The following is a 72089-nucleotide window of genomic DNA, read 5'->3' as shown; positions in this document are numbered from 1 at the left end:
GTAAGATTTGACTTTCCTACAGTGCCTTAGTAGTCATATTTCAGCTGAGGAAGTTGAGCAGCTCTTGCACCCCTTGGCTCATCTCTATGTGCTTCTGAAGATGGTCCATGAGACCAGCAAGCTTACCATTTGATGAAGTTGTCTGTTTGGACCAGAATTGCCAAATCTTGGAAGCTCAGGCATTGCCTTCTAAGGACGACTAGATCCCACTGCAATAGGTCTTTGATTTTCTTTTCCTAATTCAAGCTTTAACTCTACTCTTTGAACCAACAATTTTGGGTCCTAGCATTCTGCAGGTAAAATTCCCTATTGATTCGCTAGAGATGTTAATGTTTTGTTGAAGTTATTCGCGGGGTGGCATTTTGGTTAAGTGTTTTCCATCCCCCTTTCTCTTTTTGGCCCACTCTTCTATTTGTTCGCGTGTGCCACATGGTGTCACGGTGTTTCTCTAAGTGGCTCGCCTTTCTCGCCTTGCATTGAGAAAGTGTGGAGCTGTCACGGGGCGCAGGTCTTCCCTTTGGTGTATGTGCTCTTGGCCCCACCATTCTTTGTGTGCTAGTAGTGGCACTTGCCACCTCCGCGCTTCATTTCCTGGTCCTCCTTTTGCACTCGACTCTAAGTCTCCTCCAATTTTCCGCGTGTTCCTTCATCGGTTCGTGAGTTGGAATGTTGTTGGCACCGCAGGTTTCTTGTTTTGGTAGGTACAGAAGTCGCCATGATGCAGTTAGCATAATGATATCAAAGGGTCATTTTTTCCTTTTGATTGCATGTGTCTCTATGGATGTCACGCAAGGAGATTCCTAACAGGGAGCGCTTGTGGGGGTTTTTCTCGTGCTTTCCAGCTGGTAGTTGTTAGGCGCCTGAGGGCTATTTATTGGCCTTCCTTTAGTTATTTTGGAGGTTCAGACTTTGAGGAAAGATCACTAGAATTTGGCTCTATGAATCAGACCTTTATGTTAATTATGTTTTGTAGATGATAAATATATCAAACTATGTCTATGGGATTTATGGTTATTTTGTTTGAAGCTTAATAGGTTAACTTTGTGCTATTTTCTAATTCAGTATCTTCTATGATATGTGTTGTGAGGCTCTATGGATTAAACTATGTTATTAAACTTGTTATCTATTAGATGAATGGTGCATGTCATATTATGTTGAATGAGCCTTGTTTGATTTTCTTCTCTAACTATATTGGGCATGTAGATTGTTGAATGAGCTTTGAAACTACAAATACTTGGGTTTTCTGTGCTTCAAATGTTCCAAAAATATTATGGTGCATCGCCTATTTAGTGTAGCTTTTAAGTATTCTTTCTCCCTTTTCTTTCCCCCATTGTATGAAGAGATAGCTTCTCAAACTCGGAGGTTATTCAGCAAACTTCGCGCAAAGGTCCCCCATCACTGAATTTCCCATAAGGTTGTTAGTTTATAATGCAAAATTAGTAGTCAATAGTCACCAACCTAATCTGAATCTAGATAACCAACCAAGTTAACTTATAAACCAACTCTATAATGAATCCCAAACCAAATATTACCCTGAAGATAGTGAAGGATCCTCTTTGCTTATTTCTAGTGCATCTCATGATGTTCCTACATGAATCTCAAAACCATACCAACTATGTATCAGAACTCAAGCCTAGTGTGGGTCAAATAGGTGGGACTTTCAACCAGATGTCGATACAAACTATCATCAACCAATGATGTAGAACAAGTCTCAAGATTGACTCTAGAGAGAAAAGGATAAGTTGAAGAATTTTTATAAGTCATGGGAAACCAGACCAATAAATTAATAGTGTACTCGGGTTGTGCAACTGTGATCCTTGTGTCAGATTGTGAAATCTCAAAGTAGAGGAAGTAATATAAGAAACCCAAGTGATTCATTTCAAATATGTCCTAAGGAGTTCATTGAACACTACAACAATAGCACATGAAGAACTCCTTGTTATTAAAATATCATCAACATATAGTACTAGAGTATCAGTAAGGAAGCACCTTATTATTAGAGATAAAAAATTAGGATCTAAGAGGAATCTAGTAAAATCTAAAGCTAGATGGTAGGAATCCATATATTGTGACTATAGCAAGTGATTCAAATAAAAATTATTTTGGAGACTGGTTTAAAGGTCTCTATGTAGTCAATGCCAATAACTCGTGAAAATCCTTTGGGAACTAATAACTTTTTTTACTTATCTATTGGCCCATTTGCTGCAAAATCAGTCTAGTATATCCATCTACATCAAACTATGTTGCTTCCCTTAGGAAGAGAAGTCAAATCACAAGTGTGATTTTTTATTAAGGAACCATATTTCTCATCAATAGCAATATCCCACTTAGGTGTTCCTAATGCCTCTTGATTTTTTTATGGATCAAAAGTTAGGGCAAAGAAAGCATATGGTCCTCCTAATAAGTGTATATTATCAATATGAGCTTTTTGAAATCTTTCTATTAAGGTATTCCTAAATATAGACCTTGCTACCAAAATGTATTTAGTTGTTATTGAAGATCACCTATGTCACCAAAATATTTTCAATGATGTCGATGTGCTATTGAAGTCCAATTATTGCTATTCAAGTGTATGATTGCAGGATAACATATTTTTATGTTTACTGACTAGTTGAATTGTAAATTATCATGTTTATTTATCTTTTTTTATTGTTTGTCTTGCTGATTTGAGTTCTAAGTCACAAATCCCTAAATGATTGGTAATCTTTTCAATGCATTAAATTTTTGGAGAAAGAGATCCGACATTATCAAATGACATAAATTCACTAAACTTCAAAAACTATAACAAAAAGAAATGAATAATATAAAGAAAATGAAAGTAAAGAGTATGTGTTTTACATAAGGTACACTAAAATGTAGTATAAGAAATTTGATTAATATAAATATAGCTACTTTGACCTACTAATTTTTAGATTATTTCAAAATGGAATAGATTTACTATTATTTATACAAAATAAATAAATAAAATTTCAAATGAATATACTAAAAATGATTAGTATTGAAATTGAGAACCTTTTATAACTACTAGCACAATGAAAATAGGTAAATATTAGATTATAAAATTTAATTTAATTTAATTTTTAAATGAAAATATAAAAAACAAACTTCCCAATCCCCTGTTCAATTTTGGATCACTCTTATTTTTAAGCTATTAGAAACTTTATAGATTACTATATGCACTTTTCCCACACCACTTCCAAGTTGAGATGGACATTTAAAAATATTTTTTTATAAATCTAAGGCTTAAAGTAGAGGAGCACATTTGAATAGTATCTAGTGGTGAAAAGTAAATTGATATGTTAATCCACATGATGGAATGAATTTATTAGACGATAAGTTAAATACTTTTGAGAATGTCTTTAGTCCCAAAATCATCTTCTCCCTTGAAGTAATTACCAATTATGGAGCATGAAATCAATTTTCTCCTATGAAAATTCGGGTAGCTCCTATTTCCCTTGCATATATCATATGAATCATCCTCCTATTGATTTTTTATATTCAAGGGTTTTGGATGAAACTCGATACATTTTGTCACTTATGCAATCAAATAAAGATATATTGGATTGCTCAAATTAGATTGTAGTTCCCAAGCACAAATTTGGATCTATGGAAAAGTTCAATCTCAAATGTAGTCAAATAGTGAAGAAGTGGCTAGGTTTTTGCTTGGGCCTTTTTAATAGTTTTTCTAAGGGAATAGGCCCAATAGAATTTAGAACTAATTTATAAAAAAAATTAGCTTAAGGTTTTAAGAGTTGCGAATAAAATGAAATGTAATTTAAGTTAATTTATATAAATGAAGTATAGGGGTACTTAGTTCTAAATTTTATAAATATGTCATTGTAAAATGTTAGAAATTTACACATCATAATGTTATGATTTTAGAAAATAGAAAATTGATCTAGAAATTTGACTATTTACTATCTTATCTCACTTCACAAGCTCCAAGGTACTTTTTGTGAGTGTGTGCTTAAACTTGATGCAAAATTTTGAACCTTTAATTTACATATCTAATTTCACTAAACTTTGAAATCTAAATTGATTAAACTTTGTAGTCTAAAATTTGTTTTCCTTTATGTCTATATTCTAAATAGGGTTGAGGAATAGGTAATATTTAAAAACACCTTGGGAATCTATTGAATTGTGAAGGTCATGTTATTCTTATTCAAAACTTTAGATGGATCAATTTAAGAGCTATGAACTAAATTCAAGAATAAGAAGAACGATCATAGAATGTTCCTATGGTGATGATGCAATGCTAATGTAATTCATTTAAATATTTGCAATTGAATTATAAATTTAGTCAATAGAATCTTCTCTAACTACTAGATAATCTAAATTAATTAGGGATAGCCATTAAGATACCGCCAAAACATGCAATTTAAAATAATTTTAACTAAGCACTTAATGATTAATAAGAGGAAATCATGGGCCCAAATTAATACATAAATCAAGTTTAAAGATTCAAAGTCAAAACTAAAATTGCAAAATGATTTCAATCTATTTATGTGAACGACTTGTATATTACCTAACTAGTTCACCTAGTAGCTACTATTCACACATGTTCACATGTTAAATTTACTTAGGGGTCTAGTGATCTTTCTAAAAGTATCAATTGCCATGTGATTGTTGGCAAGAACAATGAGGGAAATTTGAGAGGGGAAGGGGGGGGAGGGGATGAATCAGTTTTCACTGGATTAGCAAACTTAACCTCAAATGCAAATCTCATTAACTGCAGCAACAACAAAGATAAGAAAAATGATAGCACAACACACGACACCAAGATTTGACATGGAAAACCTAGTTAAGGTAAAAACCACAGTGGGAACCTACCCACAATAAGATGATACTCTGCAGTAGTATATGAAAATGATTACAATGGGGAATGCGCATGCATTCAAGCTCACTACCTAGAGCTCACTGCTCAAAATACAATAACCTGGAAGGCTACAACTCTCAAGGAAGGTTCACTACCTTACAAGGAAGTCTCCCTGACTTACAAAATATTCTAATAACAATTCAGAATCAAATGAACTAAAAGAATAGCATCTGCAAATGCTTGATGACAGTTCCAGTTAAGCACATTTGTCTACTCTACAACACTTCAATCTCTTCTCAATCACAATGTCAAAGGATGTATTCGCTTGTTCGCACCTTTACCATTCTCTGATAATGCAGACACTTCATCGATACCTAATTTACATGACTATACCATCTATATATACCGATCATCAACCTTGGAAACAAGGTCGGCCAAACCCTCAACTCTCAATTACAAAATTACATCACACGATACAAAGATTGACCACTAGAAAAATATAATGATATACATGACATAACATGGACCTAAATCAAATTATCAAACATGCAATCACCACCGGAATCAACTCCAAGATCAACCACAACACGCTACACCACCAAATAGGTCTCATATCATGAAGAACACCACTAGACAAACAAAACACCAAAACCATGCACATCAATAAATGTAGATCATCAAAACAAATAGGACATAACTAGGAAACACTAGCAAGTACATTAGAATCATCTGTAACAGTTTCACCAACGCCACTTATCAAATCTTCATCGATCAACATCTGAAACTCAAGAACACTCAAACGGCAGCAATTGTCACGAGGAAGGATAACTTGTAAAGCACCAAATCACGATCCATCTTAAATGAAGATACACATGAACATCCCAAATAATCTCCCAAAATATCAACTCAAGATCTGATCACACCGGAATATACCGGAGGAAATACCGAACTCTGCAAAGCACTAATCAGAAGAATCAAATTGTAAGTTGGATCATATGATATGACCAATTAAGCTCCTGGATCACTCAAACCAATACAGAAAGATATAATGATACTAAAAATACTCCATACATCGAATCATGATCCCAATAAACCAATCAGCAACCACCGAAGCAATAAATCACAGGAATATGTTGACATTAATGACAACAACATATCCTAGTAGCAACAATGTCCAACAATCTAACCCTTTGGCATTGATGGCAACATATGGATGTGAAAAACAATCAATGCAAAGAAAGAAAAAATCTCCAACAAACCCCCCCTAAGATCAAACTCACCAACAACAGATAAGACAGTTTTTCACATGCTTTCTCTCCCCCTTTGACATCAGTGACAAAGGTTTTCAAAACATAAAACCAAACTCTCCCCCTTTAGATAAACAAATCATGATTACAACCAGCTCAATTGAACCACAAACAGACTACTCCATCAGAGGATTAGCATAAACTCATCAATCCAGACAAAAAGATAAGACTGTGAAGTCCACTGGATTGATGCAACTCAATGCATCTAGTTCCCATCAGGAGGGGTAGATACCCCTAACTTGTATCTCATATAGACAAATGTATGTATAGGCAAAGGCTTGGTGAAAATATCAGCAATTTGTTCCTTTGTAGACACATGCTCTAGCTTCACTTCCTCTTCACTATCTTTTTCTCTCAATAAATGATACTTGATTGATACATGTTTAGTCTTTGAATGCTGCACCAGGTTCTTTGGCATATTAATAGCATTGGAATTATCACAATATATGGTATAGATAACTCTAATATCCTTCAACATTTGTTTCATCCAAACTACCTGAGTGCAATTACTAGCAACAACAATGTATTCAGCTTCAGTCGTAGATAGGGAAACTAAATCTTGTTTCTTACTTGCCCATGAAACCAATTTCTTACCCAAAAAGAATGCACCACCAGATGTACTATTTCTGTCATCAACATCACCAGCCCAATCAGCATTGGTGTAAGAACATAACATGAAATCATCATTCCTCAGATAACATAAACCATAATCCACAATCCCTTTCAAGTATATGAATATCCTCTTAACAGCAGTGACATGACTATCTTTCGGAACAACTTGATATCTATCAGGCATGCACATGGCATGCATAATGTCAGGTCTAGTCTGAGTCGGGTATAGCAGTCCACCAACAATAGATTTGTACAAGGTCTAATTAGCTTTTGAAGATTCATCATTCTTAGACAATTTACAGCCAGTCACCATAGGATTCCAACCAGTTTAGAATCATCTAACTCAAACTTCTTCAGTAATTCCTTCACATATTTAGCTTGAGATATAAAAATACCTTTTCCAGTCTGTAAAATCTGCAAACCTAAGAAAAAATCTATTTCTCCTGTAATGGACATCTCAAATTCTTTCTGCATATCACCAACAAACTTCATACTCAAGTCATCGTCTCCTCCAAAGATAATATCATCAACAAAAACTTCAACAATCAAAATGTTATCATTCTTAATGTTGAAATATACATTACTATCAACAGTGCCTTTATTAAATCTCAATTTCAACAAATACTTATCCAATCTAGCATATCATGCTCTAGGGGCTTGTTTCAGTCCATAAAGAGCTTTCTTCAGTTTGCATACCATGTCTCCATCATCTGATAATGAAAATCCATCAGGTTGCTCAATGTAGACTTCTTCCTCAAGATCACCATTCAAAAAGGCTGACTTGACATCCATCTGATATACTTTGAAATCTTGATAAGCAGCATATGCAAGCAATAGTCTAACAGCTTCAAGTCTAACTACTAGAGAAAAAGTCTCCTCACAATCAATTCCTTCATTTTGTGAGTATCCTTTGCATACCAGTCTTGCTTTATTTCTGACAACTTCACCGACATCATTCAATTTGTTCCCGAATACCCATTTAGTACCAATCACATTCTTGTTTTTAGGTCTAGGCACAAGTTCCCTTGTGTTATTCTTTTCAATTTGATTCAATTCTTCTTCCATTGCCTTTCTCCAATTTTCATCTTTGCAGTTTTCAACAACATCTCTAGGTTCAATTTTAGAAATCAAACATACCTCTTCAACAGCTAGTTGTCTTCTAGTCATTACGCCTTTATTTTTATCACCAATGATCTGATTTTCAGAATGATTCAATCTTACATACCTCAAATTCTTCTGATTATTCTGATTTTCAGGTTCCTGCACCTCTTCACCGACAGCAGCAATATCTGAATTAACAGTTTCTACCAGATTATTCTGCTTCAATTCTTCTGTATGAATTTGCTTTAAGACAACATTATGATCTTCATCATATCCACATGCTCTGATTTCTTTTCTACAATTCTCATCAACCTTCACATTTGCACTTTCCACTATCTTTATCAGTCTCTTATTGTAGCACTGGTAGGCTTTTCTCTTTGTAGAATATCCCAAGAAAATTCTTTCATCACTTCTTGCATCAAAATTTCTTATGTCCTCATCTCTCTTGATATAACACTTTCTTCCAAAAATTCTAAAATATCTCATAGTAGGAACATGACCAAACCATAACTCATAAGGAGTCTTACCGAAATCACCTTTTATATGCACTCGGATGAATGTGTAAAAAGCAGTGCTAATAGCTTCTCTCCCATATATCTTTGAAAAATTATCTTCAATCAGCATAGTCCTTGCAGCATCCAAGATAGTTTTGTTCTTCCTTTCAACAACTCCATTTTGATGTGGGGTTCTAGGAGAGGATAATTGTCTTCTAATCCTATGCTTTTCACGGAATGAGTCAAATTCACCAAAACAAAATTCTCCTCCTCTATCAGATCTCAGACATTTCAACTTCAGAACTGTCTTAGTCTCAACCTTTGATTTGAATATCTTTAATTTGTCCAATGTTTCTGATTTTTCCCTCAAAAAGCCAACCCACATCATTCTAGAATAATCATCAATCAATAACATGAAATATATGTCACCCTACACACTTCTTATACTTGTAGGTCCACATAGGTCAATAGGCAGAAGATCTAGCAATCCATCAGATGTATATTTCTTACTCTTGAAATAAATTCTTGTTTGCTTTCCCATTTAACATTCCTTACATACTGGATTAGAAGGCTTAACAATTTTAGGCAAATCTCTAACAGCTTAAGTATAATTGATCTTAATCATTGAGTCAAAATTAACATGACACATTCTCCTATGTCATAACCAACTTTCAAAAATCTAAGCAATCAAGTAACTTTTCTCACCAGTACTCAAATAAAATATATTACCTTCATTCTTAGTTACTGATGCCATCTCTATACTAGAAGCATTTAGGATCTTGCATTTTCCATTCTTGAATTGTAAATCATAATCTTTGTCAACCATCTGTCCAACACTTAAATATTATGCTTCAAACTTTCATCATATAAGACATCATTAGTGTTATGCTTACCATCAAAATAAATAGAACCTCTACCACGGATCACACAAGCTTTGTCATCTCCAAATCGTACTATTCCACCATCATACTTCTCCATATTCACAAAAAAAAATTTATCACCGGTCATATTATGTGAACAACCACTGTCAATCACCCATTCATCTTTATCTTCAACTTTAGAATCTAAAGCTTTCTCCTCAATAGTGCAGCTTGTAGAATCGACAGATATCGTTCCATCTTCTTTGATAGCAATAAACACAATTTCATCTCCTTTTGATTCTTCATCTGTAACACCTTCATCAGCAGCATAACAACAATTCTTATGATGTTTGTACTTCTGGTTAGCCTTATAAGGCTTATCATACTTCTCATGATTCTCATAACTATCATTCCTATCATGCTTATCAAATTTATCATGCTATCATATTTAGACATTCTCTTTGGACACCTAGAAGAAAAATGTCTTATTACGCCGAAGCCGTTCCCTATATGAGATGAACCACGCGATCTTTAAAATCTATGGCTGAAAGTTAGCCAAAATGAATGCAAGACCATTGGAAATGTTTCCGCCATTGATTGTTCGTATCCCTATTTCATCATTTGCGTGCGTTGTCACTGCGTGAAAGGACCGTCTTCCTGTCACGCCTTTCACCGCTCTTTAACTTCCTTCTGATGCCAAAAAAACGTACATGAAAGCTCACGCGTTTGAAGCAATCGTGACCATTTATTTTATCGTCATCACTGCACTGTCCATTTTCGTTCGCTGATGGACCGTTAGATTTTTTCATCGACCGCCACTCTTCCTCCCATCTTGTCAACGCGTCTGTTGCCACTTTTCCTACATCTTGTCATCGCTTTTCTGTCGAAACATGTGAGACCATTTGTTTTCATTGGACGAGGAAAGCTAATCGTTTTCCCACTCGCTGCCAGGAATTATTATTTCCGTTCCGTGTATTTGTGAGTGTAGCCTTTTACGAAATGTGTGCCACGTACATATTTAACTTCCCTTTTTATTTTCATACGTGCTTAATTTTATTTGATTTAAATTCAATGGAAGCAATACTTGTTCTTTTTTAATTTTAAATTTAAATGTGTAATTATTTTAAATTTGCACTAATTTATAGACTTAAAGATAACTTCAAAGAAATTTCTTCCCCACGTACCTGTTTTGATATATGGTTTCCAAAGTGGAATTTTTAAAAATTATGAAAAATATTATTCTAAGAATATTCTTTTTTTCTAAGAATTTTATTTGAAAAATATTTTGTGGTGTATTTGTCTCATACTATTTACTATTTTATTATATATTTAGTTTATATGAAAATTATATTATAATTATATTTATTATTTTATAGTATAATTTAATTATATTTATTATTTTATAGTATAATTAATTATATTTATTAAATATACATAAAATATAAGATATAATTAATAGAAATAATATTTACATATTTGGTATAATATATTATTTATATTAATTCTTAACAATATAAGATAATAAAATTGGATTGTATTATTAAATTAATTAATCCATTAAAAAAATTCATAATTATGTTAGGTGTAAGTATTATACATTAATTTCGAAGAATTAATTAATAATTAGAACAAATTTTAATTGAGTGTTAACTAATTATGATCTTAATAATATTTAATATAATATAAAATATACTATATACAATTTTATTTTACTTTTTAAATAATATATTTAATCAAAAATATTACATATAAATATATAGTCAGTATATAATATTTTTTATTTAATACAAATTTCACACATATTATAATAATATTAATTATTGTGTATAATATTTGATATAAATTTTATATTTAATATAATGTGAATCATTATATTTAAAAATATTATATCACAGAATATATTTAATATAGTGTATATTATTAAATTTATTTTCTAAATAATACTACAACTATGTTTAATTTATATATAATTAATATTATAATTATATTTATTTTATATTAAATATTAAATATTATTTAATTTAATCTAATATATATGAAACTATGATGCTATTTTAAATTCATCTAAACAAATTTAGAAGAATTAGGAAGAGAGTATGTCCATTTTGTATATGACAATAAAAGTTATTAGAAGTAGTACAACTTGTAATTTGATTTGTTACACAATAATTACATTTTGAACTTTTATCTCTCCCTCCTCTCTCTCTCTCTCTTCCTCTCTCTATTACTTGTATTTATCACCTCCTCTATTTGTCACTATCCCCCTTTCTCTCTCCCCCAAGTTATATATCTCTCTATATCTCATTCTATCTCTCCCCATCCCTCTTTATATATTTATATATTTATATATCTATCTCCTCCTTTGTCTCTATCAATATATCTTCCTCTCGCTCATGCACACACACACTTGATTTCTCCCTCCCCATCACCATCTCTATCTCTCTCTATCTCCCCCCTCTTTATCTCTCCCTCCCTCTCTCTCTTTATACCTCTCTCGGTCTATTACTTGTATTGCTTCTCTATCTTTATCTCCCTTTCCTGCCATATGTATGTCCTTATATTAATATCCCTCTATCACTCTATTTGACCATCTATATATCTCTCTAGAAACAAATTTGTGCATTCTTGGACAAGAAGAAGAAGAATGTCTTAATTGAAAACATCAATGACAGCTGAATGAAACATTAACATAGACTAGAGTTTGAAACCATAAGTACCCATCTTTTTCATATGAATATATTAGCCTTCTGAGAAATCTATTTCAATGTAGATTTGTGCAAATGTATGCTAGCGTAATCCTTAATATTAATAGAAGAATTTAGAAACTTTCCAATGAAGTTTCCATTTCATTATAGCCTTGACTCACACTATAAATGTAATGGAAGGTACAACAATTGCACCTAAAGAGGACTAGAAGAGAAGGAATCACAAAGACGATTTAACTATGGTTTAAGGCATTGCAATTATAGATTGATTTAATATTATTTTGTAATTAGATAAATAATTTTTATTTTACTTAAAGTGATCAAATTATGTAGAAGCAAAGTGTTTTTTAGAATTCTATTAAGATATGTTGTCGTGGCTTTCTATGATTGAAGAATATCCACACAATGGATTTGTTGAAAAGTCTTTGGAAAATTTCAAGCAAATGTAATCAATATTTATGAAGTTGGTCTCAAAAACCTTTGCTTATCTTCTTCTTAATTGTGCCAAAATACGAGTTCTATAATAGGGCATGTCATCTAAAATAACATCATTGAAGAGGATTTTGTTAAATGTTATAAATGCAATTTTTTAACTATTAATCAAGCTCATCTTCGCTTCTCTCTCTCTCTCTCTCTCTCTCTCTCTCTCTCTCTCTCTCTCTCTCTCTCTCTCTCTCTCTCTCTCTCTCTCTCTCTCAGTTTGTGTATCTCTCAATCTCCCTCTTCCCTCTTTGTATATCCCTCTCTTTCTTAGGTCCTCTCTCTTTGTTTTTTATATTTCACTCTATTTTTTCCTCTCTCTCTCTCTCTCTCTCTCTCTCTCTCTCTCTCTCTCTCTCTCTCTCTCTCTCTCTCTCTCTCTCTCTTTATTGAAAACATAACACAAGATTATTGCTAATGGAGTCTAAATATATTCATCATTAGAGGTTTTATTTCAATCATATTTTGATCCCTAGAAGAGGATGCATAGTTTATTTGAACCTATCATTTCTTTATTGAGACCTTTGTTACACAAATATGATTTTCTAGATGACCTACCAATTGATATCATGTATTCTAGAAATGTATGCAAGGAATAGTCCCATTTTTTTCTAAATGACCTTCCACACCTTTTCGACGTACCCATTGCACACCAAGGTGAAATTGCTAGTTTTATTGCAAGAGAAACATTTCAAAGGCAATTTTTCATCATACTTACCAACTCCTTTAGGCAATCTCCGAGCAATCAATGCTTCAAGCTCATCCAATTCTCTTTCTTTCTCTTCCATCTCTCTTCTCTCTCTTTCATATATGAATATTTTGCATTCTTTTGGATCATATTTCTGCTTTCCGGATACAGATGCTCTAAATGTTGTCTCAGACTTTCCATGTGATTCACCAAATTCGCTTAGTTCAAATGCAGCAATCTTTCCTACCAACATATCTCTTATCACAGTATTCACACTCTGGATCTCATCAATAGCAGCTACCTTATGTTTGTAGGCAGGAGGCAATGATCTCAGCACCTTAGCAACAATTTCATCTTCTTCAAGGGTTCCACCGACAAATTTGATACCTAGGACAAGGTCATTTACTTTAGCCATGAAGGTTGATATGTTCTCATCTTCTCCCATCTTCAGCATCTCATACTTCCCTTTCAAACTCTACAACTTAGCAACTTTAACTTTTTTATCTCCTTCATACAAGGTCTCAATCTTCTCCCAGATCTCATGTGCAGTTCGAAGTCCCATCACATTAGTCATCTCAGAATCAGTCAGGGCACTCAACAATGCTTCCTTATCTCTAATGTTATTTTCAACATCCTTGATCTTAGCGGTAGTAACCGATCCATTCTGAGGAATAAACTATGCATCCTTTATAATCTTCCAGTAATCATCTCCAAGATATTCCAAGTGCACCTCCATTTGAATCTTCCATTTAGCATAGTTACTTCCATCAAATCTCAGACTCTCCTTCTTAAAGAGAACATCTCTAGTTGTCATCCCGGATCTCCTCAAGCAGTCAATCTTCTTCCAGAGGATCTAGCTCTAATACCAATTGTTGGAAAAAACAATGATAGAAAACCTGAGAGGGGGGGTGAATCAGTTTTCACCGGATTAACAAGCTTAACCTCAAATGCAAATTTGATTAACTGCAACAACAACAAAGATAAGCAAATTGATAGCACAACACACAACACCAAGATTTTGACGTGGAAAACCCGGTTAAGGGAAAAACCACGATGGGAACCTACCCACAATAAGATAATATTCTGCACTAGTATGTGAAAATGATTACAATGGGGAATGCACATGCATTCAGGCTCACTACCTAGAGCTCACTGCTCAAAATACAATAACCCAGAAGGCTACAACCCTCAAGGAAGGTTCACTACCTTACAAGGAAGTCTCGCTGACTTATAAAATATTCGAACAGCAATCCAAAATCAAATGAACTGGAAGAATAGCCCTGATGATAGTTCTGGTTAAGCACATTTGTATGCTCTACAACACTTCAATCTCTTCTTAATCACAATGCTGAAGGATGTATTCACTTGTTTGCACCTTTATCATTCTCTGATAATGCAAACACTTCATCGATACCTAATTTACATGACTATACCATCTATATATACCGATCATCAACCTTGACAACAAGGTCGGCCAAACCCTCAACTCTCAATTACAAAATTACATCACACGATACAAAGATCAACCACCAGACCAATATAATGATATACATGACATAACATGGACCTAAATCAAATGCTCAAACATGCAATCACCACCGGAATCAACTCCAAGATCAACCACAACATGCTACACCACCAAATAGGTCTCATATCATGAAGAACACCACCGGATAAACAAAAAACCAAAACCATGCACATCAATCAATATAAATCATCAAAACAAATAGGGCATAACTAGGAAACACCAGCAAGTACATTAAAATCATCTTTAATAGATGCACTAAGACCACTTATCAAATCTTCATTGATCAACATCTGAAACTCAAGAACATTCAAACAACAGCAACTGTCACGAGGAAAGATAACTTGTAAAGCACCTAATCATGATCCATCTGAAATGAAGATACACATGAACATCCCAAATAATATCCCAAAATATCAACTCAAGATCTAATCACATTGGAATATACCGGAGGAAATACCGAACATGCAATCACGACCAGAATCAACTCTAAGATCAACCGCAACACGCTACACCACCAAATAGGCCTCATGTCATGAAGAACACCATCGGATAAACAAAACACCAAAACCATGGACATCTATCAATGTAGACCATGAAAATAAATAGGACATAATTAGGAAACACCAGCAAGTACATAAGAATCATCTGCAATAGCTGCACCAACACCACTTATCAAATCTTCATTGATCAACATCTAAAACTCAAGAACACTCTTGAACAGCAACAACTATCACGAGGAAAGATAACTTGCGGAGCATAAAATCATGATCCATCTGAAATGAAGATACACATGAACATCCCAAAAAACCTCTCAAAATCGCAACTCAATATTTGATCACACCGGAATATACCGAAGGAAATACCGAACTCTGCAAAGCACTAATCAGAAGAACCAAACTGTAAGTCAGATCATATGATATGACCAATTAAGCTCCCAGATCATTGAAACCAATACAGAAAGATATAATGATACTAGGAGTACTCCATATACCTAATCATGATCCCAATAAACTAATCTGCAACCACCGGAGCAATAAATCACAGGAATATGTTGACATCAATGACAACAACATATCCTAGCAGTAGCAATGTCCAACAGTGATCTTATCTTATATCTCATATCTATTTACCTCATTTAATAGGATTAAGACACTTAACACATTTTTCTAGTGACATCTCTCATCTTGTCTATATATGCAAGGCCTCATGTACATTATAGAATGTATCAAATTGATCCATTATTGATCATTGTGCATTATTGTATTAATAATTAAGTAATTTATCCTTTTTCTCTATTCTCTTATGGAAGATTATTTTTGTTTTGCGAGTGATCTTAAGGTATTGGAGCTCACTATCTACTCCTACATAGTATCAAAGGTTTAGATCTAAAAACTCCTTCCCAAAGTTGAGGGTGATTTTGGCATTTAATTTTGTTGGGTGCATGTTGGAACAAAAAAGACCTCACAATTGAGTCCAGAAGACCCAAAAATACCTATGTTCATATATAACACAATTGATTTTTGGCCACCAAAAAATTTGTAACAATTTTTTTATGTTTTAGATGTTTGACAAAAAGAATTAAAAAATCCATATGGTTGTATGGATCCATACTATATGACATCTATATTGTATGGTAGGTTATTGTAATCATCACAACTGGTAGAGTGCTTGGAATATTCTCCTACATAATCGATGTATGAATTCAATGTCACATATGTCATCAATCATGGCATTAGGTATCAACGAATGTATCTTAATTAAATTTGATGTTTGCATCTGATCAATGTGTATTGGTTTTACATCTAAGCATTGATTGTTGAAGCCCTAATCCACCTCAGCTTGTAAGGGCTTAAATTGCCTACATGTGGGACACCATCAAGAGCAACACATTCTTGCTACCTCTGACCAATATCTTTGCTCCACTCCACTCTCACCCATGTCCAATAATTCCTAGCTATTTCTCCTCAATCCTATGGGTGACCAATGCCCAAGCTAAAGGGACTAAATTTTTAGGGTTTTTTGTCAACTAAGAAGAATCAAGATAAAAGTTATAACTTTTGATTCAAGAGTTGGATTTTTTTAAACAAGATATCATTGGGAATTTTATTCTATGTACCTCTTATTGGGGTGGGTATCGTTATCAAATTTGATTGTTTATGTATTTTATTGTTGATTGAAGTCAAAACTCTCATTTTGACCTTCGATCTCATTAATTTTTGTTTGTTATCTATAAAGGTATTGAAGACCTCTTATGATCTATTCATGCACTTTTTAAGATTTATCCTTTGGTACATTTTATTTAGTTTTTACAAATATTGCACTTTGATTGTTACTTAGACATCCTAACTCCTAGAGAGGTTCTATGTTTTTTTGTAAGGCTTCATTTTTAGTATTGATCATATTTAAAAGTTTTTCATTGTTGTTGAAACTTGTTGTCTTGGTAAATTTGGAGATCTTGGTCATTATGGGTTTGACATTTCATCCTTCTCTAATAATCTTGAAAAGAGGAAATACAAACAATAGATGGCATCTTGAGAAATCTCCATTGGCTTCATCTTTTTTTACATTTGTATGGTCATGTTTCTCAACCAAGTACATTGTTGTCACAAAAGCTCGCACCCTTGATGACCCAAGAAACCTTGATCATCAACCTTGTTGAAGCGTCATAAAATTGCGACCTTGAAATTTTCAACCACATTTGGGTCTTCACATTGGCGAAACGAATTCCTAAGCCTTATTGGAAACCCGAGACATTCTCACACTGCCTGAAGCTTGCATTTCCTCGCACCTTGCACTCCCTGTTGCTGCTTCCTATCCTAAATTAGGGCAAGACAAGGGCGTGGCACCCCTGTCCTCCTAGGACAGAGGTGTGGTGTCCCTGTCCTCTTAAGATAGGGGCATGGTGTCCCTGTCCTTGCCCTATTTTAGGCCCCCTCCACTCAAACTTTGCATTGGGCTTTGCATTTTGGAAGCGGAAAAAGTTTCCCTATGTCGTCCTATAACGAAAAATCAGTCAATTAACCCTAATTGACGAATATATAAGATGCATTCTTCTCTCCCATTTGTAGAAGTCAATAAGATAAGATAGAGGCATAAAGAGGAAATTACGATCCTAAGTGAAATCAAGCATTCAAGCATTCAAGCATTCGAGTGTCCATTCAAGCATCCATTGAGCATCTCAAGTCTCCTTTCAAGGCTAAGTGTTGTATTCAAGTCAAGGATTCAACCATTGAATTGGAGATCTCTCTTGACATTCAATTCTACATATCCTTTCAAACAACTCTATCAACCTTTCAATTACATCCTCCATTGAGGTGAATTCCATTTCAGTCATTTACTTTCATTACTTGCAAGTACTTTTCATCATTTGATTAATTTCAAAACCAGGGTTTGACCTGAAGGCAAACCCCCAATTCCAACAACATTTCCTCTCTTTTTTGTGTGTAGGTTGCAGGTGTGCAACTATATTTGCAGATTTGGACTCCATTCTCAAAGGCGGAAACACCATTTTTAGCGTGCGGATTTTTCGGAGGACCGTGTGCACTTTCAACACAATCCCGACAAATTTCGCCCAAATTTACAGGGGAGCTTTGTCTCTGCCTTTCTACTGCTAATTCCAAGTGCACGGCTTTATCCCGCATTTCTATCTCAACTTATAATAATTTCTTTGTCGCTTTTACACTTAATCTTAAATCACATAATTCAACCTATTGCATTCTAAAAGAGGGGTTACTTTCACTTTCCAAATTCATTGTCAATTCACTTAGCATTCAATCTCTTGAGATTGCATCTAGTAAATTCTCCCTCCTCTTTTAAATGTAATGTGTGTGAGAGGTTGAAGAGAATCTTTTGTGAAACTTTCACTTCTCTTGAGGTGAGAAAAGCTTTCCTCTTGACTCCTCCATCCCCCTTTTTCACCACATTACATTTTAGCGAACCCGGCGTCTTGCATGCTTGACATTTCAAACCATTGCATATTTTTCATTTACAAGTTTAATTTTATTGCAAATTTACAAAACTTAGTGGTTAATTCAATCAAAACCCTAGTCTTCAAAATTGGAAATGAACTTGTGTCTTGTAAAAATTGCTATCTATTGTTTTAGATCTGAAAATTACATTGATTGTCAAACTCAATTTCATCATTGTCTTGTTTAAATTCCAAATCAAATTACAAAATTAAGTGGTTAATTATCGAAGCCCTAATTTTAAAAAATCAATTTGAACTTGTGAAAAACTTGAATTTACATTTAATTTTCAGATTTAGGAACATTTTCATATTTGTCTTCTTGCCTAAAATTCAAATTTTCAATTTCCCTCCCTTTTTCAAACTTCAAAATTTTAAAATTCAGTGGTTAGGTCCTAAAACCCTAATTTTCAAAATTAATTGGATTTTGTGCAAATTTCAATCAAAATCAATTTCAATCAGAGTCAATTTTGAAGCGGAAAAAGTTTCCCTATGTCGGCCTATAACGAAAAATCAGCCAATTAAACCTAATTGACGAATATATAAGATGCATTCTTCTCTCCTATTTGGAGAAGTTAATAAGATAAGATAGAGACATGAAGAGGAAATTACGATCCTAAGTGAAATCAAGCATTCAAGCATTCAAGTGTCCATTCAAGCATCCATTGAGCATCTCAAGTCTCCTTTCAAGGCTAGGTGTCGTATTCAAGTCAAGGATTCAACCATTAAAGTGGAGATCTCTCTTGACATTCAATTCTACATATCCTTTCAAACAACTCTATCAACCTTTTAATCACATCTTCCCTTGAGGTGAATTCCATTTCAGTCATTTACTTTCATTACTTGCAAGTACTTTTCATCATTTGGTTAATTCCAAAACCGGGGTTTGACCTGAAGGCAAACCCCCAATTCCAACAGCATTTCCTCTTTTTTCTGTGTGCAGGTTGCAGGTGCGCAACTGTATTTGCAGATTTGGACTCCATTCTCAGAGGCAGAAACACCCTTTTTGGCGCATGGATTTTTCGGAGGACCATGTGCACTTTCAACATAATCCCGACAACTTTCGCCCAAATTTACAGGGGAGCTTTGTCTCTGCCTTTCTACTGCTAATTCCAAGTGCACAACTTCATCTCGCATTTCTATATTAGTCTTAAATCGTATAATTCAACCTATTGCATTCTAAAAGAGGGGTTACTTTCACTTTCCAAATTCATTGTCAATTCACTTAGCATTCAATATCTTGAGATTGGATCTAGTGAATTCTCCCCCTCTTTTAAATGTAATGTGTGTGAGAGGTTGAAGAGAATCTTTTGTGAAACTTTCACTCCTCCTCTTAAGGTGAGAAAAGCTTTCCTCTTGACTTCTCCATGCCCCTTTTCACCACATTACACTTGTGAAACATGGAAAGAACCTCTCAAATGTGGGACCTTGCTAAACGTGAGGTTGAATCTCTAGAGAAGGTCGGCTTCCTCTTCAATCTGAAATGCAGGGGTGTTGGACCAATCCAACATTAGTAAAACTAATCTATGATCTAACAAGGGAAAGGGAGAGAAAGAAGGGTTTCATGAAAGAAGGGAAATAGGGTTTGCACCCAGACTGAAATGATGATCTCCCCTGCCTATGACTGCATAGAACACAAATGAAACCACCCAAGACAGATTCATTCAAAGGAGTAAATTGTCTTTCTCTTTTGAAAAATTTAGAAATATGATGCACACCTATTGTAGCATTCACATTGTTGTTGGCGAGTGTATCATTGAACTTGATGAAGCTTTTTGTTGGTTTGAACTTCGCAAACGGTTGTTGAACACTCTCCCCCTTATCACTCGGAGCCATAGGAGTAGATTGCTCCATTTGAATCACAGCCAGTTAATAATTGTGGAGTGTTGCGCACAACTATGGGAAGGAAGTAAACTTAGACAAAAGAAGCTTTTCCCTAATATCTTTTTGCAAATTAGAAATGAAATTTTTTTGAATATCATTATCAGGTAAAGGAAAATAAATTTGAGCACACAAATGCTTATATCTACCAATGAAATCAGTCACTTTTTCTTTAAAACCTTGTTTACAATGCATTAAGTCGGTGAAAGTGATTGTAGGACCAATGTTGTTTTGAGATTGTTGAATAAAAGCATTTGCTAATTGTTAAAAAGAAGTGATAGAATAAGAAGGCAAAGAGCAATACCATTGTAAAGCCTTATCTCTTAGTGTTCTTGTAAACAACTTTGCAAGAAATCTTTGATCATAAGCAAAATCAATACACAAGGTTTGAAATGTTTTGACATGCGTTAGAGGATCACCTTTTCCATTATAAAGTTCCAAATGAAGGACTTCAACGTGTTTAGGTGGGGCGGCTTTAACAATATCAAGAGAAAGTGGGCTCGCAACATCAAATATGGGCACACTAAACTTGGATTGACTCATGGAAGCAATTTGTTGTTGTAAGGAAGACACAGTTTGAGCAAGATTGTTAATGGTCGCTTCGGTAGAAGAATTAATGTTAGACATGGTTGATTGAGAAGGTGGTGTAATATTATTGAAGGAAGGCATTGAATAAGGTGGTGAGACATTATGATAAGTAGGCATAGCTGATGATTGAGTAGGAAAAGGGACACTTAAAAGGGGAATAAAATTGTTGAATGAATTGCCCTCGTGTGTCACATTGATTGGGTGAGGGATAATAGGAATGCTTATGGAAGACATAGGTAAAGATGGAGGATTAAATGAAGAAGAAGGATTGCCCCCATGACTAATTGTTGTAGGAATGACATTTTGAGTTGAAGTAGCCATGATGTTTAAGGTAAAAGTAGGAACACTAGTCATAGGAGTAGTCAAAAGAATAGAAGAATTGATTTGATTTGAAAGTTGTGAATAACGTAGGGTTTCGGTACAACTCTTTATAGGCATGACATTGAAATCAACAATATGAGCAATGCCACGCAATATATCAATTTCATTCTTATCACTTTGAATCATGCATTTAAGGCTTTCAATTAATGATAGAGCTTCACTATTAGGGTATTCTTGGGACATCCATTGTTGAAAGTTATCAAATTGATTGTCCAATTTTGAAAGTTGATCTATGGAAATTCTAGTCAAAGTTTCTTCTTGTTCATCATGGGATTCATCAATTGGATAGATAGGGACATGATTAGGATGGGAAGAATTAGCATTATCCTTATTAAAGAAGTCGCCCAAATTATGCTCCATTTCCTCGGTAATTAAACCTTGGGAAGCCTTAATTCTAATGCTTAGTCTAACAGGAATAGTATAGGTAAAACTCATGCACTAGAGGGAAAATTTGAAATTTTGGATTTGAATTTTGAATAATAAGAACAAAGTGCACAAAAATTGAATAATGCAAAATTTGGGAAAAAAATGATTAAACAATTTGAACTTCGTTGAAAGAAGAAAATGACACAATTTCCAAAAATAATTTTTATGATAAATGAAAGGAAATTGGAATTTAAAATTAGGTCCAAAGGGATACCTTTTAATTTTAAATTTTATAAAATCAGAATTTTTAAAATCAGAGCAGATTATAATTAACCACTAAACTTTAAGAAATTTCTTGAAATTTGAAATGTTGAATTTTGGAGGTATTTTTTATTTTAAAGAGATCAAAAATCGACAAAAATAGCCAATTTGTTGGATTTAAGCTGTTAAATATAGTCATAACAGTCTCCCAAAATTTCAGGAAAAAAGTCGGGGACCGTGTTGAAAGTGCACATGGTCTGACCAACTTTTTTCGAAATTTTCAGGGATGAAAGTTACGATGATTTTAAAGCTAACCCCCAAAAATTGGTGGATTTTATGATCTCTAGATAGGCCAAATGAAGGTTTGAATGTGAAAATAAGACCCTATTAGGGTTTTGAGAAAAAAGAGGAATTGAATTACAAATTTGAAAAGGGTCAAACCTAATGGATAGGGACACCTTGAAAAATGTTCAGAAAACTGAAATTGATTGAAATTTATACAAAATCCAATTAAATTTGAAAATTAGGGTTTTAGGACTTAACCACTTAATTTTTAAAATTTTGAATTTTGAAAAAGGAAGGAAATTGAAAATTTAAATTTTAGGAAAGAGAATAAGTCTAAAAACAATCACAAATCTGAAAATTAAATGGAAATTGATTTTTTGCACAATTTCAAGATGATTTTTGAAAAATAGGGTTTTGACAATTAACCTCTTAATTTTCTGAATTTGATTTGCAAATTGAACAAGACAATGAAGAAAATGAATTTGACAAACAAAGCAATTTTCAGATTTAAGACAATAGCAAGCAATTTTTACAAGACACAAGTTCAATTTCAATTTTAAAAACTAGGGTTTTGAATGAATTAACCACTAATTTTGCAGAAAAATTAAACTTGTAAATGAAAAATATGCAATAATTTTCAGAATAAAACATGCAAGACATCGGGTTCACCAAAATGTAATGTGGGGAAAAGTGAATGATGGAGAGATCAAGAGGAAAGTTTTTCTTCCCTCCAAGGAGAGATGAAAGTTCCACTACGGATTTCCCTTCAAACACTTTATCCTCATTATATTTAAAAGAGGGGGGAATTCACTAGATCCAACCTGTTAAGAAAGAGATTGAATACTAAATGAATTGATAACGGTGTGAAAATGACAAGCTAACCCCTCTTTTAGAATGGGAAATGGTTAAAGTATGTGTTTTGAGACTAAGTGTAGACGTAGCAAAGAAATGATTATAACTCGAGATAGAAGCGTGGGATGAAGTTGTGCACCTAGATCTAGCTATAATATGTCGAGACAAAGCTGCCCTACGAATTTGAGGAAAAGTTGTCGGGACCATGTTGAAAGTGCACACGGTCCTTCGAAAAATCCACGAAACGAAAAGGGTTTTTCCACCATTGCAAATGGAGTCCAAATCTGCAAAGACAGCTACGCACCTGCAACTTACACACAGAAAAGAGAGCAAAAAGGGTTGGGATTGGGGTTTGCCTTCAGGTCAAACCCCGGTTTTGGAATTAACCAAATGATGAAAGAAAGTACTTGCAAGTAAATGTAAATGAAAGACTGAAATGTAATTCACCTCAAGAGAGGTTGTGATAGAATCGCTTGTGTGAAATTGAATGTTGAAAGGGATCTCATTTTCAATCGTTGAATCCTTGACTTGAATGCAACACCTAACCTTAAAGGGAGACTTGAGAATGCTCAATGTTGAAAAGGAATGCTTGATTGCTTGAACTTGCGATCGATGAAACTTCCAACTTCCGACCTATGCCAATGGGAAGGTAAATGCAACTTATATATTCGCCAATTAGGGTTAATTAACTGATTTTTCGTCATAGGTCAACATAGGAAATTTTTCCCGCTAAAAGTGCAAAGACCAATGCAAAGATAGGACAGAGGGAGGCCCAAAATAGGGTAGGCACAAGGGCGCCACGCCCCTGTCCTGCCCTTATCTTAGGACAAGAAGCAAGTTCAAGCAGTGCAGAGGGCAGAAAAAGGGCAATTTCTAGGGATGAGCAAGTCTTGGGTCTCTGATCAGGCTTGGGGATTCAAATCGCCAATGTGAAGACCCTAATGTGGTTGCAAATTGCAGGGGTCGCATTTTTATGACACTACACTATCTTTAGAGTTAAATTTCTTTATAAGGATGTAATATTCTTCATTGTAACTCAAAAAATTTCAAAGCAATTCAATCAATTTCATTGTTACTGTCTTCAATTATTTTTTTGTTCGATTCTCTTTATGTGTGAAAGGTATTCTTGCAGAAGATAACTAGGCTTGTCGGATTCGCATTTCACAAAACCTAACATGGTATCAGAGCTCCAGATCTAAAGATTCATGTTCATATTTTTTTTTAGATTATTTGCATGCACATCAAATCATCATCTTGGTTTAATTTGGAGTGCACAATCAGTTCTAGAAGACTTGAGAAAGTCAGGATCGCCTTTTGTTTCGCTGAAATTGGATACATGGAGTCCATTTTGCAAGGGTTCGAAGTTTAAGGGTTTTCTCTGTTCCATAGGGTACCTAAAAATTCAAAGCATTTTGGGCCCAAAAGGACCTCGCGGTTGGATTCAGAAGGTCGATTCCACAAATTTTGATATATAATTTGCCTATATTGGGTGATGGGAACCTTTGAGGCAAAAAAAAATTGATTTTTGGGTCGTACAGTCCACACTGTATGGCCTCGTCAGAAAAAAAAAATATTAAAAAAAATTAAAGGCATTGTAATGGCATGTCAGGGCCAAGCCACTATAGCAACCGCTAGCAATCATGGGTGAACTCACAAAGCTGGTTCCCACTTTTTGGTACATCCTGATTTTTGTTGAAATCATACATTTTTAAAAAAATATAATGATTTAAGCTTTAAGAGGTCCCATTTGAAGTAATTAATTGAAAAGAGTTAGATCAAAGGCTCTTAGATCAAAATTTCTTAGATAGAACCTCTCTACTTCTAAATCATACTTGCAATGGAGTCTCCTTTGCATCTATCAAATGCTGATAAAAAACCAATTTTACATTAGCTTTTGAGGGGTCAAACAAATTCATTTAGAAGTTTTGTTTTCTTAAGGATTTAGTCCTTATTATAAGCTTTCCAAATAGTATAATTTTTAATATATTTTTATTTTATTTTTTATGAATGTGGGTTTTTCACTGAACATGAACTTCTTTGTTCAATGCATTGGGAAAAATAGTAAAATAACTCAAAAAAAATCTAAAAAATATCTATGCCCTAGGTATTGATGTCTTCTTTCTAACAAAAAAAATAAAACTGAATTTTGATATATATAAAACAAGTTATATGTTCAAACGTACACCTATATCTAAATTATAATTAGTTAGACTTCAAAACTTAATAAAATAAAAATTATTCAACATATCACTATCAAACCAACTGCATGCCCTGGGTATTGATGTTACAAGCCCAAATTTAAAAGAGATAAGTTTTTATCATTTATAGAAAAAAAAGTTATACGTTTCGAGATGCTCATCACTCTTAAAAAATGTTGTTTGCTGTAAAAAACTACTTTTGAGGGGGATGGAAAAATCAATAAAATTTTATTCAAAAAAAATTGAAAAAACTATATTTATAATCTACAAAAAAGATGTTACAAATCACTAGTTTACATCATCTTCAAATTATTAACGGTTTAAAAGTTATAGGTGTCGGAAAATGAAGATTTTTTGCAAAATGTTCATTTAAGTGTCAAAGTTGGTCAAAAAGTGGGAACCAGTATTGTGAGTTCACCCTCATAACAGCGGTCACCGTGACTGGTGGTGGCACCGCCGCCGGCGAAAAATCGCAGCGGCCTTGGCGCTAGCCACTGGCAGCGTCTGCTAACCGCCACGGCCTCCACCGAAAACCGCCACCACCTCCACTGCAAACTACCACTAACGCTCCTCTCTACCACCTCCTTCCACCTCTGCTCCGTCAGGGAGCCACCGCCTCTCCACCAAGGGGGGCCTTTTTTCTCCAAGTCCTTTTTTGACAGGACGATGGTTTTTTCACTCTAACTTGAGCATACGGAGGCGAAATTGGACAAACCATATATCGTTGGAAAGCTATTTCCGATCCTGATTCAGATATGGAGGTTTTTTTTCTTATTTTTTCTTTTTATGGGATTTTTTTTCCATTTGAAGTCAGAAGTTGTTGTTTGCACTCCTAGGGGCATATCTTGTGCATCCGGACTCCGTTTTTTGCAAATGAGATATCGTCGGAAAGATGACTCAAAGCTCTATCCAGATCTCAAGTCCATTATTCAGATTGTTTACCACACCACTATCTCTTCCTTCTGAAGTCAACAATGCCTTTTCTAGTCCTGTGATGCCCTTCCTGTGATCCGAAGGGCTCCACCTTTCTTGTCTCAGGTCTCTACTTTTTCCAACACCATGGAGAATAGCATTCAAATTCAGAGTACCTGTCATACCTCTCCCTTATCAGCATTATGGGGGGGGTTTCTACTATTAGTGCTAATGCTTCCTTGGTTTCGCATTGGGGGGTTTATGCAGTGGTTGGTTACCCATGCATTTCAGTGAGATGGAATACTTACCATATGGACACTCTTGCATTCCTATTTCTAGATGTTCTTTTTTCAGCATCATAGCAATTATTCTACGACAATGTTTGCAGCTTCTTCATGCTTCAATGTTTCTTCATGCTCGTCTTTTGTTCCTATGTTTTGGAACATTCTTGTTTGGAGGCTTCTTAGTCCTTCACTTTTGTTTCTCTTTTGGAGAGGAGTTTTGTTCCCACTAGATTTTCTGCTTTGCTCTGTTTCTGAGAAACTTACATGTTTGTTCATCTTGCATTCATCTTTACATGTTTTTTTCCTACATCCTTTTGCCTCTCTCCCAATTGTGTTCAGGGGGGTGTTGGAGTAAATAATTTATACATTAATTATTCACTTAATTGCATTAATCCGCTAAATAAACTGTCTTAATTAGTAATTAATTATTAGCATTTATTTTTTAGTTAATTAATTAATTCGAGATAATTAATTAATATTTATCTCCATACATAATGCAAACTAGGAAAAGTAAACTATGTTTAAATTTTGAGAGTTTCATGCATTTAATTAGTCTATTATGCTATTTGTCCATACATGACTAATTCATGTATTTTGTTTTAACTCTCAATCTATCTTGTAAACTCCTCCATTTAAGGTTTCTATCTTTAGAGTTAGATTTCTTTATAAGGATGTAATATCATTCATTGTAACGCAAGCAATTTCAAAGCAATTCAATCAATTCCATTGTTATTGCCTTCCATTATTTTGTTGTTCAATTCTCTCTTTACGTGTGACGGGTATTCTTGTAGAAGATAATTGGGCTTGTGAGATTTGCATTTCATGAAACCTAACAGTTTCTTTAGATTCTCTTCTCCTCCTATAACGATAGATGTTAATCCTTCACCTTCATTAATTCCTTGTGCAAAATCATTGATTGAGACTCCCATCATTCTTTCTCAACATGACCATCATAGTCTTTCAAATCCAACTTTATGGGGTGAGCATGTGATACATGTATATTATATTTTTTTAGTCTCATATTGCAAATTTGGAGAGCATATTTAAGGGGTTAATTTGATAACAACCATTACACTACTATTGTCAAATCATCATTGTCTTTGGAGGTTGTTTTATATGATTTTTCAGAGTCTTGATTTGCCATGATCTTCTTTTATTGGGGTTGCACCTAGTTTTGTTGTTGCATACTCTACCATGAAGACACTCGATCAGTTTTTAAAGATATAGGTCATGAGGCTTCTTCCCTCATCTATCTTCTTAGAGTTTGATTTTCTTCTACATCCACCATTGGACATGTTTCTCCCCAAGTGGGGGCATGTTTGTAGGCATTGAATTGTTATCTTCGCATTTTTGCATTTGTCTACTTCTCCCTAAGGTACACTTTAAGGGGGTGGTGTTAATAGACTATATTACCAAACTTGTTCACCTAATAAGTCCTATTAACATGTGTTCACATGTTATGTTTACTTAGGGGAGTAGGAATCTTTCTAGAAGTCATAGTTGTCATGTGATCTCTATTATCTAATCTTTAGTTGTCAAATGTCATAGGATTAAAACACTTATCCCTATCTTGTCTATCATATCTCTCACCTAGCCAAAATAAGCAAGGCCTTGTGTACATTATAGAATCAAGAAATTCATCCTCTTGATCCTAAAACTAAGTGACGATGAAGATAAACTCTAATAAAATTATTTGCTAACTCTTCCACAAAATAAACAATCATAATATTAGCCAAAGTATACTAAATAACATAATCACCCTAAACCCATAAACCAAAAACACATACAATCAAGAATTCTACAATAAAGATGGATTATTAAATAGTCAACTACATTCAATGTAAAAACAAAAAAACAAAATCTAATCGCAAATCACTTTTTTCCTATTGCTCAAAAATACCCTTCAACATGTCATATGAAACTAATAATTTTAGAATAAAATTTTAAAAATTAACCTAAGAATTATCTTCACTAGAATATTAAACAATTCTCTTTTCTATTTTACTAGGTATATATTTATGTACATAAATACCATATTGTAGATACAATTGGTTTAGTTTTGTATGTAGCTTTTAATTTATTTATTTTTAAACCACTATTCATGATTTAATTTTTTTTTGTTTATTTTTATTTTGAGAAATATGAACAATATAAGTAATGAGGTATGGATTTTGGAAAAAATTTAAATCTAAATCTTGTAAACCTATCAAATAACTAAAGAATTCTATAAATTTGATATAAATCCATAAAAAAAAAAAATTTTATTAAATATTAATTCTAAGATATATTTGAGAATTCAGAGTCCCATATATAATGAACTATAAAACAAAATTAATTAATTAATTTAATAATTTTCCACCTTTCTTTCACGATTAACACGTAGCATAGGCGTTCCGCGTCGGCGTAATTATATAATTCTTCCCTTTACCACAATCAGATATACGCGACGAATTGGTTTTCGAGTCTATCAGTGCATTCATTCTGCTAATTGATTGCCATTCAACATCTGTCGTGCAGTTCATAACATTTTGCCACGTCTACAGTGAAACCATGTATGGCCTCCACGTAACCAATTGAATATGCATCTCTCAAGCTTACAAAAGCACAATTTGATGGCATACCCAATTCAACATACAGCGCAGCAGAACAAGTATTGTATAAGTCCATTGTTGTGGTATATACTCAGCACGGATAGCAATATCACATAGCCTTGCAGAATGGCTCTTAGCTCCATCACATTACCCAATCATGACAGAGAAGATGAAGACGAAAGAATTCATTCCACGTTTGCGTCTCGCTATGTCCAGTCTACTCCACCAAGGTTTATGTATTGTTTGATTTCAAGTCTTACTTGGTTTCAGTAACTCCATATGTGTGTGGAGATTGTGTTATGTTTTTAATTTTAACTGAAGGGATGAATAAACAAAACATATACCGTTTTTTTTTTTTAATTCAGATTTCTTTTTAACCATCTGAGAAAGAGAGAAACATTTGTTGATGCGTGCAGGTATAAAATGCCAGAGAAATCCATGCCGAAGGATGCAGCATATCAACTCATCAGTGATGAATTAATGCTGGATAAAAACCCCAGGCTGAATCTTGCATCCTTTGTGACAACATGGATGGAACCTGAATGTGATAAACTTATATTAGAGTCCTTGAATAAGAACTATATAGACATTGATGAGTACCCTGTTACATCTGAGCTGCAGGTTTGGACTCTGTTCAAACATCATATAGAAATATATGTAAGAATTTAAAGCTCTGATTGTTTAAGTGATGAAGAGTGGTCTGACTTTGGTGATTTATGATGTGTGCATACAGGACAGGTGTATTAATATGATTGCCAGGTTATTCAACTCGCCACAGAAGGATGGGGAGAATGCGGTAGGTGTTGGCACCATTGGATCTTCAGAGGCAATAATGCTAGCTGGACTTGCTTTCAAAAAGAAATGGCAGAACAAGCGCAAGGCAGAGGGGAAACCCTTTGACAAGCCCAACATGGTGACTGGAGCTAATGTACAGGTAGATAAGGACCTAAGATTATGTTTAGGACACTGATTAAAATTGTGCTATAACAACTATAATTTTGTACTTCGTTACCACTTGTAAAATAAATCCATGGAGTATTTTCATTCACAACTTTTCGACTTTAAAAATAAGAGATAGTATTCATAATCCCTTGAAACAAGGGGTGATATTTAAAATTATATAAATGCAGATGTTCTGTGTTGAACGGCTGGAATACTGAGAGAGGAGATGAATCAGTATTCCCTAAAACTTTTTTCAATCAATCTAGTTATTTCAATCAGATACACATCATTGGTTAACTCTCAATATAATATAACTAGCATTTATATTACAAATGCTCACTGCTCACTGCCAACCTGAAAAGGAGGCTCACTGCCAAGAGGACTTATTGTCCAAGAGGATAAACAAAATGAACTGCTAAGATTGCATCTTACACATGCATGAATTACAGTTCCAATTAAACTCAATAGACTGACTTCAACCTTTACTTGCTCTTCAACAATCTGACAATCCGTTTCAATTACATCTAATCAATCTGTCACTCTTCTATCTTTATATCTTCATCTCCTATATCGCTCTCGCATACATCCATACCATAATCACACATACCAAAAGGAATGCATCTATATATATATATATATATATATATACCGATCCATATATCAAGTCGGCCATACATGCCATACACATCATACATTTCACTTCATAGATCGGCCAAATATGTAACAAAAATTAAAGCCAACTAGGATATGCCCGTTATCCTCAATGTTTAACCATGTCCCAAAAACCGCAAGATTAAAATCATTTAATTAAAGAAATGCGGATGCCAAAACCAACTCTTCTGTTCTAGAGAAATAGGACAACTGACAAATTGAATTGCCGGACCAAGCATTTCACCTTCCAAAGATCCAAAACATGTGAAATCTAGAATACAGGTAAATCTGATATCTATAAGTGCACTATCCAAACTGCAGACCCATATCTGCAACTGCAGAGCAACATGGAGCAAAACATGGTAGATAGAATCAACAAAATACATGGTAGATAGAATCAACAAAATAAGCCAACAGAAGTATGTTGACATCAATGACAACCGGTAGCCAATACAACATTCTCCTTCATCAATGACAAAACTCCAACATTCTGAACATTGGTTATTAATAATTTCCGTTGTTTTGGTGGCTTCATTACAATTGTATTACTGCTGACACAGCTACTAGGGTTGGGGTTGTTTTGGTTGGATGGCATCATTACAATTGCATTACTAATGAAACATAGCTAGTAGGGTTTGAATTCGTGCTACACTATCGAAATCTCAAAATCAAATTGGGTTGGGGAAATTTTCATTCCATATTGAAATCAGTGAGTTTTTATTGATCCCCTCTAGGTTGCCTTCCTTTAGTAGCCTGTCCCTACTCGAAAGACTCCAAAATTTTAGCCAAGCTTGAACTAAGTATCGCGATAGAATCATTGAAAGACTTTGGTCCACTAGTCCAAACCTCTAAAACGGAGAATCCCGTCTACTTACATGCAAAATGAAAAGAAAATCATAGTTATAGATTTCATGCAAAATGAAAAGAAAATCATAGTTATAGATTTGAGAGCAGTCGCATGAATTTTGTAATAAAAGATCACTAAACCCAAATGATCCAAATTTAAGTTCGCTTGAACTTCCACTTTCGTCATAGAGAACTTGTATGGGAACAAAAATCATTAACTCATTTGAAGCTTGAAAAGAACAATTCCCATTAACTTCTTGCATATAGTAACTAGAGGGGGCCATCTCTTAGCATCCACTCACCTAGGCAATGGGTGGCTAAAGGTAGAATTAACAAAGTTGATAAAGAGTAGGGAAAGAGCATTGATTTGGAATTTTCTATAGTATGTAATAAAGCATTCAAATAGCATGAGAAGAAGGGTAAAGAGATACCAACCGGATGGAGTAGTTGACATAGAGATGTTTCCCTTTGACTAGAGCAAACATGTCACAAGGTTTGATGGCCATAGATGCAGCTAAGAAGGATAGAAAAGTTTTAGCACAGGTTTAAATGCCTAAGGTGCTGATATGCTTAAAACTGTCCCCTATTTTAGTTTGAGCAGGCCTGTGTTCTGAATATTGAAATATTGAACCTAGGTTGTGAACAATAAGTTATTCTTCTTATTGAAGCATCTTCATCCTCTCTAGGTGAAGTATTGAGCTGTTCATGAGAACTAATATAAAATGCCTAAAAGGTATCTTGTGAAATTCGCATTCTAGTATACAATCTTGTGAAAACAAATAATACACAATTATTTGATCATGGTCAGAAAGTAAAAAAAGATTCAAGAGAGGCTTAGGACCTGTTCAATGATAGTTAGATATGTGCCACTGAGGGAGAATGATAAAATGGTTTGGGAGGTATAAAGATTAAAGGGGTTCAAGGAGGATGGTCGATGATGGTCAGATATGTGATAAGGGAGAATAGTGGTAATGGAGTGATTGAAATGGTTTTGAAGGCTTCAAGTGGGCATAGGGAGGGTGGTCAATGATATTTATACATGTACTGAAAAGGGAAATAGTGATTAAGGAGCAACAAAATGTTTACAATGACCAAAAAAAGCCTAGGGAGGATGGCAATGAAATAGTTTGGAAGGTAAAAGGATTGAGGGGGCCAGGGAGGATGGTCAATGATAATTAGATATGTGATAATAGGGGATAATTGTGATAAAGGAGGGACGCAAGGGTTCTAAAGGCTTGAAGGGAATCTCAAGAGGATGGCCAATTTGAGAGTCATGTGATGCTAAGGGGGCAAAGTGGTAAATGAAGAATCTAAGACATACTAGAGCACACTGGCAACATGGCTGCTTGAGCCTAACCAACCTCAATCCTGCAATACAATATTAAACAAGAAATGTAATATGCCATCAAGTCCCTTGACAATGTTAGCGGTAGTGATTAGTTTTGTGTATATAGTTTACAATGAATTCGTTTCATATATTCCTCCATAATAACCAAATAACAAAATTAAGTGCTGATAATGAATTATCCTTTAGCCAATGGTATTGAGTGCACTTCTACAAAATTCCAATTATTGATTACACAAAATTGGAATAATTGACACCCCTCCCAACTGCAACAAAATGGAGTTCAGCATCAACGTTAGATATGAGAGTGTTAAATTAAATACTTTCAGATTGTATAAACTCAGAAAAATCAGAATTAGATTAAGCTAGGTTAATTAATCCATAGTTTTCCAGACTTAAGCATGAAATGAAAATGAAATGCACAAGGACAAAACACAGTTACCCTGGGAAAACCTCCTAGGAGGAAAAACCTCCTAGGAGGAAAAACCCAGCCAAAGGATCCTCAGATCTGTTTATTATTATAAACTGAATATTACACACTTATCTGGAGCATAGAGGTTGCAGTCACAAATAAGAGATAGGAGACTTCACAATTAGGTTGCTGATGAGTTTATGATTTGCAGTCCTTCTCATTGAAATTTCTGAGTGTAGCTAGGGTAACAGCACCTTGAGTAGATTACAGCCCTTCAATGAAGTCCTTCAATGGTTCGCTCATTTCAATTGGAAATCTGCTACTAATTGGGTTCGCTGTCTTCTATCACAGATCTGCTGCTAATTGGGTGAAGTTCGCTACCTCCTAGTTCAAGATCTGCTACCTTCTATTGGAGTTCGTTGTTACCAGTTTTCCCTTTCATTAATTTCGCCTTCACCAAATATGTCTTGCATATACATAAAACTGAATGTAGATATGGAGAAGTATACGCCATCTTTATATGAGTCATGTTCCCTTTTTATGTCGGCCTTCTTTGCATTTAAATCTTTTATTTCTTTTAATTTCTTTTTAGGTGAAGTGAGATAGGGTCGGCCCTATCAAGGAGGCGAATGGGTTTGAGTGAAGCGTGGAACCTTTTGTGTGCACCGTAAGGCAATGGGCCAGGCCCTATATTAAGGAGGCGGATTCCAATGTTGCCCAAGGCAATTGGAATCCGCCAGCCCTAATTATAACCAACACTCCCTCTTAATTAGGGAATAGAATCATAATCATAATCTTCCAGCTTGCACACAAGCATAGACTGGATCCACCTTGTATTGCTCACAGAGGGTGGAGAGGATCTTTTTCTACCATCTTACATTGCCCGCAGAGGATGGCCAAAAGGTTACAATACCATCTTACATTGCCCGCAGAGGATGGTTTAACAATTACACCACCTTACATTGCCCGCAGAGGGTGGTTAACAAAACCATCTTACATTGTCCGCAGAGGATGGTTAAGAATTATACTTCTCCCTAAGAAGTTTACAATACCACCTTACATTGCCCGCAGAGGGTGGTTAACATTTACAATACCATCTTACATTGCCCGCAGAGGATGGTTAAGAATTATACTTCTCTCTGAGAAGTTTTACAATACCACCTTACATTGCCCGCAGAGGGTGGTTTTATACAATACAAAGTATCACTGAAATTGAGACTCCCTCTCAATCGGAGTTTCATTTTCCACAATCCCAAGCCTATCCCTGAAGTACACAAACTTCACTTTGGATAGAGGCTTGGTGACGATATCTGCAACCTGCTCATCAGTGCTGACATACTTCAGCTGAATAGTACCTCTTTGCACCATGTCTCGAATAAAATGATAATGGGTTTCCACATGTTTTGACCTGTCATGAAACACTGGATTGATAGACATTTTAATACAACTCTAATTATCACAGTGAATAACTGTAGGATCCCATGACTGACCAAACAGTCCAGCAAAAAGCTTACGAAGCCACACTGCTTCTCCGGATGCAACACTTGCTGCAATACTCAATGCCACTGAGGATTGTTTTCTGCAAGCCCAAGAGATCACTGCAGAACCCAAGCTAAAACAAATACCAGAGGTGCTTTTCTTGTCTTTGACGCTTCCAACTCAGTCTGCATCAGAATAACCTTCCAGGGTTATTGGAGTGTTAAGTGGATACTTCAACCCAAAACCAACTGTGCCCTGCAAGTATCTTAGGATATGCTTGGCTGCAACAAGGTGAACATGCTTGGGCAAGCTCATGAACTGGCTGAGAGCATTTACAGCAAAACATATGTCTGGTCTAGTGTTAACTAGATACATCAGTGATCCAATCAACTGTCGATACTCGGATGGATCTGCAAATTTAGAGTTAGCTGCAGAAACACTTAACTTCTTTAAGTTAGATTCCATAGGAGTAGACATTGTTTTACAATCCATCATTCTAAATCTTTTCAAAATGTCAATAGTATACTTCCCTTGACTTAGAAAGATTTCGTTAGATCTTTGCCATACTTCTAGACCTAGGAAATAATGCATTAGACCTAAATCTTTCATTTCAAATTCTGAAGCTAGTTCTTTCTTGCATCTAATAATAAGTTCATCTTTACCAGTGAGAAACAAGTCATCCACATAAAGGACTAGAATTAGCATTTCATCATTGGCTACTTTAAAGTAAATATTAGGGTCGACATCATTTTTACAAAAACCTAGACTTAGCAAATATTTATCAATTCTTTCATACCAAGCACGAGGAGCTTGTTTAAGACCATACAGAGCTTTCTTTAACCTGCACACATGGGTTAATCTATCCTGAATCTCATATCCCTCAGGTTGCTCAATATAGACTTCTTCCTCAATGACACAATTAAGAAAAGCAGTCTTAACATCCATCTGATGTAGTTTCCAACCCTTAGAGGCAGCAATAGCAATTATTGTTCTAATGGAAGTATATCTAGCAACAGGAGCAAAAGTTTCCTCATAGTCTATGCCTTCCTTTTGGGAAAAGTCACGCGCTACAAATCTAGCCTTATATTTTTCAATACTACCATCAGCATTATGTTTAATTTTAAATAACCATTTAGATGAAACAACAGATTTACCTTTGGGTCTGGGCACAAGGTCCCACACATCATTCTTGATGATTGACTGATATTCTTCATCCATAGCAAGCTTCCAGGCATGATGATTTAAGGCTTCTTCAACATTGCAAGGTTCAGTTTCAATAAGATTACACATTAAAGAAACATAGTTGGAAAATACCTGAGGTCTCTTAGTTTCACGGAAGGTGCCACTTGGAGCAGCAAATCTCTCAGCTTCTTGAATGGTGTTTCTTACCCAGAGTGGCCTCTTTTTGGTAACGACAATGTCACTAGGAATATCAGTGGGATTCATGGGTTCTGGAGGATCATCATGATCATCTTGAGGTGGAGGTTCAACTTGCTCCCTTTGAATCTCAGGGTTAGAATCAACGTCTATATTTTGATTATCATTAGATTCACCAATAACACAAGAACCTTTCGATTTCTTAAAAGCAATATCTTCTTCAAATTTAACATCCCTACTTACCTCAACGTACCTTTGGCCTGGGATGTAAATCCTAAATGCCTTGGAGGATTCACTGTATCCGACTAGCATGCCTTTCTTTCCGGAGGGTTCCAACTTTGATCGTTTTTCCTTAGGCAAATGAACATAGACGGGACTTCCAAAGATTCTGAGGTGACTAATGTCTGGTTTGAATCCTGTGAAGGCTTCTTCCGGGGTCATGTTCTTTAGAGCACGGTGAGGACATCTGTTCTGGATGTATACTGCTGTTCTAGAAGCCTCAGCCCATAGGAAGGTCTGCAACACCATTTTGTTGAGGATTGTATGGAACACAAAACTCCCTCTTAATTCCTGACTCAACACAAAAGTCATGAAAGCTACCGGAGGTGTATTCACCTCCATTGTCAGATCTTAAACATTTGATTCTTTTACCAGAGAAGTTTTCAGTTAATGCTTTAAACTCCTTAAATTTGCTTAAGACTTCATCAGATTCTTTAGATTTCAATAAGTAGATCCAAGTTTTCCTAGAGAAATCATCTATGAAGATTACATAATAAAGGAATCCACTAGGAGATGCTATGGACATAGGACCACATAAATCAAAGTGAACAAGTTCTAGTTTGTCTTTAGCTCTCTTTTCACTTTTATGAAATGGACTTCTAACATTTTTACCAATCGCACAACCTTTACAAGTGTTATCATGAATTTGACTAAGTTTAGGCATACCTTTAACTAACCTTTCAATAGAAGGAAGGGCTTGATAGTGTAGATGACCAAGTCTTCTATGCCATAACTCACAGGATTCCGGAGCCTCATTAATGAGGGCTTGAATAGGGTTAGAGGAGAGCTTGTAAAGACTATCATATCTATGTCCAATTGTACGAGCAGATTTAAAAATATCTTTCTTAGACCAAGCAAGGACTTTTCCTTCGGAAAATGCAATTTGATAACCTTTATCTTCTAGAGCAGAAATGGAAATTAGGTTTCTTTTAATTCCAGGAACAAACAATATATCACTGAGATGTAAGGAAATACTGGAATCTAATTTTAGAGAAGTGGAGCCAGAACCTCTTACCGAATAACGAGCATCATCACCAATTACCACGTGAAGGCTGGTATCCTTTTCGACTAGGCCTGAAAGATGATCACAGTAACCTGTGATGTGTCTGGAGGCACCACTGTCAATCAACCATGTATTGCTATCTGAGGGAACACTGCTAGATAGAGCGGAAATAAATAAGAAGTCATCATTTTGTTCTGCGACTTCATTTAGGTTTGCTTCACTTTGGTTAGGGTTAAACTGACATTCCTTAGCATAGTGACCAAATTTGTCACATCTAAAGCATCGCACACGCGAAGTATCTCTGGGTTTCTTCCAAGGGTGTTGGGAAAAAGATCTGGGTTCCCTATTTCTTTTAGGATAAGGTTGCTTCCAATTTCCCCTTTTCTTGCATTGAGCTGCAAGCATGTGATGGTCATTTACATGGGGGCTCTTGGATTGACTCCTTGTGATGAGGCGAGACTCTTCTTAGATGCAATCATTCTTAAGGCGATCAAGTGAAGGTAACTCAGACCGACCACTTATGGTTTGGATAAATGACTCCCATGAGTGAGGTAGACCATTAAGGGTAATCATGACAAGGTCTTTGTCTTCCATGTTATGGCCAATTAAACCTAGTTGATTCTTTAGTTCTAAAATTTTCATGAAGTAGGAAATAATAGAATCTTCTTTAGCCATTTTTATATTAAGTAGTTGTTGTCTTAACGTAATTGCCCTACTAAGATTATTAACTTCATATGTACCTTGTAGATGGCTGACCATTTCCCTTGCAGTGGTGAATGAGGCAATAGAGGTGGCGAGGTGGTCTTTGACTGAATCAATGAGAATCTTCCTGGCCTTGATAGCATCCTTTTTGAATTGTTTCAACTCAACTGCATCCGAAGGCTCAATTAGCTCTTTCGCTTCTATGAATTGGAGGAGATCTTCTTCCTCAAGAGCCAACTTGATTCGAACTTTCCATGCAGTAAAATTTAGATTCCCATCGAACCTATCTTCAACTTTCAGCCCCATTGACCTGATCTGCAAAAGCTACAGCAATCTGAAAATGAAAGTGTAATGAATTTTAAATCTGAAGATTGATCTAACCAATTAGCTCTAATACCATGTTAAATTAAGTACTTTCAGATTGTATAAACTCAGAAAAATCAGAATTAGATTAAGCTAGGTTAATTAATCCATAGTTTTCCAGACTTAAGCATGAAATGAAAATGAAATGCACAAGGACAAAACACAGTTACCCTGGGAAAACCTCCTAGGAGGAAAAACCCAGCCAAAGGATCCTCAGATCTGTTTATTATTATAAACTGAATATTACACACTTATCTGGAGCATAGAGGTTGCAGTCACAAATAAGAGATAGGAGACTTCACAATTAGGTTGCTGATGAGTTTATGATTTGCAGTCCTTCTCATTGGAATTTTTGAGTGTAGCTAAGGTAACAGCACCTTGAGTAGATTACAGCCCTTCAATGAAGTCCTTCAATGGTTCGCTCATTTCAAATGGAAATCTGCTGCTAATTGGGTTCGCTGTCTTCTATCACAGATCTGCTGCTAATTGGGTGAAGTTTGCTACCTCCTAGTTCAAGATCTGCTACCTTCTATTGGAGTTCGTTGTTACCAGTTTTCCCTTTCATTAATTTCGCCTTAACCAAATATGTCTTGCATATACATAAAACTGAATGTAGATATTGAGAAGTATACGCCATCTTTATATGAGTCATGTTCCCTTTTTATGTCGGCCTTCTTTGCATTTAAATCTTTTATTTATTTTAATTTCTTTTTAGGTTAAGTGAGATAGGGTCGGCCCTATCAAGGAGGCGAATGGGTTTGAGCGAAGCGTGGAACCTTTTGTGTGCACCGAAAGGCAATGGGCCAGGCCCTATATTAAGGAGGCGGATTCCAATGTTGCCCAAGGCAATTGGAATCCGCCAGCCCTAATTATAACCAACAGAGAGCATTTCTAAAACTTTAGCAAACCAAATTATTTAGATAACATTAAAATCTCGAAAAAAAAATAATGTTGCCTATTTAATAACAATTGACATGAACTTTATTTTACAAGGAAATGCTTAGATAAAACCACAAGTATAAGAAATAAAGCAGGAACTTCGCTTTACAATGAAGCTGATAGATAGAACCACCCTAAGACACCTTCAAAAAATTTAAAAGGGATTGCAAATTTAAGAACACTAGTAAAATTCACCTTACAATAAAACTGGCAGCCAGATTTGACCTAAAAAGCAGAATTCAAAAGTATCTACCTTGGATGATGGAAATACATTTCTTTTGAGATGATGCTAATACATACATCTCCTTGGATGATGTAAATAAATTTCTTTTGAGATGATGATAATACATACATCTCCAAGACGAACAAACAAAACCTGGACAAACTATTTTAAAATTAGATAAACTAAAGACATCTTTAAATAGAATAAAATATGCCTTTGATAGGTCAATCATTTTGGCATAAAGGATTTTAATAGTCATCTTATCTCAGCACGTATAACCTTGAGAATCAGCAGCTCAAGTTACAAGTAATTCATCATGTGTTCTAATCATTGCATTTGTTTTGCACACTATAGTATGCTATAGATATCAAATGCTTGTCTGCTCCCTTTGTAGATCCGTGTAATCTTTCTTCAGTTATTTTTTATTTGTATTGGCTGATATGTGATAATTATAAATTTTTAAGAAATAACATGGCAAGCTGCAAATTTTACATTTTAATTTTTAACTAACAATTTTCTCATATTTTATTTGTTTAGGTCTGTTGGGAGAAGTTTGGAAAGTATTTTGAAGTAGATATTAAAGTTGTCAAATTGAGGGAGAATTTCTACGTCATGGACCCTTACATGGCAGTTGATTTAGTGGATGAGAATACTATATGTGTATGTGCCATATTAGGTTCAACATACAATGGTGAGTTTGAAGATGTCAAGCTGTTAAACGATCTTCTCCTTGACAGGAATAAAGAAACAGGGTAAGCTAGATATACTCTAGAAATTGCTAGAGCTCATTATTTTCATCTGCCTGTAGGACTCCTAATTACTGAGAGCTTTATGAGAGAGTTTAAAAAGCCAAATAACTACAGTACCAGATTTTTAAGTTTAACTGTAGCACTTTGAATTTGAATTATAGGTGGGACACAGCCATCCATGTGGATGCTGCAAGTGGAGGGTTTGTTGCACCTTTCATTTATCCTGATTTAATATGGGACTTTCGACTGCCCTTGGTGAGAAGTATCAATGTGAGTGGGCACAAATATGGACTTGTTTATCCTGGCATTGGCTGGCAAATCTGGCGCAGTAGCAGGGACTTGCCAGATGAGCTTGTTTTTCACATTAATTATCTTGGAGCTGATCAACCTACATTTACTCTCAACTTTTCAAAAGGTATTATGGTATTATTGCATGTTCACAATCTTCAGTGCATGTCATTAACTATTTAGTTTGTTTCTTCATTTTTAAGCTTCATAAAGCACATCGAAGATGTGCACTTGATAGGGCAGACTTATGTCCATTTGAATTAGATGCCACATTCGAGGTATATTTAAGGCTTAATTCTAGGAAATTCTCACATAAATTTTATCTTGCTCCATGTCTCTGATTTTCATGCCATTCACGAGGATTAAATGACATTTAAAACATAACCTACCTGACACTCCACCTAACTTATAAACTGCTACTGCATGAATTTTCACACAGCAAGCCTCACAAAGGGTCATTCCAAGAAACTAGAGATTATCTGAAATAATGTAAAAGACAGTGCCAACAAAATTAATTAGTGCTTGCCAACTTATGTGCTCTATTTTCCTTCCTTAATGGAGATCCTATTCAAGGTTACAAACTTGCAATTCCCTACTTTTTGTGCCTGTTATTAGTAACTACACCTCAAGGTGAAGTATAGACCATAACTAAGCTATATTAGTGTGATCTATTTCAAGAGGCTTATAGGTGACGATAGGCTTTTTGAGTTTTTAACTATAGCCTGTTTTCCCTTGTGCATGTAATTAGCTACCACTCTATAGAGGTTACAGGGATATAATTGTGCCTGTTATTAGCTACTTCACATTCCTGTGCTTACAGTTTACACAGACATGCTCGTGCCTTTTATTACATAACACATCTTACCCTGTAGCTTGAAAGGGTTAAGCTGATAATATATGGTTAAAGGATCCATGGGCGTACCTAATGCACATAGAAAAGGAAATCCAAGCGATCTTTAGGCAATCCTATAACACTATAGCCCGTAGGTATATTGCATGCATACTAATAGTACCATCCAGTAGCTACTTTGAAATAAGTGACAAAAAGGAAAGATGCAAATCTAAACCCAAAGAATATCCGGGAGCCTAAAATCCAATGATTTGACCTCTTATATTAATTGACGTTCCTTACATAAAATTTAAATGAATTGGGATTCTTCCATAATCTACCACAAATTTTGTTGTTCTTATGACTCTTTTGATTCCTTACATAAAATTGAAATGAACTGGGATTCTTCATAATCTACCACAAATTTTGATGTTCTTATGAATCTTTTGATCTGTTTATGCAGGGGCCAGCCATATAATCGCACAATATTACCAACTAATTCGACTTGGATTTGAGGTAAATTATTGAAGTCTTAATTATGAGAGCCTTGGTTTGTCACCCTACACCAAACTGAATGTGAACGGTTATACTGCAGGGATATAAACAAATAGTCGATAATTGCCGCACAAATGCAGATTTCCTTGTTTCAAAACTCAATGAGACAGGCAAATTCAAAATCCTTTCCAAAGATATAGGGGTTCCTCTTGTTGCTTTTTCATTGAAAGACAAGACCAAATATGACGAGTATAAAATTGCAGAGGAGCTACAAAAACATGGATGGATCCTCCCTGCTTATACAATGGCACCTGATGCTCAGAATGTCTCCTTGCTAAGAGCAGTAATCAGAGAGGATTTCACAAGAACATTGGCAGAGAGACTTGTATACAATATCAAACAGGTTTTGGAGCACCTAGATTCTTATGCTCATAAAAAGGAGAATCAACAGGATAAGACAGAGGGAAGCTATAAAGTACCCAAGGAGGACTTGAAAAATGTTTCAGTATTTGATAACTTTCTCAATGCTTCAAAGATTTTTAGTGTATGGAAAAAGAATACTGTCGACAAGACAAATGGTGTTTGCTGACAAACAGACATTTACAGCTGCTATTTTTTTCCTTACAATGTATTTACAGGGTTTAATTGTGAAAATCTATTATCATGGATAAATTTGTTTGATTCGAATTGCTAAAATGATTTCGACATTTACCATTTTGAAGAAACTGCAATCCAGACAATATTATTTTTTGTTCTGTGACTGGCATGCAAAATTTTAAACAAATGGTATAATATCAAAAGTTATATGGTATCAGAATATGTTCATCATATGCAGTGCATGCCATATTGGTTGTTTAGTTTGTTTTTTTAATTTTGAACTTCATAAAGCACACTCAAGTTGCACTTGATAAGTCAAAATTCAGTTTCTTTGGATTAGATACTTAATCTGAGGGATATTTAGGATTAATACTAGGAAACTCTTACACAAATTTTATCCTGCTTCGTCTATTTGTTTTCGCATGCCATCAACCTAATTTATACTCTTCCTGAATGAAATTTCACATGTCAACCTTCCTCCTATTGAATGAAATTTCACACAGCAAGCATCTCAAGTGGTCATCCCAAGAAAGTAGAGATAATCTGATATAATGAAAAGAGTTCGAACAAAACTTATAAGCACATGAATATACAGTTACAGATCCTGGATGAGTATAATGACACATTTTCTCTAATAAACTAAGAATGAAATTATAAAAGGGGCGGGGATGGTTAATGGATTCGAGGAGGAGTGATAGTCCCAGGTTTATCGATTCTGGAAGGAAACATTGGAGGACATCCGTTTTGGGTGTATTAACTATTAAAATGATAACCGCATTAATAGTTTATAATTGAAGTTCAACTAGGTGTATCAGAAGAATTTTGGAAGTAGTTAAGTATTTAAGATATGAAATCTGTACTTGTATTCTCTACTTTTTAATGTAGACATCTAAAACCAACTTGTTAAATCAGAAACCCTCTACATGACTTAGTTATCATCTTAAACATCATTGAATGGTTCAAGCTAAATTGCCATCTTACAATCTAGAGTAACAATCTTTGGCTAAAATAAAGATCATAATTTTTTATTTTATCTTTCTGTGTTTAGAGGCCATCAGGAAAAAATGGACAGGAGAGTGAATAATTGAGGTACTCAGCATGACAGTTCGACAATCTATTCAAACTGTATAAAAAGCGATGCTAAACATGGCCATTTAGCAGGATTCTATTATAGATGGATTGAAAACATTTCATTAGAAATTTTCCGACTTTTACACTGTTCCAATTTCCCATGCTTATTCTTGATCTCTATGTCTTACATAGACATCAAAGACCAAGAATCAAAATGCATTTCTTAAGTAATTTCAATACTTGGAATTATTCCAAAATCCCAGCTGTCTACTCTTGATTTCTATTTGCATGCACATCAAAGACCAAACATGAATCAAAATAAATGCTTTCCCGGATATTTACTTAAATGTATATCTAAATCTAGAACTTCAGGACTACCATTTGACAAAGCTGCAATTTCAGTCTCCAACATTTGATTAACAGCATTGAAATATATCAGAGTTCATAAAAATCAATTGTCACCTTTAAAGCAAAAAAATGCCTTGACAATTGCAATGCACCGCCTTTTAAAAATATCATTGATGGTGTTAGCATTGTGTTGATCTTGAAAGCCAACGAACGCTTTACAACTAAGTGACAGATCTTCTTAATACGGTGTTAATCCTGAAAGCCGAAAATGCGTAAGATGGTATTATTGATAGGAGTGTTGAACATGCTATTGTAATAGGTTCTTTAATGAAAAAGGCTTCCTTTGAGTACGGTTGAGCATGGTGACTCCAACTGGATGGTACTTACTCTGTAAAATCAAATGAGCAACTATTAGATCTCTTAGAGCAAACCACAACGACCTGAATCAAAAAGCTTCCAAAAATTATCATAAAACTCCATGAAATGAAATTGGAACATGAATGGAAGTTGAACAAAATATGGAAAATCCTGCAAGGAACAGATAATGGATGTCTGACCTTACGAGAGCTCCTTATATTCGAATCAGAGACTGGAAAATCAGGTGGGCAGCAATGTGAATGATCGTTACTACAGGTAGCAGATTCATAAGGGCAACGAGCCCATTGAATACAGAACCTATAAAAACTATATGCACAACAGCATGTGCTACCACCCGTACATGAATAGTAATCATTGCACATGGTTGCAGGCTCGATTGGCGATGGAGGATAAGGATCAGGTGTAGGAGGATTGAGTCCATTTTCTATTGGATACGATGGTTGGATGGCAATCCCACATTTTCCAGATGAACTCTTAATATAAGATTGAGTCCATTTTTAGTTGGATATGGTGGTTAGATGGCAATCCCACATTCTTCAGATGAACTCTTAATATTTCTTTCCATCCTGATGTACCCATTTTCACCCCAACTTGAACCCCATGAATTCTTTACAGTTTAGTAATCGTTAACAGCTGATCAATAACCCACTAATTTGACACCATGATCGAGATCAGTTCCACAACTACCGTCGAAAACACCCTGTATACACGATAGTTAAATAATTGCACATAAACCAATTCAGCATAAGAGACTTTTATTAAAATCACATTAACTCAAATCCAAGGAAAAGAAAACTTGCAGATTGGTTGATGTGCGGCAGCCTTCTGTAATGAGTTTTCATCATTGATAAGCACATCTTCACAGCCATTGTTACTACATGATTATTTTTCTGCAATTCATACCTAAGTTGCAGGGTTCGCCTATGCAGGCCCCTGCTACCGGTCTGGTCCGATCCACCTGTGGGTCCAGCCAAGGTCCGTGATTGGGAGGGCTGGTTCAGACCAGGTCGAACCTGGGCAGACCCAGTTCGAACCCGGGCAAACCTGGGCATCCGGCGGCCCAATGGTTAATTTATTTTTTTCAAAAAATTTCATAATTTTTTGAAATCCGCCACTTAAAAAATAAAAATAAAACCCTAAAAGTGAGTTTTAAAACATAAACTTGGATCATTTCTCTTCATTTGTGTTGCAAACATTAGTTTTTTGCTAGCAAGTTGAAGAAAGTTTGGCTTCCAACATCAAAGAAGAGGAGTTGAAGACTGAGTTTTGAAGCTTCAACACGTGTTGCAGCATCATTTCCACACATTTGCAAGCTCCCATTGGCTGAAAGAGGTAGGTTTTTGAACGTTTTTTTCAACTATTTTGTTTCACAAATTGCCAAACATGAAAAATTATTTGTTTTTAAATTTTCATTATTTTGTTTTTGTTTTTGAATGTGTTCATGTTATATTTTATCATAGGAACTAGAATGGCATCTACCTCTTCCTCCATAGGCACAAATGAACAATCAAAACAAAGAAATGATCCAAATTCTCCTCTATGGAAGTATGTTGACATTATATGACCTCTTCCAAGAGGTGGTGGATTCTGTTGGAGATGCCAAGGATGTGGTAAAGAACATAATAGTTCATATTTTTGGGTGGTAGATCATTTGTGTGGAATACCAGGAAGAGGCATCAAAAAATGCCCTGGAAAAGATGGTGTGCCTATACCAGATGAGATGGCGTTGAAATATATTAGAGAGCATGAGGCAGCAGAAGAGAGAGAAGCTCGTAGATTGAATCAAACCGCTTGAAAAAACCAAAAGGAATGCCATTTAATCCCAATGTTGTAGTAGAAAACCACCCCTTCTTTTCCACAACTGAGCTTGAAAGTGAAGCACCCATTATACGCAAAAGATCAAAGGGGCCTTTAGAAACCGCATTCCAAAATGAGAGTTGAGACATTGCCAACTAAGATGTAGCAAGATGCATATATGCAAATGGGTTGGCTTTCAATGTTGCTCGCTCCACATATTGGAAGAAAATGTTGAAAAGTGTTAATGAAGCTCTAAGAGGGTATAAAAGTCCAGGTTATGAGAAAGTACGTGGAACCTTATTGGAAAGAGAGTTGAAGGGGGTTGAAGGTGCATTGAAACCCATAAGGGATTCATGGGCCGAGACAAGTGTATCAATTATTTCAGATGGGTGGAAAGATTCTAAAAATCGTCCTTTGATCAATGTCATAGCGGTGTCCCCTAAAGGGCAATGTTTTTGAAAGCTGTGGATTGTGAGGGCCAAGTAAAAGATGGCCAATTGAGACAATGGGACCCCGCAATGTTGTTCAAGTCATAATGGACAACGCAAAAAATTGTAGAGTTGCTGGTGTGTTGGTTGAGAAACGCTATCATCACATCTTTTCAGCACCTTGTGCAGTTCATTCACTCAATCTTATGCTACAAAAGATTGGGAATAAAATTGAACGGATCAAACAAGTGTATGCAGAGGCTAAGGACATTTTGATGTTCATCACAAAACACCACATGTCTCAAGGGATTTTTAGATCCTTTTTGAATTTGGAACTATTGAAGGTAAGTGAAATAGTAATTTAATTTTACATTTTCTGATTTTTTAAATTTTTATTTTCAATGTTCATAATTTCATTGTGTAAGCTATATTTTGTATTCTTCTTAGAAGTTTGGCTTTATTTTTTAATCATTTTGTCATTAATTTGTGCTAAAGGTTGTTGAGACCTGTTTTGCATCAAACACAATCGTCTTGAGGTGACTTGTGAAAGTTAAAATGGCACTTTGCAATATGGTGATCAGCCCAAATTGGACTATATGGAAGCAGAGCAGCAGTGAGAGGCCAGCAAGAATTAAGTTCAGGATATTGGATGACTCATGGTGGGATCTTGTGACATATCTCCTTAGCTTCATTGAGCCCATTATGAGCATGATTCGCTATACGGACATGGATAGGCCTTGCATTGGTGAGATTTATGATGGCATTGACTCAATGCTTGAAAAAATGAAGTGCATTATAAATGCAAGAGAGCAAGACCCCGAGGAGAAATTCTTCAAACAAGTGGAAACAGTTGTTGAAGAAAGGTGGAATAAGATGACCACTCCTTTGCATCTTCTTGCCTATGCCTTGACACCAAAGTACTATAGCAATCAATTTCTTGATCAACCAGGAAAGCTTGCACCATGGAGAGATTTAGAAGTGTCTAATAGGTACAAGGCAGTCCTTAGACTCTATCCTTATGATTATAAGCGAGGTATTATTACAAATGAGTTCATAGAATTTGCAAATGGAAATGGTCTAAGTGTTGATGCTCTTTGTCATAGATTCAAGGATGCTCATAGTTGGTGGTACTTTCATGGCACATGCTTCCAAAACCTACAACCCCTCACTGTCAAAGTTTTATCACAAGTTTTATGGCACAGTCTTTCATCCACTCAATAAAGCGCAGTAGGCTGCAATAAAAAAGAGCGGAGAATTTAGTATATGTGCATTCCAACCTATTGATGTGTTTTTTATGCACCTCAAACACAGAATAAAATACCAAAGGCACTCTATCCTCTCTTGATCAAAATCTCCTTGAATATTAAATGATATGATCAGTTGAAATGACTCCAAGGTTTCTATTGTCAGGTCTTGACGTATGGACAGCTCAATCATTTGATGTGTTTGTTGGTAATCCAAGGGGGCTTACGTTGAACACTTGAATGTTGAACATTTGGATGTTGCTGGAACATGGAAATTAACTTGATTTAAAAAGGGCAAAAGGATAAGGTTCAAGAAGATTACACTACTCCTAAGATCAAAGATAACAATGAATGTTACTCGGATAGACAAACTCCTTCATATCAAGTCTTGCTTCGCCATGATAACAACAACTACACAAGATTGATGTGATCTTCTAAGGATAAGAAAGGTTTTCATATCATGAATACTCATGCAAATACCCATACATGACGCAACTTGAATAAGCATCCACAATTGAACTAAACACAAGTGTAAGGTTCAGGCTAACTTTGCATTGTAGCATACAATCAGCAAGCTACAAAAAGTATGAACCAATAAGTTCATCAAAATATCTTCATAAGCATACATTATAATCAATGAGCTTCAATTAAACTATAAGAAATAGACAAGAAACCATGCCACAAGTGGAAATAACACCAAATTCGCCATAACTTCAATAAAATTAAGTATTACTCCAACAAGCTTTTGCAACAACTTCAAGTTTACCTCCTCCTACTCTACTCTAACTATCAGCTAATTTCTATCTAACTACTGCTCTTCTCCTACTGTCTTCTTATCTATTTATTAACCTTTACAAATGAGAATAGATAGCTACTTACAATGAATGGCTTAGATTGATTCACAATCAATGGCCAAGATTACAAGGTGAAAACCCTAATTAGGATTTGTTACAACAACTCCCTTTGGCCAATGAGAAAATTACATTTAGGTTCAATATTGAATGTGAACTAATAGAAATTGAGGTTAGGTATCTCGAAGTTTGTGCCTCCATAGATGAGTCAGGTGCATCAGATCTGGACATGCTAATGTGGAAATCTTTGATTGGTCAATGATGATTGGGATGCTACCTCATTGTAGACATGATACCCCATCATAGGTAAGTGTTAAAGTTAAGCAACATCCCTTGATACTCAACATCTTGAGCTTGCTCAATGTGGTGATGATGATGGGAAGCATCATTATGGTCAAGTCAATCCTCTATCTTTGCTTGCTCACCTTGCCTTCACGCCCTAAGGCCTTGACCTCCTGGTGTTGAGATGATATCTTGATCAAGTAGAGACCTTGATGATGTAAGTTTGATGTGAGGAATGCTTTGAATAGATCCTTTCAAGTTGAAATGCTTAGCCTTGAACGTCTTCTTTGTTGCCATTGATGATCTTGCTTGAGTTCCCCTTTTCATCCTCATATTTTCCTCTGAAGGTCTTTTGAACTTGTCTTGATCAACTTGAATTCATGATCTTCATCATGTCGTGATGATGTCTCGATCAAGTAGAACTCTTTCCCTTTGAATTGTTGTTAGTGAGACATCCATCCACTTAGAATAATTTGACCTCCACCTCAAGCAGCAAAGCTCCTTTTCAATGTAGCCTCCATCTTTCACGCTATTGGCCCATTGATTAATCCTTGTTGTGATTGTATCACTAAGAAGGTGGAGTTCTCCTTTGAAGTGGTGATCTGATCTTGCCACAATCAAACCACCCCTTAGCTTTCACCTGCAAAACAAACAAGGAAATAATCAAACATCATAAAACACCCTTACTTTGCCTATTGTTCATCCCTATATGCTTGATTCTTTGTTGATTAGATGATATTTAAAGTCTGATCTAAGTCTGATCACACATCCTTAGTTCTGATATGATCTTTGATTAGTCTGATTTCAAATTTCAGGTTGAATTGTGTGATGCTTAGGGTTTGATCTCTGAATTTTATATGTTGCAAGGTCTGAATATTTTTTTGTTCTAATGTCTGATTTTCTCATGATTGCTGACTTTGCGCCAATGAGTGACATATGCCTCTTCACTTGATAGCCGACTTGGCATTGCAATGAAATTTTTATTTCTTCATGCTGAGCGCTTTGTCCTTATGTTAACTTGGCCAACTCCTTCCTTAAGCACATCTGTTTCTCCCTTTGGCGGCATTTTGACTTTCAATTGCACAATAATAGTGGCATTTCATGCTTGGTTTGCATAAACATTTCGGTTTTCTTCCTTTCATTTGCACAACCTCAGTTTGGGTGGCATTAAGCCTTTCATTTGCACAAGTTGAGTTGGCGGCATTTTGGTGTTCATTTGTATTATGATTTCAGCTTTAAGCCCTTTGTTTGCACAATCAACTTTAGGCAGCCTTTATCTCTTTGTTTGTATTTGATGACTTTGTCTTGAGCGGGTATCAGTGCCTCATTTGCACTAACTAATCGGCTTTTAGGTGCTCATTTGCACAAGCAAGTTTGCTTGATCAAATATTGATCACCTTATTGCACCAATACAAGGCGGTGTTTTGTGTTCCATTTGCACAACTTGCTCTACATGTAGCGTACTCTTGCCTTTCGTTCACACAAGGGTGGAGGCTTTTGGGTGCTCATTTGCACTATGATCCCTTTGCCTAGATCATGTTTGATGTGGCGGCAATTAACCTTTTGTTTGCACAAACTTGCTTGCTGGGATACATTTTCTACCTTTGCTTTGAACAAAACCTTCTTCTTGCTAGACCAGCCTTTATGCTTCCATTTGCACAACTTGCGCGGCTTAGAACCCTTCATTTGCACAATGATTTCTTGCCTAGATCAAGTTGGTGTGGCGGTATTTTGTGCCTCATTTGCACAAGTTTGCAAGTCGGTATTTTGGGGTTGGTTTGCACAAGAATTTCGGCCTTCAGGTGCTCATTTGCACAGCCAAATTGGTATTTGAAGGCTGGTTTGCACAAATGTAGCTTCACCATGGCGGCCTTTTGCTCATCCCATGCACAACAATTTTGGCAAACATGGCAGCTTTGACCCCTTTGCATGCACAAATGATTAACTTGCTAAAGCGGCATTTAGGGGGCCATTTGCACAAATTTGTCTTGCTAGCAAGCCACTACCAAGAGCGTGACTTGAGCAAAATTTTGCCTTAGTCAAATTTTCACGTCAAAATTTTGATGAACAGAATGTTTCCACACTTCATCATTCGGATATTCTTTCATCATGGAAAGCAATTCATGACCATCAAGCCTCAATCTTAACCTATACTACCTTAAAACCCTAGCGACTTACCTCATGTATACAAGTGAGACCTTGATGACTTGATCAGCAAGAACAACTTAATCATGCAAGCCTCATCCAACTTTGACTCCAACACAAGCAAATCAACCCAAGCGATCAAAGACCTTAGGAAAAGTCCTGCAACTTGACATCTCCTAGTGATGTGACCTCAACTACTCATCCTGGGTTGACAGAACCATCCTCCACTCATAATCAAAGGTTAACAACCAAGAAACTACCAAGCAAAACAATAAGCAAAGCGAAAAGTGGGGGTCCCCATTTGCGATGGAGCGATGTGTGAAAACGTCACAACACAACCTGCATCTTCTTTCACACAAGCAACATGACTACAAGCACGGGGAAACAAAGATGTGGGAGATAGAATCAGAGCATATTGAATTGGATGCTTCCGCTTCTCAGCTTGTTGCATTTGATGACTCGGATAGTGAGCAAACTTATAATGTAAGTGCAAGTGCAAGTGGCATTGGCAATGGTTCATCTAATGTCAATGTCAATGATGAGGAGGATGAGGAGGATGAGAATGATGATGTTGATGAATTATAGAATCCATTTGATGATTAAACTTTAAATCGTTGAAAGTTGAAACAATGATACTTGAATATTGTCATTTTGATATTAAACTTGATGTATATGATGCTATGATGGTATGATCATGATTCTATGATTACAAGTTTATGTTGGTTTTGTTGTTTATAACTTTATATAATCCTATGTGACATGCTAATCTTAATTCATGCTTATAGGCTGCATAAATATATATATATACGAACCCAAATGCCTTTTCAAAATTTTGCCATATTAGCGTACCGGGTGCCCGAACCCGAATCGACAACTTAGATTCATACCATACAAATTAAAAATGCAAGTTTATACTGTACACTGCATACATATTCAATAAACATATTATTTTTAAATGATAAGTCTATAAAAATGGAGACCCAATGTTAATTCTAAGACTCTGACATGATAGCCCCAATAACTCCAAATTTCTCCAATAGAGAGAAAATAAAAGGTGATTTAATGACATGGATAATTTTTATTTTAGCTGTGATCTTGTATTCAAAATATTTGGAGTCCCTATGGTCAATTCTATCCCTCATATTAAAAAATGTGTTTTGATTTTAAATTAATCATTAATCTAATATTGTTGACATTGAAGTGATCAGTTTTCCACAATCTATTATGTTTCTTCTTGTTCTTTTTGGATTTGATTGTGTTTATATTTTTTGCATCGACGTTTCGAATCACACTCTGTGAACCTTCATCAGAATGATAGAGAACTCAAAGATTAGAATGATAGACTGTTGCAGACCCAAGGTAAATGAATAGATGAAAGAGAGGGAGAGGAAAAGGGGAGGTTACACATGGCCCAATGAGGTTGGACACATAAGAAAAATAAATATTAAACCAACAAATAGACAAGATATACATTACCACATAGGCGTTAGAAAATAATAAATAATGATTGACATTATTTTAGTAATTACAGTTTATTAGGAGTCCAAATTTCATGGTTTTTTTTTTTTCCTTTTAAATTCGCAGAGTTTCAAGTGATACTATTTTAGCACTTTAAAAACATTTGAAAAAAATTATGAAGAGATTTTAAGCCCGTAGGCTAATTTTAGGAGACCCAATGTTAATTCTAAGACCCTGACATGATAGCCCCAATAACCCCAAATTTCTCCAGTAGAGAGAAAATAAAAGGTGATTTAATGACATGGATATTTTTATTTTAGCTGTGATCTTGTATTCAAAATATTTGGAGTCCCTATGGTCAATTCTATCCCTCATATTAAAAAATGTGTTTTGATTTTGAATTAATCATTAATCTAATATTGTTGACATTGAAGTGATCAGTTTTCCACAATCTATTATGTTTCTTGTTGTTCTTTTTGGATTTGATTGTGTTTATATTTTTTGCATCGACGTTTCGAATCACACTCTGTGAACCTTCATCAGAATGATAGAGAACTCAAAGATTAGAATGATAGACTGTTGCAGACCCAAGGTGAATGAATAGATGAAAGAGAGGGAGAGGAAAAGGGGAGGTTACACATGGCCCAATGAGGTTGGACACATAAGAAAAATAAATATTAAACCAACAAATAGACAAGATATACATTACCACATAGGCGTTAGAAAATAATAAATAATGATTGACATTATTTTAGTAATTACAGTTTATTAGGAGTCCAAATTTCATGGTTTTTTTTTTTTCCTTTTAAATTCGCAGAGTTTCAAGTGATACTATTTTAGCACTTTAAAAACATTTGAAAAAAATTATGAAGAGATTTTAAGCCCGTAGGCTAATTTTAGGAGACCCAATGTTAATTCTAAGACCCTGACATGATAGCCCCAATAACCCCAAATTTCTCCAGTAGAGAGAAAATAAAAGGTGATTTAATGACATGGATAATTTTTATTTTAGCTGTGATCTTGTATTCAAAATATTTGGAGTCCCTATGGTCAATTCTATCCTTCATATTAAAAATTGTGTTTTGATTTTGAATTAATCATTAATCTAATATGATTGACATTGAAGTGATCAGTTTTCTACAATCTATTATGCTTCTTGTTGTTCTTTTTGGATTTGATTGTGTTTATATTTTTTGCATCGACATTTTGAATCACACTCTGTGAACCTTCATCAGAATGATAGAGAACTTAAAGATTAGAATGATAGACTGTTGCAGACCCAAGGTGAATAAATAGATGAAGGAGAGGGAGAGGAAAAGGGGAGGTTACACATGGCCCAATGAGGTTGGACACATAAGAAAAATAAATATTAAACCAACAAAGAGACAAGATATACATTACCACATAGGCATTAGAAAATAATAAATAATGATTGACATTATTTTAGTAATTACAGTTTATTATGAGTCCAAATTTCATGGTTTTTAATTTTTTTTCCTTTTAAATTCGCAGAGTTTCAAGTGATACTATTTTAGCACTTTAAAAACATCTGAAAAAAATTATGAAGAGATTTTAAGCCCGTAGGCTAATTGATTCGGGGAGCAAGTAAAATTTATGTTCAGGGGCCTCTAAGATCAGTCCATGCTGATTATAAGTTAAAAACAACAAACATATGAGCATCACGATCAGTACAGCCTCTATTAAACAGTGTCAATTTCGGAGAACTTAAGGTCAACTATTAAGATTGTGTTCCAGAGTAACTGCATCTCTCTGGCATTTTGATTAGTTCAAGCAACTATATCACTAAATGCAATATATAAACATTTATGTGGGTAATCAAAATCTAGTTGCAATTTTCTTCAGGAACTTATGTGGAAAATTGTTCATCTGAAAGTTAAATGTCATTGCAAAGGAATAATAGGAATAAACGAAATTGAGCAAAATAGAAAGCCAAATGCATCTATAGCCCAGATACATAAGGGAAAGTTAGCTTTAGTTATGATGACCACATGAAAAAATGCGAAACAGGTGGAATATTCTGCCTTGAAAGGTTGCCTCCAAAGATGAAAATCTAAGTCAAAAGATGGACATTTGATTTATAAAGCAACTCTCCAGTTTGGACGAAGGTCATAGCAGGAAAATCATATTTTAAGATGTAAAGTACAATCCAAGTGAACTTAATTGTGCAGATTTGTGTATTTTATAGAGGAGGGAGATTCACTGAAGTAACCCAGTAAGGTGAACTTTCAAGTCTGCAGAACGATGAGATATGCATAAATAAAATTTGTTTAATAATATTTGAGATTGAAATAAAAATACTATCATAGCAGGAAAGCCATATTTTAAGATGCAAAGTACAATTCAAGTGAATCTAATTGTGAAGATTTCTTTACTTTACAGAGAAGGCAAAGGTTCACTGAAGTCACCCAGTAATGTGAACTTTCAACTGTGCAGAACAATGAGATATCTATAAATAAAATTTGTTTAATAATATTCGAGATTGAAAAAAAATGAAGGCCATAGCAGAAATCATATTTTAAGATGCAAAGTACAACCCAAGTGAACCTAATTGTGAAAATTTGTCTTCTTTAGGAAAGTCCTATTTTAAGATGCAAAGTACAATCCAAGTGAATCTAATTGTGAAGATTTCTTTACTTTACAGAGAAGGCAAAGGTTCATTGAAGTCACCCAGTAATGTGAACTTCCAACTGTGCAGAACAATGAGATATGTATAAATAAAATTTGTTTAATAATATTCGAGACTGAAAAAAAAATGAAGGCCATAGCAGAAAAATCATATTTTAAGATGCAAAGTACAACCCAAGTGAACCTAATTGTAAAAATTTGTCTTCTTTATAGATACAGAGGTTCACTGAAGTCAGCTGGTAAGATGAACTTCTAACTCTGCAGAACAATGAGGTATGTATAAGTAAATTTTTTTTAATAATATACGAGATTGAAAAAAAGGTAATCCCTTTATGATCTCTCACATGATGACCTGCACCACATAAATGTCTCCCAATAAAGTGGTCTAAAATACTAATTGTCCAGTGTCAAAATAAGACTAGTCTCTGACATGGTTAATGGAAAGAGCATACTGCCAACAAACCAAAGAGGGATTTGCCTATACCGCAGAGAGGAGTAGATTGCTAATCAAATGTAATTTATGAACCTGGTACTTGCCACTATTTTTTAATTTTTTATCATTTATTAAACTCGTTCTTTTGTATGTTTATTTGATAATTCTAGGTGGTTTTCCTGTATTGCTTTGGCGCCATGATTGACCCTAACCTTCAAATACCTTTAGCAACTTACAGTTATGACAGAAACCAACAATTGTTCGCTTTTGGCCCTACAGGGTTTCCTTCAACTAGGGAAAAGTCGAAAAATTATAATAACTATCAAAACATTGCTACAATTTCAAGGAAAGAAATTCTCAAACTAAACCACATTAACTCAACCCTGAAAAATGGGTTAATTTAATGCGTACCTTTTTATGTTACAGGCACCGTCTAGAGCGTTATAAGGGTAATCAACCTCACTGTCAATGCCACCGTTCTCCACAATAAACTGAAATGCAGCATCCATTAATCCACCATTGCACCCCTGGTTGGCCGAAGTATCACAATCCACTAGCTCTTGTTCAGATAAAGATATTAACTTTCCGGTCACGATCTGATTAACTCCTCCAACCGCTGCAACTGTTGAGAAAGCCCAGCAGCTTCCTATAAAACATATAAGGAAAACCATCAAGAAAACCCTTTGAAGAGCACATAAAATTGGTAAAGAAAACTTAAAAAATATTAACCCCTGTTAACCACGATTGCCTTGATCCTTAACCTCCGTTACGACGCCATTTTCCCTCCAGTCCACTGATAAAGGTAACTGCTCGCCCTCCCTATATTCATATCGAATGCTCGGAGAGGCTTTCGAATGGCGCCTGGAGGAGCTAAATACGGTACCCAAATACGTGCTTTTAAATTAGCTATGGGTTAGGTCTGCAAACTGATTGAGGCCAAGCCAAAACGATTTGTTTTTGCGGTTGTGCGCGTCAATGTAGAGTAAATTACTTTTGAATATGTGAAACCTGGTTTCTTTCTCGCCCAGTCCTTTGTAGACCTTCCCATGCTCCAACTGCCACCGTTCATAAATCTGAAAAAGTGTTTCATCAGACTCCAAATCTTTAGGATCGTATCCTATCACCGAAAAATCGTTGAAGCATGAACATCTCCCAACACAGAACACGCAGTGTAAATAATTATATGCATGAACATCTCCCAACACAGAACACGCAGTGTAAATAATTATATGCATGAACATCTCCCAACACAGAACACAAAAAATCGTTGAAGCATGAATCGAATAGAGAGAATTAAAGACTTAGAATGTGGTCGCGAGTTCGCAACCTGAATGAGGTAAATTATTTTGTGGAGTGGCACAAAAGCTCTAACTATAATAACTATGATAAAAAATAAACTAGCAATTGTATCTTGGTGTGCAATGGGTACGTCGAAGAGGTGTGGAAGGTCATTTAGGGGAAAGGTCATTTAGAGGATTTTTTTGTTTATTTGTTGTATATGTTTATATATTGTATGAGGTCAATTGGTAGGACATTTAGCAAATGATAAAAAATAAACTAGCAATTGCACCTTGGGGTGCAATGGGTACATCGAAGAGGTGTGGAAGGTCATTTAGGGGAAAGGTCAATTAGGGGATTTTTTTGTTTATTTGTTGTATATGTTTATGTATTGTATGAGGTCAATTGGTAAGACATTTAGCAAATGATGTTGTTTGTGCTACAAAGGTCTTAATGAAGAAATAGTAGCTTCAAATCAATTATGCATCCCCTTACAAACATCCAGTCACAAGTGAAATAAAACTTATGATTCAAGAAGACAATTAGGCTCATGTTATACTATACTCGCAATAGGGAGAAAGAGGGAGAGATAGAGGGGGGAAGAGTAAGAGAGGAGAGGTAAGGGGGGCGAGAGAGAGAGAGGGGGGAGCTAGAGAAAGATGAAAAAATAACAAGATAGAGATAGAGAGAGAGATGGGAAAAGAAATATAGAGAGATATAGATATAGAGACCTAAGAAGATCGAGAGTGGGCGAAGGGAGAAAGATAAATGAATATTGAGAGGGAGACATGTCCAAAGATAGAGGGGGGAAGAGGAAGATAGAGGTAGAGATGGAGATAGAGGGAGAGGAAGAGGGAGACAAATAGATAAAGAGATATATAGAGGTAGAGGGATAGTTAGGGAGAAATAGAGGGAGATATAAAGTGGAAGAGATAGAGAGATATAGAGGAAGAGATAAAAATTAATCAAAATATCAAAATATGAATGGATTGCTTAGTAGAGAGGAAGGGGATACAGGAAGATAAAGTTAGATATGGAGATGGAGATGGATACAGAGAAGGAGAAGGGAGAGAGGTGGAGAGACAAACATATGAAGAAAAGTGGAGATAAATAAATAGATATGGGGAGAGAGAAATCATGAGAGATAAAGAGAGGGAGACAGGGAGAGGTAAAGAGATAAAGCTAGGGGATATAGATAGAGAGGAAGATAGTGATAGAGATGGAGAAGGACATGAGATATATATATATATAAAGAGTGGAAAGAGATAGAGATGGAGTAGATAAATATAGAGAGGAGAGAGTGAGATTAGGAGAAATAGAAAGATAAATATAGAGATGGGAAGTGATATATATAGCTAAAGAGAGAGAAATATATATATATATATATAGGGGTGAGAGATAAAGAGATAATAAGTGAGGTGAAGAAGGGAGAGTTCTAAAGAGAGGTGGGGAGACAAACATGTTAGAGTTATCATGTATTAGCTAATAATTATTTATTTAATTATTAGTCTATTATCCTCTACACTTAAGCTAGACTTGGGCATTTAATAATATTGTAGGTATTTAATAATACACATTATCCCTTTAGGGTTTTTTTAGGGTTGCATAATCTCCTTTTATAAGGATTGTATTGTATTTCTTTCTTATTCCCTCTTTGAATGATAATCTTTTTCTTCAGAGCCATTATTATTTTTTTGCCTCCATTCTTCTCTTGTGACAGGTATTTTGCTTGCAGGTGTTCTTGGGATCTCTGAAGTTGTATTTCTCAACTTCTTCATGGTACAGAGCTCTTCACAACCATCCATGCACTTTTTCCAAATTTTACTCCATGTGCATTTTATTCAGTTTTTTGTGTTTTCACACTCTGGTGAATTATTTGGACATATGACATAATGGAAACTTCTCATTTGTGTGGGATGACTTGTTTTGGCTATTCTTCATGTATTTCTAGTCTTGTGTCTTTTTTTGACATTCTGAGCCTTCATTGTAAGCATTTTATTTTTTTGCAAACGCATTGAGATAAAGTGCCACTGTGCTTTGCATGCTTGAGATCTTGCACATCTTGTGTCTTATTGTACTTGCACTCCATTATAAAGTGTCATGGGGGGTTTGATGTTTTCCTTTGTTTACCATCTACCTTTGTCACGTGAGTGTTCCTTCCACGACATTAGCCTCATGATGTGTGTCAAGTGAGTGTTCATTCCATGACACTAGCCTTTATATGTGTTTGTACTTTCTGTTGCACTCTTGATGTTCCTGATTCTTTGTCATGCAGTTTTTCTTGGCATTTAGTTTCAGTGTACCTGTCACCTCTCCCTTGTCAACATTAAGGGGGGGTTTCTCCTGTTGGTTGTTGGTTCCAATGCTTCCTTGGTTCGTTGGAGTGAGATATGTATTCAATATTTGTTCCTATGAACTAGGCGGATGCAGTGGCTGGTTACCTGTGCATTTCAATGAGATGGATCATTTACCATGTGGACACTCTTTCATTCCTATTTTTGGAGGCAACCTTCCCTCTTCGATTGATCAACTCTTCAAACTTTGGTGTTTTTTGCCATATGTATCTTCAAGTTCAGTTGTTTGCCTTTGCTTGCCATCTGATTCGAGTAGTGTTATTTGAGGATACTCATGCAGATTACAGTCTTCTCTACCTGATCATCTTCTATTTCAGTGGAGGTTCTCAGATCGACATTTATTCTTCGACAATGTTTGCAGCTTCATGCTTCAGTGGTGTTCTTCATGTTCATTCTTTGTTCCTTTTTTCTGGGATATTCTCTTGTTTGGAGGCTTCTTCAGTCTTTCACATGTATTTATCTCTTTAGGAGAGGAGTTTTTCCCATGAGGTTTTCTCCTTTTCTCTAGTTGTGAGAGATCTTTTGTACTTGAGTACCTCATCGGGCCTAGTTGTCGGGACCAATTGTTACTTTCATGCATTTTTTAGTCCTTATTTATTTTTAGCTACTCCTTAAGTTCATCTTAGGGGGGGTGTTAGAGTTATCATGTATTAGCTAATAATTATTTATTTAATTATTAGTCTATTATCATCTACACTTAAGCTAAACTTAGGCATTAAATAATAATATTGTAGGTATAATTATTAAATACACATTATCCCTTTAGGGTTTCTTTAAGGTTGCATAATCTCCTTTTATATGGATTGTATTGTATTTCTTTTTTATTCCCTTTCTGAATGATAATCTTTTTCTTCAAAGTCTCTTGTGACAGGTATTTTGCTTGCAGGTGTTCTTGGGATCTCTAAAGTTGTATTTCTCAACTTCTTCAAAACATATGAAGAGAAGTAGAGATAAATAAATAGATATGGAAAGAGGGAGAGAGAAATAGTAGGAGATAAAGAGAGGGAGACATAGAGACCTAAGGAGATAGAGGTAGGGGATGTAGATATAGAGGAAGATAGCGATAGAGATGGAATAAATAAATAAAGAGAGAAGAGAGTGAGAGTGGGAGAAATAGAAAGATAAATATAGAGATAGGAAGTTATATATAGATGTAAAGACACACACACACACACATTTGTCATTGATAAAGAGATAGACATATAAGGAGATGTAGAGAGGGGGGAGATGGATAGAGAGACACAGAGACATATAGAGTGATAGACAAAAAAGATAATTAGAGATAGAAAAATAGAGATAGCATGAGGGAGAGGGAAAGAGAGAGAGATATAGATATATGGGAAAATAGATATAGAGATATAGATAGGGGATAGGGAAGGAGTGAGAGAGAGAGAGAGAGAGGGATGAGAGAGGGAGAGATATATTGATATATAAAAAGGGAGAGGGGGCAAGGAAGATGAAAATAAATTTATATAACCATTAAATATATAATATAATTGTATTGAATTTAATTTTTTTTAAATGAACCATGTTTATATTATATAATTCTATTTAATAATATTATATAAAAAATAGTTAGCAAAATTATATTTTATAATCTAAATTAAATTTGTAAAAAGTATAAGAAAATAAAATATTGATATTACAAACAATAATAATATTAATTGAAAAAGAAACTCTATATTAACAAATAGTTTTTTATTATAAAATTGAACATAAACATAACTAATTATTAAAAAAATTAAATTTGAAAGATTAAAACTATACTTCAAATAAATGATTAAAAATACAATAAACTATATTAAAATTGATACAAGTTTAAATTTTAACTTTTATATTAAAATAATAAGTAAACTCAAACTAAAAAAGTTTAAAATAAAAAGAAACCTATTACAAAGGTTATAAAAAAAAAAATTGCATTTATGTAATGCTTTTAATTATTTTTTTATATCATAGATAATGTAGAATATTATTAAAAATATTTTTAATTATTTAATAAATGTTTTATAGATTTTTTAAAATATAAAAATTAATAATAAAAAATCTAAAATATAATAATAAATATTTTAATGGTATTCAAATTAATATAAATTTTTAAATTTTAGATATACGATTTTTTTATATGAAGATGAAATTTTAAAATCAATGATTAGTGAAAATAAAATAAAAATTATTCAATATTTATCTTTCAATTATCTAATTTTTTTTTTATAAACTAAAAATTTATCTTTAAATTTATATTAAAAATGATTATGTGTAAGAATACTTTATTTTTAAAAAAAATCTTTATTTAATTTCTTTTAGTTTTCTAATTTATTTTATATTTTCAAGATAAATATATGATTATATCTATTTAACTATAATCAATTTTTTGAAATTTTAAATTTAAATATCTATAAATAAAATAAAAAACAAATATTTCAAATATATTAAAAAAGCAGAAAACTAAAGGGAACGTGGTCATTCAAAAGCATGGAAACATTCACATGCATTGTGTGGACAACTATCCTTTTAGTTATTTCTCTTAGGCATATGAGCTTTAATAACTAATTTCAGTGGGGCATTGAGCTTTAGTAACTAATGGTGGAGCCATTTTTTCACAGTAGGATGCTTGGGATATCCATGACCGGTGGATTCAATGGAGGTGGTGGCTGCACAGTGGTGGTATTTTATTTAGTGTGCAAAGTTACAATGGCATTTGGATAAAAAATATAAAATATTTTTTTGTAGGGTCTATTTAAGGAGAAGGTTAAAAAGGGTTCATATGTAGAAGATCATCAATGCAAAAAGTTGAAAAAATTATTAGGTCATTGTTCCTTAGGCTATCTTAGTCCAATGGACATTAAAAAAAACATCTATTCTATTATACATAAATCTTGAAACTTGATGTCTTACACTTACATTCAAGTCAAAACAAACTTAGTTGGTGAACTTTTCTCAATCGTCCTTTTTAGTCCAAAAAATATTGGAAATGTTATTTCATATTTAATAATATGACGAGTTAGTAGAATTGTGCCACTTACAAGAAAAACCATTCTTTTCAATATAACACAACACTTTCAATTGACACCAATCTATATTCTCCATCAATTAACACATTGTACCTCTTAACAATATACATGTGAGTCTTTATTATTTTTTTCAATTCATGAAAGCTAGGGAAAGTCAAACTTGGTAGTAAAGGGGAGGACCTAATACTCGTCCACTCTAAGCTCATAAATAATACATTGTATTTCATGAAAGATTTTTGGTTTTTTATATGTGACTTAATAGTTTAAAGTTATTGTTTTAGATTTTGAGTAGTTATGGTCATTGTGGGATAAGTTGTTGCATGCACAAAGGTTCAAAAGTGGTCATTTGGAGGTATTGATTGATACCCACACATCTAGATGCCATGATAATCGTGTGCTACAACCACCACAAAAGTTGCACATTTCCTCCAATTAAGTGTGTGCAGGATCATGGGAGTCCAAACTAGGCCCTTAAGTGGTAATGAAAATTTTTTAAAATAGAGATAGGCAGCTTAATGTAAAAAATTGAATAGGTCATTAACATTATTTGAAAAATATGTAAGAATGAAATTTGTAACAAATTGAATCTAGTTTCTAAGCTACACATTGTTTTTTTGGAAAAAAAGAAAAAAAATTTGATGAAATTTTGAAATTTCAATGTAATACTAAAATTTTAGGGAAAAAATACAAATGAGTTTTATATCTATGGAATCTAAGTACACTAAAAAAAATTAAATAAATTGAAACTTTCAATATAAGTAGAGGACAATGCTCTGTGCCTCAATTTTTTTGTAAATTTTTTACAAGTAAATAATTAATTATGAACTTTTTATTAGAACCTTTTCAAAATGTTAAAACTCCAATATTTGTTCACCATAAGTTGGTCAAAACTTCATAAATTTAATTTTTATTCTTATTCTATAGTATGGGAAGCATAGAATGTGCAACATCTTTTGGATTCAAAAAATGTGTAACCATTTGAAATTTATAGATGTTTTTCAATCAACCTATCAATCAGGGCTTTAGTCATGCATTAAAAAATTAATTATTATTTTATTAAATTCAAAATAAGGAATAATTTATATTGGTGGAAAGCTAACAATTTCCCTAATAAACGCTTTTTTGTTTTATCAAAATCATATTAAAAAAAGTCATCAACCACATGGGTGAAGTCTAGAAAACCAAGGAAAACTTTTAAACGTGTTTTTGTTGTTGACTTTCTAGGTTTGACACCTCTAAGCCAAATCCCAAAGTAATCCCGAGGCAAAAATAGAGGGGAAAAAATTATCAATTTAAATGGATATATGTTAGTAACAAATATTTGTTAGAAATGGATATGTATTTCCTCAAGTTGGTTTTCTTTCTAATTTTATTTTTTCAAAATGGATATTCATTTCAAATGGATATCCGTTTTGAAAAGCCTTAAAAAACACATTTTAGTAAAATGGACATAACTTTTACGTTTCTTATTGAAATTTTAATTTTTATAGGCATTGGAAAGGTGATACAGAGCTCTGCATAGTGAAATATGTAGTGTTTTTATACTATGCATAATTTATTGTTCATTTTTTAAACATGAAATGCTCACAACTTTTGCATATGAAATCCCTTTTTCATGATTTTTTGTAACAATTATCTCAAAATACTTGAAACGTTGGATGAAAAATTAATAATAAAAAAATTGGGCATTTTACTAAGGAGAGTAATAAATTTTGATAAACCATCATATCTCTCTATTCCCTTCTCTATCACTCTTTCCCAAGATCTAAACATATCGCTTCACCTCTCCCTTGCTCCCTCCCTCTCTTTTTGTCCCTCTTTATACATCTCTAGACCTATCTCTCTACCTCTCCCAAAATTTGTCATTCCTTCTCTCTCTCTCTCAAGATCTACACTTATATTTCTATCTCTTCATTACTCCCTCCTCTATCTCTCTCCCCTAAGATCTAGACTTGTCTCTTTGTCTCTCCCTCCCCACCTTCCCTTTCTCTTTGGCCTACATTATAAGTCTATCTCGCTAACTCTCCATCTCTCCCTTCCCTTCCTACTCTCAAGCTCACCTCTTTCTCTCTCTCTCCTAATCCCTCTACATATCTATCTATATATCTCACTATCCCCTCTCACACTCTCTATAGATACCTCTCCCTCCCTCCCTAGCTCTTTATCTTTCCTTGCCACCCTCTTTTCCTCTCTATTTGTTTGGATCTTTAGAGCTCTTTGTATTGTAGTGAACCAAATTAATCATATCCGTCTTCTAGGGTTTCTTATTCATATTATGGTTTCTTAGATATATGCTTTCATTATATTTGCATGTATTTTATTTTTTTGAAACTCTTTACATGACCAAATTGTCATTGATTTATATTGTTACATATTTTTCTATAATATTAGTTGTGAAATACCTTTTACTTACCCTACCCATCCTTGGTAACCACATTAGGGTTTTATTTTAACATTTGATAACATCATTAATATATTTTTTTCAATATGAAACCATCTATTTTTATTTTAGATTTCCTCTGACTCTCCTTCTCTCCCTCTCTATACAGTTAGCTCTATTTCTCTCTCCCCCTCTTCTCATCAATTTCTCTCTCCCTCTCCCTCTCCCTCTACCTATCTAGGTATGTGCAAGATCATGGTGGGCCAAACATGCCCTTAAGTGGCAATGAAAATCAGAAAAACAAAGTTAGGCAACTTGACATAAAAATTTGAATAAATTGCCAAAAATATTTCAAAAATATGTAAGAACAAAATCTTTAGCAAATTGAATTTAGTTTCTAACCTACTAGTTGTTTTCTAAAAAAAAAATCTATTTGACAAAAAATTGAAATTTCAATGCAGTTTTACTAAAATTTCAGGAAAAAGATAAGAAGCAAGTGTTTGTCTGACCACCCTAACCACAATGAAATCTTAATATTTTTTTATAAGATTCTAGATATAAGTAGAAGACTCATGTCCGGATGTGACACATATTTTTTTGTATTTGTTTTTAAAATAAATAATTAATTATGATTTTCTTACTACAACTTTTTTTAAATATAAAAACTCATAAGTTTAACCACCATAACTTGGTCAAAACTTTATAAAAGTCGAAAAAAAAAAAAAATCCTATTGCATACGAAGCATAGAATGTGATGCATTTTTCGGATTCAAAAAATTTGATACCGTTTGAAAGTTAAAGATATTTTTCAATCAACTTATCAATTAGGACTTTAGTCAAAATATTGCCACTTTTTGGCTTCTCATGATCCTGCACATACCCATCTTTCTCTCTTTCTCTCTCCCTTTATCTTCCTCCCTTATATTTTCCACTTCATATCTACCTCTAGATATCCCTCTCTCTTTCTAACCCTCTCTCTCCCTCTCTATCCACCTATTACTCTTTCTTTCTATATCTCTCCTCTTATATATCTAGTTATCTCCCTTCCTCTCCTTTTTGTTTATCTATATCATTATCCCTCTTTATCTCTCTCACTTATACTCACATAGTCTCTATTCCCCCTCTCTATCTCTATCTCTCGATATTTAGATATATCTCCCTCTATCTACTTATCTCCCCATCATTCCCTATTTCTATATATATCTACTTCTCATCTATCTATTTCTCTCCCTCTCTCTCTTCCTCTATTTATATATATCTTACCCTTTGTATCTATGTCTCTATATATCCCCCTTACTCATACACACACACACACTCCAAATTTATCCCTCCCTCTCTAGAAACAAAATATGAAGGGGAAGATACCTCAAAGACCTCATCAAGAACTAAGATTAAAATATAGCTAACATGGAAACATCTAAATTAGAAAGATAATTAAGTTCCATTACAAATGGGGAGAGATATAAATAGATGAAAATAGAGATAGAGAGTGATATGGGAGAGGGAGAGGAAGGGGATGAGATAAATAGAGGGGAGAGGGATAAAGATAGGTAGGAGAGATAAAATATATAGAGAGGGAGAGATAGAGATATAGAAAGATAAAGATAAATATAAGGAGAGATATAAGGGTAAAAATATATGGAGAGACAAGGAGATAGAGATAAAGAGGAGGAGAGATAGAAGGATAAATATAGAGAGATATAAATACTTGGAAAAGTAAGAGACACAAATATAGATAAAGATACTAAGGTTTAGGAAAGAGAGGGAGAAAGATAGAAAGAGAGGGTTGGATAGAAACAAGGAGACATATCTAGAGATAGAAAAGGAGAGAGGAAGATATAGATAGAAATGAATATAGAGGGAGACAAGACATATAGATGTAGAGATAAAGAGAGGTAAAGACAAAGATAAATGTATAGAGGGAGAGGGAGACATGTAGATATAGAGATAAAGAGAGGTATAGACAAAGATAAATATATAGAGAGATAGGGAGGTGGGATAGAGAGGGGGCATAAAGGGAGATACAAAGAGGAAGAGGTAAAGAGATATAAAGGATGAGGAAAATGGGTAGATAGAAAGACATAGATGGTGTAATAGAATGATAAAGAGAGAAATATGGATAGAGGGACAAATAGAGAGGGAGAGAGAGTGTGTGTGTGCTTGGGATATAGAGAACAATGGAGGAAGAGAGCTAGGGGTATATAGAGAGGGGTTAAATAGTGAGAGGTAGAGAAAAGGAGATATATTTAGAGAGTTAAAGAGAGGAAGAGGGGGAGAGATATATTAATCATGTGTAGAGGAAGAGATATATTGTTTTAGGGAGATATAGAAAGAGAGATAGAGATAGTGAGATGGAGGTAGAGATAGATACAAATAAAAAGTGATAAAGAGAGTAGGAAAGATGGAGCGGGGGATGGAGTGAATAAGAGAGAGTTAGAGATAATGAGATATAGATAGACATGAAGATAGATATATAGGGAAATAGAGATAAAGGGGGCAAGAGAGGGAGAAAGAAGGTGATAGAGACAAGTAATAAATTTATATAGGTAGAAGGAGGTAGAGGGAGGGACATAAATAGAGAAGAGATATTAGTAGAGAGATATATAAATAGGGAGTGATCTAGGGATAGAGTGGGAGAGGGAGAGATAAGGATAGAAAGAGGAAGATATATGTAGAGGTAGATATAACTTGGGAAAGATCTAGATTGGATGAGAAAAAGACTGAGATAGGTAGAGAAGGAAGAGAGATAGGAGAGTTATATATAGAAGTAGAGTAAGGGAAAGGGATAGAGATGAATTGAAAGGGGGATATAAGGAGAGGGGGAGAGAGGTATAGAGAGAAATGTCTCCTAGGTCAACTTGGGCAAAGGTATGCATAGGATCAAAGACAACAAGGCAACCTTATATTATTATTTATGAAAATTTATTAGTGTCATTAGTACATAAAATCTAAATGTTTCATTATTTACTACTTGTTAAATGTTTCACTTCTTTTGGGTGCAAAAAAAAAAGAAAAAAAAAATTGTATGCAAAGTTGTTATTATTTAAAGTCTTAAAAATGAAGGATTTACTTCAAATATTTATAATTAATTTTTATATATAATATAATATAGTTACCCCATCCATTTGCAGTGCTCAAAATCACCTTTCTAATGGCTGCAATTTTTTTTTTTGAAAATAAACACAAAAGTTATGTTCATTTTACTAAAGTGTGCTTTTTAGGCTAAACAAAATAGATATCTATTTCAAAGAGAACATTCAGAAAAATGGGGGATTCACCATGAAAAATAAATAATAGATGATCACCAATGAAAAAATTCAAAATTACTTGGTCAATTAAAATTACTATTTTTTGTTGTGTTCATGCACATCGACAACATATTCATGTGCTTTTATTTCTAGATCCTATGTGTTTGACACTTTTTTTGGCACCTAGGTCAAGTGAACTTATGCATCTAATTTATGTTATTATGCTTCTCTAAGGCATATATTTTTGTGTTTGTCTGATCTTGCACATTTGATGTTCCTTTTTGTTCTTTTTCATTATGTTTCTATGCATTTTCATTTTGTTCTTGCACTTTTGATCCTTCCTAAGCTTTTGTCATGATTCATTTTTTCTCATTTCAGTTAACAATCTTGTTTTCATGGTCACTAATCTTATATGTGCAGCCTATTTTGTACTAAGAAAAAATAATCTGAAAAATAAACTACTAACTTGGTTGTGTAAATTGGTGAATGTTGGGAAAAGATAAAACATTTTGAAAACTACTAATTCATATGTTGTAGGTTGTTTGTCAATTTTTTCTATTTTCCACTAATATTACGAACCAAATTAGTGTAGTGGGAAATTTATTTTGTTTTTTGTATCTTGTGCACTTACACATTTGTGTTACCAAAGAGTCATTGTGTAGATATGCTCTCCCCTTGTGCTTCATGTGACCTTGTTTGCATCTAACAAATACCAACATTCTTAGATTTTTATTTTTAGTATGAGGCTTGCTTATGGATTACATAACCCTAGGGTTTGACCTCAAGCACATTTTCTAGTTTGCTATTTAACTTGTGGGGTAAACAAAAGTTATACTCCAAGGAGTGGTTGAGGTTGTTCAAATCCAAGCAATGAGACCCTTAGTATACAAAAATTTGAAAGATATACGATTTCCAAAATGACTTCCAGAATTGATGAAAAATCCTTACCTTTACAGTGCCAAGATCATGCTCTAATACCACTTGTAATGAAATAACTTGCACAAGATGAATATAACAAGATATATTCTTCAAATACTCAATAACGATATGCCACTTTGAGGGGACATCCTCATAATCCACTTCGAGGGGGATACCTCCAATATTCATCATGAGGAACATAATACTCAACATGATGATAATAACTAACCTATTGCTCCACTATGTACCATACTTATGGATTGGATACTACCTAAGATGACTTAGATACTTTAAATATAACTATTAAGATGACCTAAATATATATTAATTATTAAATAATTATTATGTAGCTTATTTAAGAGTTAAGGTAACCAAAAGTTGACTACTCATAACACAACACACACTATAGGGTTAGGGGCATAACATTATGCTTCTAAGCACTAAGCCTACACATTTGAGCATTGATCCTACACCTATGATTGTTTTCATTTGTGTTGTTAAATAATTTTGCCACAAACTTGAATGATCTTCTTAAATTGGAAAAAAACTTATTTGCATATGTTTAGAAATTGAGAAAGCTTTCAACATTTCTAACATCACATCTAATTAAGTCATCTTTAGAATTTAGACCTCATTTGAACAACTATATCAAACACTTTCAAAAAAATCATCCACTATATCAAAAAACTTCTCATAGGGTATCTATATCTTGTTATTCCCCTTTTTATCTCCAATTTGGCCATTTTATTAGAAGTTATCCTCTCTAAATTTAAGATTAAGTTAACCTATCAAGTGGGATAAATTAGCTTAAGAGTGATGACTACTTCTGAGTTGATTTATTTCATCATCCCTATATATTGGATTGTACTCATAAGTCTAGTCCAAGTCTAACATGTCCAACAAATCATGATCACTATCAATATCTAGAAACTCTTTTGAACTAGTTTGGAATCACACCATAGTTATTATCTAGCATTTCTTGAACTTCTCTAGATCTAAAAAATCCAAAGTTTTAAAAATCCAAAAACTTCAAAAACATTAGTTAGTTTGTCCATACCCTACATATAGTCTAGAAAACTCTTGCATTCTAGAAAAAGAAAGGTTGCAACACAAAAATAAAATGATCTCTCCATTGAACCCAACCTACAATATTATAAAATACATGCCCTCATAGTCATTCATGATAGGTAGATTTGATTTATTTTCACCACAATCTACTTCAAAGGATAGACCATTGAGAAAATAACATGTGAGGACATAGAAGAGACTAAACAAAACCTCGACATTGTAAGATTTGTAGAGACCCTTTTCATAGATAATCCTTATTATTATTTCCTATGTTTGGCTCAACAAGGGGCTATGTTGACTCTAAACTTCAACATAACAATTGTCATGAATACCCCAAACACTTTGTTGGTCTCCTTTAATGGTTTTAATAGCTAGGCCCTAGAACCATAACTTAGGGATTGGATATCCATGCTAAGTAGTTACTTCATCATTATGAAGACTCATTTTTTGTCTTGACCTAGGGGTGTATACTTGAAATGGCTCAGCAAAGTAAATGCACTAGACACTCAATTGTAGGCATACTTTCTATGAATAAAAAGGAAATGGAACTAAAAGTAAAGTGCATGGAAAGGAAATAACTTAAATGCTTAACAACAACTATCATCTAAAACTGAACACAAATGAATAACAACAATCTAATCCATGACAAGCAAACAAGAAATTGTTTTGTCTGCTTTAGCTGCAAGAATAGTCACGGGATGGAGCTTCCAATGGTTGTAGGAATAGTCAACCGCCAGGACAACAACTAAATACTGCATGAAAAATAACTATTGAACACAAAGATTGGAATTCTCACCAAGTGGCCCCCCTTAGTGAGTCTTCCCAAAGCTCAACTAGGTATTGCAAACTAGAATATCATCTTATTTATCCAAAAAAGGTGTTACATCATAATGTAGCTAAAACTGTTCTTCAATAAACTAAAAAATAGAATTACAATATCTAAATTTCTACTCCTTGAGAAGGGGTATTTGAGCTCTATCTATAGAAAAAAGACTCCTAGAACTAACAACAAGTCAACTCCCAAGACATTAGGAGGACACAATTTATTACAACATAAAAAAAGGAAAGGGAGTTATGCCCTGAAAAGGAAACAGTCAAGCTATTTCTACTACAGAGGAAATCTAGCATAACTAATCCCCCTAGATCTAATCTACTACAAACATGAACATTAAAATCTCATTACTACTCCACATGAGTTGTAAATAATTAGTTGATGACTCTTTCAATGTTCATCTTGGCATGACTTTGTCTTCAACCAGTTAATTGGTGTGCGAACTCCCACATTGTGAGGCTTTGACCAATGTTGCTCCTTCATTTATTCCTGCATCATGACATTAGTGTGTACAAAACAAAGGCATATCCATTGCACATCAGAATAACATTTATTTAACTACAAGCAATATTAATATGAATAAATCACATAGCAAGGTCACCTATCATCTTTCACTATTTAATAAAAAAGGAAGTATAAGGGTCAGTTCATGCCCACTTTTGTCAAATTCAGGAGAATATCATAGAGCCATCATTAACAAATTCTTAAGACCTAGAACAATATATAAACCCCTGATAGAACTAGTAAAAACATAAAACACATGGACAAAATTGAGCCATTATTCAGGCTCATCACACTTCACAAATATTAGGGGTTTATAAAAATCCTCACATAACATCAGCATCAAACAATCCCCTATACCAACAATTTAACACATCCATACCCCCAAACTAACACGTCGACTAATTCTATAGACATCTTAATACCTACACCACCACCACAATATCTACAATTTAACAATCCACTTTTCCAACCTCCAATTTCACCTCCAAATAGCATCACCTCCATTGCAATAACATACCCACAAAATAACAACATGCCTCAATCCAACTTTGGTTCAGTACCTCAAAATGTGAACACATTCCAAACTAACCAAGGCTTTATACCTCAAACACCCACCCAAGACATACAAAATTAAAACAACATACCCCAACCCAATCAAGTTCTAACATTCCAAAACACAAGCACCATATTGCAACCACTAAACAATATCCCATATAAACAAAAAACAAATGCCATGTCAAAA

General features: G+C 34.5%; 2 protein-coding genes across 2 annotated transcripts; one reads left to right on the top strand and one right to left on the bottom strand.

The window, feature by feature from the left end:
- Positions 1-29055: 29055 nt before the first annotated feature.
- LOC131027236 (glutamate decarboxylase 4) lies at positions 29056-42831 on the top strand. The gene is made up of 7 exons (XM_057957246.2): positions 29056-29384; positions 29571-29775; positions 29888-30088; positions 40253-40467; positions 40626-40879; positions 42045-42097; positions 42177-42831. Exons 1-7 carry the CDS (start codon positions 29281-29283, stop codon positions 42663-42665), a joined length of 1521 nt encoding a protein of 506 aa, XP_057813229.2. The 5' UTR covers positions 29056-29280; the 3' UTR covers positions 42666-42831.
- Positions 42832-45179: 2348 nt separating this feature from the next.
- Positions 45180-56653, bottom strand: LOC131027237 (probable cysteine protease RD21C). The gene is made up of 3 exons (XM_059219741.1): positions 56503-56653; positions 56166-56400; positions 45180-45514 (listed from the first exon to the last, which is right to left on the bottom strand). The coding sequence occupies exons 2-3, from the start codon at positions 56261-56263 to the stop codon at positions 45235-45237; spliced, it is 378 nt and encodes a 125-aa protein (XP_059075724.1). The 5' UTR covers positions 56264-56400; positions 56503-56653; the 3' UTR covers positions 45180-45234.
- Positions 56654-72089: the final 15436 nt, after the last annotated feature.

This window comes from Cryptomeria japonica, chromosome 4 (assembly GCF_030272615.1).
Source record: "Cryptomeria japonica chromosome 4, Sugi_1.0, whole genome shotgun sequence".
NCBI classification, from domain to species: Eukaryota; Viridiplantae; Streptophyta; class Pinopsida; order Cupressales; family Cupressaceae; genus Cryptomeria; species Cryptomeria japonica.
The sequence above is the reverse complement of the archived record's forward strand: the minus strand, read 5'-3'. Positions and strand labels throughout refer to the sequence as shown.

Excerpts from the sequence above, each read along its gene's own strand:
- LOC131027237 (XM_059219741.1), bottom strand. The coding sequence starts at position 56,263 with ATGGATGCTGCATTTCAGTTTATTGTGGAGAACGGTGGCATTGACAGT. Across the intron at positions 45,515-56,165 it reads GGTGCCTGTAACATAAAAAG|GTTTGCCCGGGTTCGAACTG; the intron begins GTACGCATTAAA and ends CCGGATGCCCAG.
- LOC131027236 (XM_057957246.2), top strand. The coding sequence starts at position 29,281 with ATGGCTCTTAGCTCCATCACATTACCCAATCATGACAGAGAAGATGAA. Across the intron at positions 29,776-29,887 it reads CTGTTACATCTGAGCTGCAG|GACAGGTGTATTAATATGAT; the intron begins GTTTGGACTCTG and ends GTGTGCATACAG. Across the intron at positions 40,468-40,625 it reads GACAGGAATAAAGAAACAGG|GTGGGACACAGCCATCCATG; the intron begins GTAAGCTAGATA and ends TTTGAATTATAG.